Consider the following 68,321-nt stretch of genomic DNA (forward strand, 5'->3'; position numbering starts at 1 on the left):
AATAAAATTGTAGACCTGCACCAGGCTGGGAAGACTGAATCTGCAATAGGTAAGCAGCTTGGTGTGAAGAAATCAACTGTGGGAGCAATTATTAGAAAATGGAAGACATACAAGACCACTGATAATCTCCCTCGATCTGGGGCTCCATGAAAGATCTCACCCCGTGGGGTCAAAATGATCACAAGAACTGTGAGCAAAAATCCCAGAACCACACGGGGAGACCTAGTGAATGACCTGCAGAGAGCTGGGACCAAAGTAACAAAGGCTACCATCAGTAACACACTGCGCCGCCAGGGACTCAAATCCTGCAGTGCCAGACGTGTCCCCCTGCTTAAGCCAGTACATGTCCGGCCCGTCTGAAGTTTGCTAGAGAGCATTTGGATGATCATATGGTCAGATGAAACCAAAATAGAACTTTTTGGTAAAAACTCAACTTGTCGTGTTTGGAGGAGAAAGAATGCTGAGTTGCATCCAAAGAACACCATACCTACTGTGAAGCATGGGGGTGGAAACATCATGCTTTGGGGCTGTTTTTCTGCAAAGGGACCAGGACGACTGATCCGTGTAAATGAAAGAATGAATGGGGCCATGTATCGTGAGATTTTGAGTGAAAACCTCCTTCCATCAGCAAGGGCATTGAAGATGAAACGTGGCTGGGTCTTTCAGCATGACAATGATCCCAAACACACCGCCCGGGCAACGAAGGAGTAGCTTTGTAAGAAGCATTTCAAGGTCCTGGAGTGGCCTCGCCAGTCTCCAGATCTCAACCCCATCGAAAATCTTTGGAGTCCGTGTTGCCCAGCGACAGCCCCAAAACATTACTGCTCTAGAGGAGATCTGCACAGAGGAATGGGCCAAAATGAATGCAGATTTTATGACCTTTAAAGGAATAGGTTATCCAAAAAATGAAAATTTGCTGAAAACGTACTCATTCTCAGGCCATCCAAGATGTAGATGAGTTTGTTTCTTCATGAGAACATATTTGGAGAAATGTAGTATTGCATCACTTGCTCAGCAATGGATCCTCTGCAGTGAATTGGGTGCCGTCAGAATGAGAGTCCAAACAACTGATAAAAAAAAACATCACAATAATCCACAAGTAATCCACACCACTCCAGTCCATCATTTAACATCATGTGAAGTGAAAAGCGTGTTTGTCGATCCATCAAGACATTATTAACTTACAATCGTTAAATGTTTCCAGTTAAAATATGAGTCCATAGTCCATAATATCACTTCCTCCAGTGAAAAGGGTCCTCTTGTTTGAATCAGGTGAAAAATATGCATAGATCATGCATCATTTACAAGCAAAAACAGTTCTAAATAAATAAAATGGTAGATTGTGATGATAAATTTACTAAGTTTATTGATAAATTACTTAAAAAAAAAAAAAAAAAAACTGTGATCTAAGATAAACACTTTTTTCATATTCATTTTAATCAGAAGTCTTTGTGTTGATTAAAAAAAGCTTATGTATGTTATGTGTCTATACGTTAGAGCAGGGAATAACCTGTAATATTTAAAAGGCATTGCCTTTCACTAGAGGAAAATATAAGCGTTATTATATCAAGAAAAATTAGATAATTTGATAATAAAACACTAGGAAAATGTTGAAAATAAAGCTAAATACTTTGAAAACAACATTAACAAAAAAAAAAAATAATAATAATTAATTTACAGTGAAATGGAAAAAAAAGAAGCTTTTGAATTACTAGGTTAATGGCTGTGTGACTGTACACGTTGCATCATGGGTGTAATATGCAAAATGTCATAAAACGTTGGTGACGCATTTTGTCTGATAAAAATGAGGAAATTGCTGCAATGTTGGCACATAAATGTGGAATCATCCAAACTTTGACTGAATTGAACAGCTAGGCATGACTGATGTTTGAATACTTATTTCCTTCTTGGAAATTCATTTAGAAACAGAGGGTCGACAGGAGATGGTGAGACAAGAATGCAAACAGAAAGTATGAAAGTATGAGTTAAAAAGTAACTTCAAACAAGGCTTTACTAAAATAAGGAAATAATAAAATCATAAAAGTCCTAATAATAATGATGTGGGTGAAACAACAACAGTGATAAATGTTTAATGGCTCCACACAGGCCCACGCAGAATCTGTTTCTAGAGAATTCAACTTAAAGTTGATAGATATTCACAGATATTCACACAGTTCTACATATAATCAGGCTGTCACTCTTACACTTTAGCATATTTTTATTTTTTAAAAGAGTGCTTATTACAGAAACAATTTACTTAAAAAAAATGTACTTAAGTGCAAACTGAATGTAATATTTGCAGACACTTAATTGTATGTTATTTACAATAAAATGCAAGTGTTTAGTAGTTTAAGTTTATATTAAATGCAATTAGTTGAACTTAAAAGTGTTTTTTGATCTAAATAAGTAGTACTCAATTCTCTTTAAAAACAACTAAGTTATTATTTCATTAATATTATATTATCTGCATGTACAGTAAAAAAAACCCCAAAAACAAATAAAAAGGACTAATTTGACTAATTTATTGATGCTTTCGGCTAAAAAATAAAAGTGTAGTAATCTCAGCTTGGTGTAAAATATTTTATCATTTTTAAATAGAATCCATGTAGAATTTTCCAAAAATCAGTGCTGCACATAAACAGAAAAAAAGAAAAAAAAAAACCTCTGTTTAAGCAATGACTTGATGAAGAGTACAAAAGGTTACATAACTCAATGTTGCAGGGCTTAGAAAAGCATTTATGCTCTGAATAAACTTTTTCACCAAACACATCGAAAACTCGAGCCACCAGTAAAGAGTAGATGTTTTTGGCCACTCCCTGCCAGCAATGCCCAGCTAAGCTTGACACTGCAATTTATTCAAACCTAGAAATCTGGCCTTAATATTTTTGTAGTGGTTTGATTTGACTTATTGTAAATCCACTCCGGTGTGTGCATATCAGAAACGTAATTATAAGAATGACTTATTATTTGTTTATTGTAACTATTTCTTTATTGCATATCTTTGCAGCAACATGTAGTCCACAACAATTTTCCTTTCGAGGACAATAAAGTGTACCACTACTAATAATTGAACATCATAAGCTCCAGCTGAAAAGCACAACACAATAGCATCTGATCTCTTGTGTTTCCACAGCTGCCTTTCACTTTCCCCACAAAACACACCCTGCCTGCCTCTGATCACACTGTACACATGCCTTTGTCATGATTTCTCTTCAGACTCCATCAGGTATAGACTGGTGATTCATTAATTAATTATTAACTGAATGCAAACACACAACATCGCCAGAGCTGTGACTGCAAGAATAACAATTCCTTTATGACTTACAAATAAACTACTTAATAAGGGTTTTCAAGGAGAAATCTTAAATGGGTTTTAAGATCTTCCTTGTTCAGAACTGCTTCAAAATTAAAAATTAATTAATCCATAGAGAGCATAAAGATGCCATTTAGCACAACAGACTTTTTTTTTTTTTTTTTTTGTCTTTGTCATCAAAGTCAAAAGATACTTACAGACCCGAAATCAAGGTTTAAAGCCACAGTTTGTATGCTAATAGTCAACCCTGACTAGCAATAAAAAAGTCCTGTCCCAGCTTCCTTTTTCAAGAGAAATGTTCAAGAAAGAAAAGACCTATTAATGCCATTTCATGGCATTCTTAAAAATGGGAACAAGCACTTCAGTGTCTAATCTGGTTGACATTTAATCAGAGCTAGAAACACATAAAAGAGCTTGAAGTACAAACTTACAATGTCATAAAATATCAAATGCCAAATCAAAGAGCACTTCCGTGAACTAAATCTACCAATCTTCTCTTAGCTGTGATGGCGTTCACAAATTCATATTTTTATGTATCTAAATCTACTAGGCTATTAAACTGGATATATTCTCATACCATATATATCATTCCTCTGGTGATAGGCAAGGCGCTCCATAATATCTGGAGAAAGCTATTCCCATATTCACGCATAACCATCTGGAAGTACACTTGTGCATTGAGCCATCTTCAGAATAAATGTGACCCTGGACCACAAAACCAGTCTTAAGTCGCTGGGGTATATTTGTAGCAATAGCCGAAAATACATTGTATGGGTCAAAATGATCCATTTTTATTTTATGCCAAAAATCATTAGAATATTAAGTAAAGATCATGTTCCATGAAGATATTTAGTGAATTTCCTACCGTAAATATATCAAAACTTAATTTTTGATCAGTAATATGCATTGCAAAGAACTTCATTTCAAATAGTTGTATCTCAGCCAAATATTGTCCGATCCTAACAAACCATACATCAATGGAAAGCTTATTTATTCAGCTTTATTTCAGCTTATGAAAATATGACGTAGAAATCTCAATTTTGAAAAATTGACACTTATGACTGGTTTTGTGGTCCAGGGTCACAAATGAGCTGAAAATGGCATGCAACTGCTTATGTTATGAGACTGGGGACTGTCACTTGCAAAAAACTCTAACTGAAATTAAGCCTAAAACACCAACAACCTTTATTCCTTTTCTTTTCACACAAATAAATAATTACAAGGGCAGATTATCAAATAATAAAAACATATTTTCACTCAGTACTTTGTACAATGCTGTTATGACTGTAAAACACTTATCATAGTCCATGACTTGTATAAGCAAGCTAAAATGGCACGGTTACTTCAGGAAATATGTTTTATCTCACTTTGCTTTTGTACCATTTTGCACCATTCACTGCACATTTCATTTCCAAACTGGCGTGATATGTAAACCCATGTTGCCACATTCATGTTCATCTGTTTCAGAAGAAATTGAACACTGTTTTAGTGCCACGCACTGGACATTTCATGTTGAAAGTGCCATGAAACATGCAAGAAGCAACATTATATCATTTCGCAGAAACCACCAATGTTTTTCCAACAACTGGATCCACTGGACTTTTTTTTGTTTTTTTCCCCTCTGAATAAACAGCTATTTTTTATGGCTTTTATATTGTCAGAACAGTGTGATTATGGCATCTGCTAACAGTGGCTAAAGTCAACCTGCTATACCTTGACCTTTATCTTGAGGTCATATATATTATCATAGATGGCATCTACGATACAGGGATTGGCTAAAAGCCACTAAACACCAGTTTTTATCTCATAGTTTCTGTAAGCACCTTGCTCAAAGGGATTATGGTGGTAACCAATGGCTTTCTTTTTGTCACGCTTTACTTTAGTGACCAATTCTATCTTTTAACTATTAACTATGACTTTTACCTCAATAAACTCCTTATTTGCTGCTTATTAATAGTTAGTAAGGTAGTTGTTAAGTTTAGGTATGGGATCGGATTAAGGGTTTCGAAAATATCATGCAGAATAAGACATTAATATGTGCTTTATAAGCACTAATAAACAGTCAATATGTTAATAATAGGCATTATTGAACCGACTATTGAATATATAAAAGCAGCCAAACTTTAAAAAATGGCAAGGCACCAGGCATTGATGGGATCACTACAGCAGTAAAGGCAGGAGATGATATTTTACTTCATCGCCTGCACCTACTACTTAGGACCATGTAGCATATGGAGGAAGTACCAGCGGCATGGAAAAAGGCTCTAAAGCCCGATTCGGAAGGTAATTGTTTCTCATATGGACGTCTGTAAAAATAAATTTACATATCACCTCAGTGATAAAACTCATGGATTGGGATGGCTATTTATTCACAGTGGAGAAGCGAGTTCCTTGATCCTACTAACCCGGGAACCCAGCTGTAAATAAAATTAATTTTATTTACAAATTTATTCTTATTCTTATTATTGTGTAAAATGTATTCATATTATTCCAAGCATATTTTATAATGTATAATCCTATTTATTAATTGATTGTTTAAATCTCCTGTTTTAAAATAGGAAAATAGATGCGCTATAGTTGTATATAATTATAGCCAATATATATCTGTTTATAATACACATTTTAAAATTGTATTGCATACCTGCTGCTGCCATAATAAAGACCCATTTCGAATGTTTCATGCTTTTCTTCTCTTTCTGCTCCCAGTCGCTGTGGTGGAGCAGTTATGAAGTATTGTTCTTTTAAATACTTTCCAGCATTTCAGAAATAAATATGCATGCAAATTACACTGAACCTTAGTGTTCGGGAGTGCTCAAAAAGTGTTTAAACACTGAATTTTGAATTGATTTCTTCTCGTAAACTCAGCGATGTAGATTTGGACGGCAATTAAATTAACACACGACCTTGGTGTCTGTCAAAAAACAGTACGGCCAGGGATTTTTACGGGGGTGGTGAGAGAAAAACACTGACATCCTGGATTCGGACGGCATTAAAATCACCAGCTACCCCCTGTAAATGGTGAAAATCACTTACGTCCCCCTGAGAAACAATTACCGTCCGAATAAGGCGGTAGGTCGCAAGAAAGGCGACAGTCAGGACTGTAAGAATTATCGTGGTATCAGCCTGCTTTCCATCGTAGGCAAAATATTTATGAAGATCATTCAGTCAAGACCAGGGGTGTCAAACTGAATTCCTGGAGGGCCACAGCCCTGCAGAGTTTAGCTTCAACCGTAATTACACACACCTGATCCAGCTAATCAAGTCCTTCAGGCTCAGTTGAAAACTACATGATTTGTGTTTTGGAGCAGTGTTGGAACCCCTGGTCAAGACTATCTAGGTATCGCGAGCAGACGAGCAGAGAACTTAACTTAAGAACAAGCAGGATTTTCAAATGTGGATGAAACTTTGCATCATGTATGTGGCCGAAAAACAAGTTTTATGCAAATCCTAAATGGATGTAGCTTAGAAAGCACAAAAAAGCACTCCTTTTATAATCACTAAAAAAGCTGTCCCTCTCGTCTTAGTTTATCACTATCTCACAAAGTTTTGTTATAATGAGAGGATTCGCGAAGCTTGCAAAACTCAGCAATGGACAAAAACTGTGGTGTTTTGAGTGGTGAGTGAATTCTAACTTAAACGCCTCTGACTGGCAATTGCGTTCAAGAGATCAACTGATATGTCCGTGATTGGTCTTTGCTCAACACTGCAAAAACACGATATAAATAGAAACGTTTTGACGCTCTCCGCTCTCAAAATTCTCACATTTGGAAATTTACATTCAAATCGTTACAGCCGTGACCTCGATGACCCTGACTGAAGCACCTTCTTGATCATGGTGTGTCTTCTAGGAAATGTATACAAGCAATAGCGCTGTCCTGTAATTGTTCTGGTATAAATTGTTTGCACACTTAACATCAATAAAAAAAATTATAGTAAATGCACCTGTAAATTTGTGCAAACAATTTTAGTATTCATTAAGTGTGTTGTCACTGCATTTACACTGTGTACACAAAGCTTAACAAAGTACAAATGGTCAGTGAATAGCACACTAACATGCCCCAGACTTCCAACATTTCAAAAAGTCAAGGTTGTTTCATAACCAATTCATGACGGTCTCGTAAAATTTATTTCAACTCCCATCTTACCATATGTTCTCACCAATGACTTTATGCAGCCCATCACCATATTGATAACCTGATGGCCCTGAAAGGGCTGAACTCAAAGATAAGGATGCACCACAGATAAGCATATTTACTAATCCTATGAGATTGACTAGAGATAATCCATATCACGTCTGATCTGTAAATGTGATAAGATATCAAAATTATCAGATATAAATTATCTACAGTAATTCCTATAAACCCTGTGCATTATATTTGAGTGATAAGTCTGCAGACTAGGCAGCAATGGCTGCACGATTTTGGAATAAAGAGTGATTAGCTGTCAAGTTATTTTAGTTATGCTTTTCACAATCCGTGTTGATTCAAAGCAGCTTTTTCAGAAATTAATGCCTTAAAGTCCTCAGCCCAAAAGAACTTTGACAAGGAGAAACCTTGATAGGAGCCCACCCTCCTGTGGTGTTCACAAGCGCTATAATTGCTAAATATAATCTAGTTAGTCAATGATGTGTTAAATGAATAAAATAAGTTGATTTGAATTTTTTGTGCTCTCTGGTTGTATAAACTCTCAATGCAGAGGCATAGATAATTATGTAATAATTCTAAAGCAACTGGATTTCGAGATTTTGATGGGCAACAATAAATGTAAAGCTGTTAAACCAGTCCAGACTATAGGATTAAAAGTGGATCTGTAGATCTGTACTGGCCATTGATAAAAGAAAGTATGACGCATTTTAGGGTTATTGCCTTTATGACGCAAGTTAGAAATTCTTTTGCAAAAACGAGAGTCGATGATTATAGAGTGAAGAAAAATGGAATAGGAGTGTATTCATGGTCATATAAACAACCTGCGTTGTAAAAGAGTAAAGTGAGCTAGACAATGAGATCACTTCTGGGAATATCACTGTTTGCCAAAGAGGTATTCAGAGATTGCTGAAAGGATTTAATGCTTGTATTCTAAGAATCCTGACTGACCCGCGGGTCAAAGGTGGCTAACAAAGTCTGAGGCTCACCTATAAGAAGGCCTTCATTCTGCCTGGGTGTGATTTTTACGCTTGTCAGGACACGGACGGGTTGTAAGTATTATGTTTTCATTACTTTGTATCCGTTATCTGATAACTTAGGCCTGCTTAGAGCTATAATGACAAATCATTGTCACAATGTTTGTTGGAATTAAGACATGTTACAATCAACATGCAATAACATCACGACAGAGAATTCAATCAAAGCAGCTGATTAAGATTAATGACCCAGTCAGTACATTTGAATGCTTTTTGAAGATGATTTATTATTGTGTTTTTTTGGTCATCTTTTGTTGTTGTTGTTTTTTAAATTTTATGTTGATAGTGATCACCTATACACTGCAAGTGAAGGGGACTATATATTTATTAGGGCTGTCAGTCGATTCAAAATTTGAATCGAATTAATTACGTGATGTGGCTATTACTTAATCTAATTAATTGCAAACTAAATTTGGCTTTGAAAATACCCACAAAAGATCATTTAAAGCTATTATTGTGTTAAATTAGAAAAGTATCAAGTAGACATTGAATAGCAGGTTTAAAAAGAAATATTTTATTTGATTCAACATAAAATGTATTACACATAAAAGACGATTTGAGAAACATCTCAGTATTTATTGTTCAGTATATATATATATATATATATATATAAAAATAAAAATATATATTAGTGCTGTCAATCGATTAAAAAATTTAATCGCGTTAATCACAGTCATGGACTGTGATTAATCATGATTAATCACTAATTTAAAATACTAGGATTTACCTGTAAATGTGTTGAAATAAAGAAATGCATGACAAACTAGTTTAAGAAAACTTCAGCCAGATATGAGACATAATCCTTATTATTCTTGTATCATTATTCAGCCATGATCAGCCTTTAAACTGGCAATAAAACGTTTATCAAGCCACATCGCTTCAATCCCAGTATTACCCAACTATTATCAAAAGTATTTCTAAATAAATACAACAAAACATTTCTTTGCAACCTTACATGAAGTATTATGACAAAATGCATTATGAACATGAAAATTTTTTGGGGCCAAACAATGGGTTGTCATCACTAAATAACCATACTGTCCTTAAACTTTTATTTAATGCTAACACTGTAGAGTAAATCCTGTGATTTATTATGGTGTAAAATGGGACCCATTTTTAATACAGTAGCATCTTTGCATGTGCAGGTTGTTTTTATTGAGCATGTTACTTTTTGAACATATAAAATGGACTCATTCACATGACTGGACCATTTGGGCAAGAAAGAGGGTCTAAGGTTGATGTCAGTGCAAGATAACAGAGCTGGTGGAAAACGCTGAACTTCATTCTTTCTTTACTGTTGGAAAATTCAGTCCAATAACCATCACTGATGTGTTATCAACCTATTGTCACTATGGAAAATCAGTACATGGTCTAGGTTTTCCAAACTTTGAGGGTCACTGTTTATGGTCTCACATAACCGTTAAAGCTTAATTGGTGTCTGTCCCGTGACTATGTTATCAGGTTTTCATTGGAAGATTTCACTATAATAGATATTGTCTTATTTAAGCAGATATGACAGATATATATCAGATATATTAGATTAAAGGCAATCATGCCTTTGCATGCTATGATATGCAAATATGGTATGCTATTGTAATTTGATTAGACAACAGTGTTGATACCACAAGCAGTTCATATAGCAGAAGGTGATATCAACAAACACTTGCTTTTCTTTTGGCGCTGGTTGTGGTGATGAGTGATGCTATAAAGCACATTAGTCTGACCTCCATCCAGCAGAGTTGAGAGCCATTCAGAACTGAAGTGATAATGCCTTTGAAACGTCAATTAAATTTCTATATTTGAATTGAGCTTGGAAGCAAAATGCTGAATTGTAATTTAAATTTTTGGTAACACTTTAGAATAGGGAACATTTACTCACTATTAACTATAACATTTCCCTCAATAATTCCTAATTTGCTGCTTATTAATAGTTAGTAAGGTAGTTGTTAAGTTTAGGTATTGGGTAGGATTAGGGATGTAGAATAATTTAGGTTTAAAATACATACTCTTTCCTATTCTGCAAAAGTGTAACACGAATATCGATGATTCCTGCTCAGAGACGTATATAACTTTTTAGTCCAAATACAGCAACACAAGAAAGAAAGCTCTGCTTGTCAAATCATTTAGGATCATTAAGATAAAGTATTAATATTTTGCCAAAATATTCATAGTGCATATGTTATCCAGTCAAATAGCAGAACAAAAAAAATTGTTTTGCTTATCAGATCTCAGTTATCAAAGCATATATTTATTTGTTTTGTCTCAGTTGTAATATTGTCAATATGGGTCTATATCTAGTGTCCATTCTGATGAAAACAGCCTTATTTAGTTGTCATCTCATAATAATCTTGTACGTGTTTAGTGTGGTCACATGAGGCGGGGAACAATAAGGGTGAAATGCTTAAGGCAGAGAACCAGCACGGCAACACGTGGCCCACTTTATGATTGCTGATTTTCAAGGAAGGTTTAAGTTGCTGTTGTCTTTTGGTGCTTCTAGTTTTTTTTGTTTTGGAAAAAGTAGTGAGGGTCAGCTAAGACGTTCTTCAGAACGAATGTCTCTTGGTCAAAAAAATATGACATCTATCATAACTTGCAAACACTGGTAAATCGTTAAAATGAATGCAGCAATTTAGGTTACAATGGTTTCTGCACAAAAAAAAAACATATATAGAGCAAACTGAGAATCAGTTACCTATAGGCCTAGTGTCTGAATTATCATGTTAAATTAAGCTGGCAATGTTGTCCAATAGCATTACATCTTTATAGATTTGACAGATGAATATGTAGAAATCACTTTGTCTAGAGTGGGCCAACAAATAAGTGCCAGTGGCACATGACAAAACCAAGACAGCAGACGCTTGATTTAGCTGTATTTTTACAATGACTTACTATAAAACCACATTTAAGTGGCTTCTCGTGATGTTTGTTTGTTCATATATTCTCATAACAGCCTGCATACTTTGACCTATTTATGAATTTTATATTGCAGCGATCAAACAAAAGTTGTGATTTGTCATATTTTACTGTGGACATGTCATTACCCATTTGGTCAAACTCCGCTTGACTGCAACGCAAACAACATGGTAGTGTTCATAATAGACCAGGCAGAAAACTGTGATACTTATGTCTTTGACAAAACAGCTCAAAGAACAGTCAAATATGGACAAAAAGCTTTTTAAAGTTTGACTCATGATTGTGTGGTGATTACCTTATGAGAGCAAAATTCAGCAGATAACAAACAATTTAGGGCGACACTTTAGTTTAGAGGCCAATTCTCATTATTAACTAGTTGTTTATTTGCTATTAGTACTTATAAAGCACATATCAATGCCTTATTCTGCTTGACCATATTTTGGATCCCTTAATCTTACACCATCCCTAAACTTAAATGCTACCTTACAAAATATTACCGACTAAATAAGCAGAAAATTAGAAGTTTATTGAGGCAAAAGTCGTAGTTTATGGTTAGCTAATAGTGAGAATTTGTCCCCAAACTACAAATAAAAATATAAACATAAAATAAAATTATTTATAATGATTCTAATAATAAGAGATTCAATGATTGTAAATGTTAAAGTGCATTACTATGTTGATAGTGTCAAATATAGCTATTCTGTGGACAAAATTTTATTTTAGTACTGCCACTATTCTCACTTTTAGTACATATATTCTCAAGTAATGTTTAAAGGTAAGTTAACCTTTGACAACTGCGGAGTTTCCAAAGTAGCACATTTTATGTGAAGCAACAGCGCGACACCTGGAGAAAAACTGAAGAATAACACGGTGTGCATCATGTCATGACAGACTAAAGGAGACTTTACAATGTTTTATAATTGTAATTAATATTAAGACGTATTCCTCAGCTCAGTACTCAAAATATTTTAATGCGTTTTAACGTTTTGAAGTTTCATACAAATAATTTTTCTAACAGATAATCACATTATCTACTCATAAGGAAACACAAAGTTTGAAGAAGCTGGCAAAAAAGAAAAGCTGGCAATGGAAAGAAGAATTCACCATAAAAATTATAATAATTAGATTGAAAAAAAATAATTGCTCAACCAGACAAAATAAGGAGAAAAAACTCGCTACTCAATAAAATTAAGCCAGCTACAGTCAAATTATGGTCCCTCTGGTTTGTCTACTACCTGTACGAGAATAAAGAACAGTTAAAACAATATCAAGGAGCTTATTATATAGGCTACTGTATTCCTTTAGAACTCAGTGTTACCTTTGTGAAGAGCTTAAGGCCAAAGTAATTAGTTGCCATGTTCTTCAGTTTGGTTGCACCACCAACTTTGCATCGCACATATCCATATAGGTTTGCCCACTGCAGCACAACTCCCATGATCACAACCGCCTAAACACACACATATCAGGAAGGTTACAGCTCACAGCTCGGATGCTTTATGCATCAAAGTAAGGCATTTGAGAGAATTTAAAAACTCACCAACCACTTTATGTTGAAGGAGAAAAGTGAGCTAAATACAAAGAAAGCCCAAAACAATGGACACACAATTAGACCAATCCAGAAAATCCGTGAATCGGAGTTTGAGACCACGTTTTTACTGGTTCCCTGTAAAGAAATATACCAAATAGATAAGAAAAAGTTGAGTCATGACATTAAATTCTCTCATTATTCATTCTCCCTTACGTTGTTTAACACGTGTGTGATGTTAACACATAAGGAGAGATTTTGAAGAATCTCAGAACAGCTCTTTTACATATGAACACATTTGACAAGCTCAAAAAAGGACAAAATTACTCCATAATATTCATGATCAGCATATTCAAATATGCAGAAATGGATAAGATTTGAGTTGTGCAGCAGAGGACATTTTTATAATGCATAGTAAATATGCATTACAGCTTCTGTTTTTCTCACAAATCTATCATGTGACGTAAACTGTTTTTTTGGTTTGGTCCTTGACAGTCTTGAAGATCCTTCACAATTCTCCTTTAGTGTTCCACAGAACAAAGAAAGTCAATATGGGTCTGAAACAAGATGAGGGTTAGTAAACGATGTCAGAAATACACGTTTGTATGAACTATTCTTTTAATATGAACAGTGTGACTCAAAAGAGGAAATTGTACTCTTTAAAATAATTACACAACTGAATGTGTTAGGCATTCACTAACAGTGACAAAACATGATCATTAAACTTTGATCGAACTGCGATAAAAGTTAGCTATAGCTATATATTAAAGTTGTACATTACCTCAGTATTGTTAGTCACAATCATAAACTTGATTTTTATTATAGGGTTGCCTTCCGTATATGCAAATATTTCTTAACCCCTTAACTGTCACTCACAGTTTTGAGACATTAGAGACATTATAGTGCACTATCCAAACTTAAATTTTTATAATTCATGAATGAAAATATTTTGTAACATGATTTTAATGTACCATTTCCATGGTAATGCAATGTCTGATTTTAAAATGGGTTTCAAAGGATGAATTTTGAGATTTTAAGTTTTCTACTGATAAATAATTTCTTCTGATTTCTAATTCGTGATAGAGAAAAAGGCAACTAAGAAGACTTTCTGTGACAAAGGTCAGAATTCCTGTTATGATGTAGATTTTTTTCAGGTGCACTCTTGTCATAAATTAATCTATTACTTTTCCTACCTAATTTTTTAACAGAAAAAGTGGTAAAATACCTATTTAGGAGTCTTAGACCTTTCCAACGATATATAGTTTGTCATGATTAGATTAGGATTTAATTGTAAAATAGTGAAGTAAACGTAGGCGTCCCACAGAGGGGACGGTGACAGTTAAGACGTTAATGGCCTGCAGTATTGTAAAGTTGTGGGTGGCGAGACTCACTGATCTGGATTCAAACATCCAATGACTGTGACCGTCTTCATTAACCTGATTCCACCATCTCAAGCCCACCAACAGTCGTCCCGTCACATTCTTATACATGAAAAAACACAGAAACATTCAGAGAATTTACCTCTTAGAGAAGACCTGATTAATATGGATTATTGAAGTCAAAGAGAAACACTCTTTTTACTTATATAATCTGGTGTAAAAAGGATTTAAATGAGGAAACACATAGGATGAGACTTTATTTTTTTTTTCAGGTAAAAGGGCAGGTGAGGAAGAGTACTTGAAACACGCTTGTCACTGCCATGCCAACATGATAGAGCAAGTTTTGACTAAAGCTTACGAAGACGAACATTTTAAATTCGTAATAAGACCAGAATATGCATTAAGAAAGATTTCATGTCGACTCCATGCTCACCTTTACTGTCCAGAAGTCACATGACAGAAGTAAAACGATGGTGACCATGTTGGCAATAAAACTTCGGCTGAGAAACTCACAAAAGAGGTAGATCAGGATTGCACTTGTGCGGAAGAAGAGATGAAAGAAACAGGCCAGAGGATGTCTGAGAAGAACAAACTATTATGTATAGTAATCTTTATGACTGAAGAATGATTTTAAAAAGAAGAAGAAGAAAGGAGTAATGGTCAAACTTTATTTTAAGGTCCAATTCTCGCTATTAACAAAGCATTAACTATGACTTTTCCCTCAATAAACTCATAATTTGCTGCTTATTAATTTGCTGCTTAGTTGTTAAATTTAGGTATTGGGTAGGATTAGGGATGTAGAATATGGTCATGCAGAATAGGTGCTTTATAATTACTAATAAACAGTCAATGTTAGGCACGCTAATAAACAACTAGTTAATAGTAAGAATGGGTCCTTATACTAAAGTGTTACCGAAGAAACATAGTGCTCAAGATTGCTCAGTGTAATCTACAGTTATAGCAGTTATAAAATGTCACTTAATGTCTTAAGTCTGTGTTTTCCCAACTCTAAAAACTCACTTGATTTTTGATTTGTTCTCACTAAACGCATTTTCATCCTCGTGGAATAAAGGCACTTCACCAAGAGAATCCTTCAAAACAAATACTGCATCAGTTCAGGTTTTAACACTACGACATTCAAAGTGATTCTGAACTTTATGTGTACAATGCGACCGTTCATTTTTTAGTTATTATTCCTTCATCCGTAAGTCATGCAGACAGATGTACTTAAACACTCTACATATTGTCACCGAGAGCTCTTTCATAACAGGTTTCTTTAAAGGAAATATAAGTGACAACTCACCTGTCTGCTCATGTTGGTGCAGGTAGTCTTGTTTCCTGCTGACGTGTATGTAAACACATGTGTCCACTCTATGAGAATCAAACTTTAATAATATTTAATTTGAGCTGTTCTCCTTTAGGGGGCGCATGGTGGCTCAAATAATGGTTCCTAAATGGAATAGCATGCAAATCTCAGGACGTTATTACCTTTTTTAGATGCATTATGCTACAAATACAAGAAAATAATAATAAAAAAATGTTATACAAAGTTTTGTACATGAAAAAACAAAACAAACAAAAAAAAAATCCATATCCAGTATTCACATACAACTGTGTTTGGTCGATTATCCGACCAGCGGTGAGAAAACGAACAGGTCTAACATTAACGCCGTCTGTGTGCTGCTCAGCATCAGTCCTACTGAGATACAAATAAAAGTGACTAGCTCTTCTGAAACTACAGTAAAAGGGCAACAAAATGAAAAGAGTTTTGTTTTATCTTGATATAAGATGTTTTAAGTCAACATTCCCATTTTTAGTGCTGAGTAATTGCAAAAGCCAGGAGAGAGTTTTTTTATTTAATTTTTTACTTAGTACCAGAGTAACTTGGAAAACGATTTAATCATAATCTATGGATTTAATAGTATAGCCTACCTGAATGTGCTAATCCTAATCCTTCACGTTATTGTTTTTGTACTTTTGTATCATGGCACACCCCATTACCCGATGAATCTCTAAAAAAAACAAAAACAATCAGAAACTGTTTACCTGTAAAAAAAAGAAAATTAAAAAAAAAAGAATATTTTGTTCATTTTGGGTTTGCTGACATTGAATTGGATGTCATATCTTTGGAGGGTGAGGTTTTGGAGAGAGGGCATGTTGCTAAAGTGATGGGGTCTAATTCAGTGGCTAAGTTAGTAAAATGGTGGAAATCGCTTACAGCGCCTTTCGATAATATTATATATACTGAAGTAACAAGGTATTCTGCCAACATGGCACCTCTACATTTAAGAAGGGACATGAGAGAGAGACAGAGAGATGGAGGTAATGTAACAATGCACTTTCTCTCCTTATCCTATATCATTTTCGTGGAACCCGCCGCTAGACGTTCGCAACAGAGCATCAGAGTTTGCCTATTAAACATTTTACAGTAGTCTTAATGTGAGTCTTTATTGTCAATATAGTATATGTTTGACTGACAAAATAGTTCTTGTGAATTTGTCACTAAGTTAAAGCTTGAGCACTCATGTGACAGTCACACCGTTAGTGACTGACCAAAGGTCGCTCTGTCTTTCTTCCTACCCATTCCTTTCACCATGGCTCTTCGACACAACGTCTTGCTTTTTCTTTGCATTTTACCTTTTACTAATGCACTCTACAAGCAATGGATTCCAGATACCAATTTTGAAAACGCTACCAATTGGGATAAAGGCTCTGTACCCTGCGGTAACGACCAAGTGGTGTTTTTAGCTCAGAGGAAAGTATCAGTGTATGTAGAAACGGCTCACACTATCACTGGAATGAGCTTGCCGGTGGATGGAGAACTGATTCTGGCATCTGGCGCTGGGTTTACTGTAAGAGAGGGTGGAGATCCTGGTTGTGGATCTGGGGTCACGGCACACTTTAAAGACCCAGAATCTCGGAAATGGTTTGACCCATCGCTGTGGGTGGCTGCGACCACAATCGACGACTTACACAGAGGCACATATCAGTTTTCAGTTCACGAGGAGAGTGTCCCGTGCCAGTATGACGACGTGGTATTTCGAGAGGCCACCTCATTCCGTGTGGACGTTTCATCGGATCATGACGTGCCTGTGAAGAGTGTGTCTGTACTTGGGAAGAAGTTCACCAGCAGCTCTGAGTTTTCTCAGTACTTGTCATCCAATTCCGCCAAGCTGCAGTTCCATGGCTCCTCATCCCTTAAAGTTGGCGGTTCAAGCTGTGACGATATCACGGGGTGCATTTGTGACAACTCTGGAAATCGAGACAGGATCTGTTCAAATGTGAAATGCGATTCGTTGGAGTGCAAGAAAGCCTTGCACCCAGTGGGACACTGCTGCAACGTTTGTGGTGCCGTCGTGAACGTTCAGTTCTCTTCGAGCTTCAACTTTGAGTCGTATCGCCAGCGTCTGCAGCACCTCTTTCTCAGCCAGCATAAATATGAATCTGTACAGATGGCCATGTCGAAAGTATCAAAAGAGCAGAGGCTGCTGCGAGTGATTCCTTTCGGAGTCACTCAGGAGATTCAGGTGTTGCTTCTGGACCAGAAAACAGGTCAGGAAGCCGGGAAGCTGGCAGAAGCTGTCGCTCGAGACGTAGTGCAGGATGTGCACAACCACGGCTTGAACATCGGCATCACCAGCGCGGAGTTCCAGGCGTCATCCGGGGCAAGCAGCAGCGAAGTGGCTGGAAACAGTGCAGGGGTCGTGGTGGGTGCAGTGCTGGGCTCCCTGCTTGGAGTGGGTCTACTTGCAGGCGTTGTTATGCTCTACCGTCGCGGCATCGTTAAGATACCCAGAATGCCCAGCATCCCCTCACTCAGCAAGTGGAAGAACAGTAGTGAGATTGGGGAGCTTGGTGGCCCCTTGGACCACGGCTTTGACAACCCCATTTTTGACAAACCGACTATGATGCCTGAGGAACCAGGGCTGTACGGGACAGAGATGATAAACTCGATAACCCTAACTCAGTCAGGAGTGCATTTCGTAAATCCTGTTTATGATGAAACTGATTTCAATGCATGAGCGGTGTAGTATCAGCTGATCTGATGGGGGATGTGATGACAAAATCATGTGAATAAAACTTTAACAGCTTAACATAACAATCCTTGATGAATTAATCTCAAAATGACACAAATTGAAAAAAAAAAGTTGTTAGAGTGCTTGTGGTAAAATAAAATACACTACTGTATGTTGCTCACATGCTGAATTTCATACCACATAATCATATTTCTCTTAATAAAAAATTGCAAGCATGGTTATTTGAGATTTTTGGCTATATTATTGTTACATTACTATTTTAATTCAGGGTTAAATTCAGGGACACAAACATGCATTTGATTAATAAATAAATAATCCTACGTGCAATTGCCAGTCTTCCCCATGTGAAGTTTGTTGTCACAACATTTAGCTTTCAGATATCAAAGAAATCTCTCCACGGTGACAAACAAGTACAATAACAATGCCATGTTGTTAGATTGCAAGACTGACTCTGTTTATGAGTACTTAATAATTCACCTTTAAAAATAAAGATTCTTCAGTGGTACTTTGCAAGCTCAGCAATCAAGAACATAATTGGACTTCTCGAGTTGCTAAAAGTCTCTTTGGATTTTTAAAAAGATTCTTGATGTTACATTGCAGATTCTTTAGTTCTGCCTTATTTTTTTAAATTTTTCAAATGAGTGGTTTCCAGGTTTTGGGGGCTCACAGAACTGCATATTAGTATGTCTCTTTGATTGGACAGTTTATGAAGAGCTCTCCTAATGAGCTGATGATCTAAATCTGCTCTGTCAAATAAGGTATAAAAAAGCATAAAATAAAATGTGCAGTGTTGTGGGGAAATGGGCAGGACCATGATTGAAAATCTCTTTAAATCACCAGACTACCCTGTTTAGATTTTACTAAAAGTGTAGTTCCGAAAGGTGACGTCTATGTTACATATATGGCTCTAATACGGTCAGCAGAAATTCTGTATTCAGTATTGTGTAGATCTAGAGGTTGTCTAAACTCCTGTCCTGACATTGTACATGTTAGATGATGAAAACCCTTCCCTCGTGACCTTACTATCTGTGGTTCAGTGTAAGGTGGAACTGTCAACTTGAGAATGTGCATGTTGCTTTGTGTCTTCCGGACAGTTCTGTTGAATCATACAGGAGCTTTGTCCTCTGATTTCAGGCAGGATATTTAGCATCTTTACTTTACTTTAGTTTTAGTCATTTAGCAGACGCTTTTATCCAAAGCGACTTACAAATAAGAAAAAGTAACTAAAACTAAAAGTTAAAACTCTATAAATACTATATATACACACATTTAAGAAAATAAAGAAATTAAATAAAAATGATAAATGCATACAACATTTCAAAACTAAACATTTAAATGAAAATTTAAAATAAAGCTAAAAACAATTCAAAATATTAAAACAACAAAAGGTATGAGTATGATTCTAACATAACACTAAGCCAAACACCAAAAAAAATAACTACATACACTGTAAAAAGTGATAAGTTGACCCAAAAAAATTTGCATAATTTCCTAAGGGAACATCGTTGTTGGTTTCTACAGCCATCACATTTACAGCCTTTCCTTCTCTGAAGGCTTTGAGCAGCCCTGTAAGAGTCACACTTATAATAAAAGTTTGCCGACCCCTATTTATTGCAGTTTGCACAAAGAGAGGCAAGACAAAAGTATATGCAGCACTTTAATACTTACCAAAATGTATTGACCAGATCATTTTCCACATAAAATGTCAACACGGTAATCAAATGATCAGACAAACGAAACACATTTTGCAAAAATTTCAAGATTATGAATTTAATAGTTACTACCAACAAATAACATTATGAATAAAGTTGATGTACGCATTATAAAACATGGCTGTAAATGCTGTTTGTGTTCATAAATATTGAAGGAAGACATCATGTAAAAACTTTAAAACAGATAGGCTTTCAATAACCTGCTGCACTGCAGACCTGTGCATGAACCATACTGTTTACTGACAATATACATAAGTTCAACAAGAAACTACTGTTATGATAAACGAAATGACTCGGCGGTAATGAATGCTACACTCCGCAAGTTAAAGCTCCAGGATCAACAAAGGGTTCGCTGTGTACATCAACTCAACCATGCGTCATACAACTCATCCAATTACTTATGTTTCAAAAAAACGCGTTATGGCCAGATACATGTAAACATTATGTGTAACATAATGTGAGGGTGCTTTTATCCTACATACAGTCCCCACAACAGCAACACTGATGTCAGATTTTGTTAATCCATTTACTGTACATTTCACCATTTATAGCTCACAATAACAACTAACCAAATATGTGTATTAACAAGAATAGCAACGGTACAATTACCACCATGTGTAGCACGAAATGAGCTTTGTGTGTCAAAAAAGGAATTTGTCAACATTTGTCAACTTACATACACAAGTTATGTCTTAAATGACATTTTGTCTAGAAATGTGCAGGCACAGAAAGCACAGGCACTGAGATACATGCCCCACAGGGGCAGAAATATGAGATTAAGAGTGCGTGTAATGAGATTTGACCTCATTTTCACTCTCTGCATTTGCCACATGACACGTGATAACCATTCAACTTGAACTGAATTACCATTTTTATGCATATAGTGTTGTTTGTGTCAGTTAAAGAGGTAATGAAGCCAGCTGTTAGAGAGATCATATTTCAGCTATTTCAACATTGGTCCTCTATAAACCTCTCTATAAAAATTTTATGACAATACCACAGGTCTTCATACCACAGGTTGTTTTCATTTCATTGACTTCCCCAATTAAACACACCTGAACCAGCTAATCAAGGTCTCCAGGATCAGTAGAAACTTCCAGAGCTAAACTTTGCAGCTAAACTGGCCCTGCAGGAGCAGGACTGATTTAGACTTGTTTCTTTTGCATATCTGGTGCATTGGCCAAATGTTGATGAAGTGACTATCTTAAAGAAAAAGTGAAACAATGGTTCTGTAAACTCTTGCTTTTTTCAACATTCACTGAGGTAAAAACAGACATCCCTGTTGAAAAAAACATCATATGCTGGTTAGGTATGTTTTGAAGCATGGCAGCTGGTTTAAGCTGGTCTTGTGCTGGTCCTAAACTGGTCTTAAGCTGGTCTTAAGCAATTAGTTCCTGCAAAGGACCAGCTCATAACCAACTCAGGACTAGCTTAAATCAGCTCATGACCAACTAAGGACTAGTTTAAACCAGCTCAAACCAGTTGCCATACTTTAAAACATAACTACCCAGCATATGGTGTTTTTTGGGGCAAAACTTCAAAACTCAGTGTCTTCTATGCAGCCTGGGTCCTCAATGGTCTCCAATCGGCGCTGACAGGTGTCTATGATCTTCTTGCGGGGCCCCAAGGGGATGTGAATGCTCTTGAGGTCATCATCTGAGCACAGCAGCAGGGCATCCAGGTCAATCTTTTCTCTTTTGAAGATAGGAATGAACTCGTTCATGTTCTGCGTGGCTAGGAACACTTCCAGAGGGCTGGTGTCAGGCTCATCATCGTCATCCAGCCCCAACTCCACCTCGTCCCATGGCAGCTCCTGCATGTTCCTCTCTTGCAGGCTACGGGCGCTTCCGATGCTATCTTCGTCCAGGCTGGGCACGCGATGCATCCGGCTGTGAAGGCGCACGTTATCGACCCGTTCGCTGCCTGCTAGACTGCCTTCGTCTCTGCTCCCGATGCCAAAAAGTCCACCGCTCACATAGTTGCGGCGGAAAACCATGGTTCCCAGGCCGGGACGATTGAAGAGCGAGTCGTGGCCGGAGTCGGTGCTGATCTCCGAGTAGTCCACATCATGACCGTGCAAGTCGGGTTCGCTGATGGCACGTGAGACGGCATCCTCGTTGTCACTAGGGAACATGTCACGTATGTTACGACGAGACCGGTCCTTAGGGTTGACGTACGTTCCCTGCTTGAGAAACATGACGTCATTGCCTAGTTGTAGGCCAGATAAAGAGCGGACACTCTTCCTGCCATCTTCGTAAATCTTGAATGTCCCGTCACCTTGCTTTTTCTTCTCAAGCTTCTTCTGGATCTTAGTTTTGCCCCTGGCTGTGGCGTGGAGAGTAGCCTAGAGCGAAAAAATAGTACAAGTATAGATTTAGTGAATGTGGCTTCTAACTAGACAACAAGGGCCAGTTTTATTAACAGCTTGCGCCAGCACAAACTGTCTTTTGGCGTTAAAATAGTACTGTCAGGATTGACTAAAGACGCACAATGAAGAATTAGCTCTGAAAAGGCGTGGACCTTATAGAATATGTATTTGTAGGAGTTTCCCTTTCAGATGCAAAATTTATGGGGGGAGAGTATTCAAATGAATCACGCAACGAGATTTACTAACGTTTGCGCTTCTTTAGTTCTTTATTTGCGACTATGCTAATTTGTGCTGCGCTTGGTATATTGCGTTGGTCGATATGTAAATGAGATGTTGCATCTGTGTTCTTCAATTTGCGCGTTGTTAGTAAATCACCCGCAGAAATTTCCACACCCAACATCGCTGTTTTGGAATTGCACTCTTGCGCTAATTTGCCCTGTTAATTTGCCCCAAATATTTAATCAATCTGACCTGGGAGTATGGCACATTAGTGGCAGTGTTGAAGTGGTGTAGCTTGCGACTCAAGGTACTGCTGGCGTAGCTGGAGAAGCTCATGGCATCAGAGACCGATGCTTCCGTTGTCTCTCTCTGAAATCTACGCTCCATGCGCCGTCGGTGCTTCTGCTGCATTTTAATGCATTCCTTGATGCGGCGTTCAGCATCACGGAAAGCCCGGTCCTTCAGTTTGCTTACTAGCTTGGGGTTGAGGGCTGTCTGCTTGGCAGCGATGGAGTCCAGATAGCGCACGCAATCCATGTGGTTCTTGGTGGCAGCCATGTCCAGAGGCGTGTGGTAGTCGTTGTCCAGGCACCACACGTTGGCACCAAACGACACCAGGAAGGACAGGCAGTTGAGATGGCCATTGGAGGCAGCCAGGTGGAGTGGCGTGTTCCCCCATATGTCACACTTATCTGGGTTCCCCCTGAAAGTAGAGCCGTGATAGATCCATATCAGGTGTGGCATTTAATGGTGACCTCTGTAGCCTATATATACCATATAATTGGCACTTTTATGTGTAAAGTGGAACTGGATATGGCTTTTCTAAGCTGTCATTATCACTTGTTTCATATCCCAAGAATAGATGAGATCACACTGGCAATCCCATGATTTTTTGATTATGTTTTCAGCACTGGCCTGTCATCCGTGAAGGCCAGTTAATAATGCATAAGTCTATGAAACTAAAACAACCTGCTCTACACATGTGATATTGAAAACCATGAAATGTCATAAGAAGGACAAACAGGTGTGTTATATAATTCATATGATCTCTTATTTTTCTTACTTATATAAGTTTTCTTTTGTAAGCCAGTAATCCAGGTTTATCGCTCCTAAAGCCGATCCAAACCCCTGGATCGGTAATTTGATCGCTTACTTGAATAAGAGGGAGCTTGTTGGGTGTCTCCTTACTAGTAAGAATGATAGAGTTGCATAGGTGATGTCACACTAAATTCCTGTGTTCAGACTGTAACCACGGGCCTGATCAACAAAGAAACTATTATAAAACTATAAGAACTGTTCTAATCTATGACTGCTAGAAACTACATACAGTACATAGTGACTGTTCATAATATAAGCATTCTAGAAAATGCATTTTAAATACACAATCATTTAAATCTAGTTTGTTGAAGTGTTGTGTTGAGATAGTTACACACACATAGATACAACTGTATAAAAAGCTAATTTGCATCCAATTCTTTATTAGGTACGATCACATCTCCATTAGAGCTCATTGTTGATGCTAGTTTTAGAGTTTAACTGTTGATTTGCATTTTGAAAATATCATTTTAAAAAGTGTACAAGATAATATAGTAAAAATTAAAAAATGTGGTATGTTAATATATGACAACATATGTCATATTATATAATATATATGATTTGTGCTGCCCTAATTTGCATTTTACAGTTAAGCTGTATCTTTCTGTTTTCGGCATCTAGTGCTTGCCGAGCCTAATTAATATTTGATGGGTGACAGGTGAAGCCTTGCAGTGATGCATTATGGATGAGAAAAGCTGCAAGGTTTTCACAGTTAGCAAAGGGAGCTGTGTGCACTATTGGGTCAAGCCAGAATTTGGATTATGACCCGCTAACCTGCCTGACCTTGATTTTTGGCATGCCCACACTTCCATCAAATATATTAGCATACAAATGCCTTATAGATCCTTATCCAACACAATCTGTACTGCAGCTGGTCTAGTATTAGTGGGGTAAAAATGACAGTTCGTAACTCATGGTCTACATGAGTAATAAACAGTCATTTTTACCCCACTAATACTGTCAGATAATAAGACATATGACTGTCAGAACATTGTAAAATTAGTATAAGAGGAGTATAATATTGTATGTTATCTCCTAACATGACTTAACAAATGACTGCTATATGATGCCCACCACCCATAACTGTCTATTTTATTTCACCTTTGTTGCTATTTTTACCAAAATTTTACTGTCCCTATTTGTTAACTTCTAATAGTATGATTCATGACAGGTCAGAACCATGTACCATATTGCACTAATGACCTCTTGAAAACCTTTTCTGTCAGCGGTGGGCATTATCGTGGGAAATCATGCTTCAGGGATCAGTCAGTGCCATGCTGTGCATTGAATTAATCACTAGAGAAATGAAATGCCCAAATTAAGGGATTAATTACTGAATCCCTATGTGCACATGAGCATAAGTTGGCTCTAACCACAGAAATGCGATGCTTGCTTTGCTTTATGTGGAGGAGATCACACGATAGCCAGTGGCTTTCAATGGTTAAACAGTCCGATTATGCATTCAGGACTGCCGAACAGTGGGAGAACTTCTGACAATTAAGAGCTTTTATAAAGGGCCTCTAGGTCCGCAGAGGAAACCAGGTCAGCTCTGATGAAAGCTTTTGTGTGTTCGCTTTTATCTGTCTTCTGTCATCTGCATTAACAGAGCGGCCGTAGATCACATAATGTGGAATTGTTTATGCGTTGTTAGTGATAAAACAACTGAAATGACACTGCAAATCAATAAGGGCCACTAAGAAGAGGCAAGGGCAGTATATCCGTCTTAAGGTGCATTCAAGGTATACATTTTTAATCAGTCCATGCATTAACAGGGAACTGAACCTATGACCTTGGTGGTGGTGTTGCTAATGGCATGCTCTGGCAGTCCAAGCTACAGGAACACGGAAATGTGAAAGAAAAAAAATCAACATCTTAAAAAAGTATTTTTCAATGCGAATTTCACGCTGATAGTTTGATATGCCCCAAAATGCAAAAACTTGCAGTTGATTTTTCTACCTGATCTGACTCTCAAAAATGTCTTTTGTTGATGGTGTTGATTCATTATTTTTTGACCTAAAGCCAGTTAATTTCCTTGTTACCAGAAATACGTTTTTGGGTTACTTTAAACAGGTTTTTACAGTGAGAAAAAAACCTTGCCTTTTATGGTATTATGCTAATATGACATGGTCCTCAGCAAACTTGAGACATGTTACATAACACCACCATAAACATCAGGAGAAACGGTTTAAGGAAGTAGGCTGGAGAACTGAGAACAGTACGGTCCACACCCAGTTAATCTAATAAAATCATCAGCCCCGTGAAGGCACCAGCCGTCGTGACACCAGTATTGGGTTGTGATGATATACAGTAACGGTGACCGGTTCCTGCGCAAGCCATTTCATATGAGGCGTGCATGTAAACACACGGGTTACACTTCCGTTAAATCCACAAACTAAAGCAGTTAATTGATAAAATGTAGGGAATGAGGCGCAGTCTTACCCTCTCCCTACAATCAGCCGCAGCGCCTCCAGGTTGCCGTGGTAAGCGGCCCATAGGGTCGGTGTCATGCCATCTTCATCCGGAGCGTTCAGGTCCTTCCGTGTCGCTTCTTTCAACAAGTCAAGGTAGCCATCCCGAGCTGCCTTGTGGTATTTGTCATTCATGGTGATCTCGAACCTCAGCCTCCATCACTCTTTCACGGGCTCTGTGCATCAGGTCTGAACCCCTGACCGGCTGCAGCGCGCGTGAGGCACATGGAGTTTCCAAGGACACCTCAGAAGCGCTGCGGCTCGTGAGGGTGTGGCTTCAGCTCGGTTCTCACAAAACGCAATCTTTTTCCCATTTGGTATTCCAAATATTATATTGTTGGGTGAATGAAAGACATTCTTTAAAGGAGCCCTGCTTTCCCCTCCAAACTCATAAGCACACGAACATCATTAAGAAACGGTTGTTTATTGCTTAATAAACATTCTAATAAAGTGGCACCAAAACGCACCAGGACTCTGAAGCTACCTAAATAAATACAAATAAAACAAAACATATGATGAAGTTGTAAGATTTTAGTTAAACATATCTTCACCTTACCAGTTCGTTTACGACCAGTTTTAGTGGATACATGAAGTGATTTTCTCTCTCTCAAAATGTTTAGCCTGAAATTAGGTTTGCACATTTTTAATTGTGGCTTTGGTGGCCAATTATTTTCAGAGTTAGCCTACTGTATTTTCGTGATCTAACCCTTATGAAAATTAGCCATGGAAAAAACAAAAAACAAACAAAAAACATGGTTACTATAGTTAAACCATGATACCACAAATTAACCATGGTTTTGCAACACTAACTATAGTTTAACCATAGTATTATTTTCACATAATAGCTGTCACAGTACTTTTAAATGTGTCAAATCAATATCTCTGTGAATTACCAGTCATTATAACCTGGATTAATAGTTGCATAACTGTTATTTATGGGGGCTTTATGTTGATAGCATATATATCATGATGTCCCATCACTGTGGCATTATCACACACACTCCACTGATGTTTGAGGATTTATAATGCCTATAATTGCATGGTAGATGTCAAATTTTGTTCTAATTATTTGTGTATTGTGTGATATGTCTGACAGGTTACTGGTCACGGGTGTCAATCTTTGTGTCATCAACTGAATATATACCATGAGGTGGCACGATCCTGAGAAGGCCAGGAGTTCCAACTCGTGGTAAGTGAAGGACACTGACCATCATGAATATTAGCATGAACTGTGTTATACTGAATAGTGCTATTTTCTGCTAACTGAACAAATGTATATGACAAATAGTCTAGTATATAGCTTTTGCACTATGTTTTCTTTTGAAATTCTGTATTGTGGAACTGATGCAAGTTGCTTTTGTTAAAGGTGCATGTTAATATTTCTTGTATTAACATTAATAATCACCATTAATCCAATGCTTTCATAGGACACAAAAAGAAACAATGCACAGTTCCATTGTACTCAAACATTTACAATGAAATTGGGTGAGGCTGAATATCACAATGATTGCGAAAACCAATATAAGCTGAGTAAATAAAGGCTTAATATTTTGAAAACAGATATGATTGAAGTAAATAAAAGCTCAATATTTGTTGATGACTCATAGCTGAGGGTGTCTGATCAGTACTTCACATTTCCTTCGTCACCAAACAGAGTGTAGAGACTGTGCAGGTAGCCCTCTTGTTAAACTCTGTTATCACAATAGCTGAGAACTATTGGCTGGCTTTGGTCCAGTGCAAGCAAAGGTGAAATCTTTTTAGATTTCCAATATTGTCAAGTCAGATTTGAGGATGCAGGTCCCTTCAGATGTGGGACAGACGCAGGGCTCTACGTAAGCAGAAGAGAAGACAGGTGATTGGTTGGATACTTATGCGGGTTCAAGTATTTATACAGCTTGAGGAAACAAAGCTCCTTCAAATTATTTTGCGTGGCAACTTGTAGAAGCTCTTCGCATGCTTCATACTCTACAAATCCAGCAGACTCTTTTCAACTTAGACTCTTAGAGCTCCACTTACAAATTGACTTGTGTTTTCTTGTGAACAGCTCTTCTAACTCACGCAACATGATGACAAAGCAAGACCTGGAAGCCATCGAGAACCATATATCCACCATTCAAGTCAGTTCCCATGGAGAGACGGTCAATCCGGTCATTGCCCATGGTGGGATCAAAACAGTGGAGAAGGGCCGCAACTGGGGATGGCTTCTGTCTGGATTCATCTCCTTAAACATCCTGCTCCTGGGAATCGCCATAGTGAGTGGAACCGTCTTCAACAAGATCCAGATCACCTCGTCACATCTTCTGGTTTTCCTCATCTTGCTTGTCATTCTCACCACTGTATGGATGATTTACTACAAAATCCATACTTCGAGGGTGTACCGAGCAGTGCTCTACAAAGACAGTCATGCTGGACCAATTTGGCTGAGAGGTGAGTCTTCATTTGTATGATCAAATCAAGTTCTGAAAGTGAGTTGGTGCCAAATGGCTTTGAATTAAATGACACTAAATTAAAGATTTCAGAAAGAAAATTTGGGTTGTTCTCACTATCTTGTATATTCTATAGACGTCTAGTCTCAAGTGCTTATATTCTGCTTGTGTCTTCATCAGGTGGACTGGTTGTGTTTGGCATCTGCAGTGTAATCATGGACATTTTCAAGATTATTTATTACGTGGGTCGTATACACTGCGAGTCGCCAGTGAAAATAGCCTTCCCTGTTGTGCAAGCTCTGTTTGTCATTGTACAGGTAGGTGAAAACTATAAAGAATGGTTTTAGGTTATTTGTTCTTGTATTTCTAGATCATTTAAATATACTCTCTTCCATATTCCAGACATACGTCCTCTGGGTTCATGCAAAAGACTGTGTGCAGATACAGCAAATCGTCACACGGTGAGTTCTTGGTGGTCGATGATGTTATGCAGACTTTGGTTGTTATCTGGTTTTGCCAGTTTATTTCCTTGTCTTTTGCTATCTTGACCTCAGCGTGTAGTCAGGAAGAGAAATTAATGGGAAAATCTGACAAATGTAGGCAAATGATCACACCCTTTCAGAACCGTAAAGGAAATGAGCTGTTTGAAACCCCCTTGACTACCCCATTGACTGTAGAGCTGTATGACGTCTTGGTGTGAAGCAATGAGGATACATTTTTAAGTTAGCTCAAGGAAATGTTTGCCCGAAGGTTTGATAGGATAGCGGCATGTGCCTCTTGTGTTGAGTGTACACTTCTATGAAACAGAGCTGCTAGCATTACCATATAGTGATATTTACTCTCTCATTGCAGTTGTGGTCTGATGTTGACGTTGTCTACGAACCTCATGGTGTGGATGATGGCAGTGACAGAGGAGTCGCTCCATCAAACAATGGCTCCAACCAACCTTTCATACAACAGTTCCTCAAACGGCGGTCACAATATCAATGTCACATCACAAGGTGATTTAATCAGCAAATCATATTGCACACTTTTGAGACCTTTCAGTTGAAAAAAAAAAAACAGCATATGCTGGTTAGGTATGTTTTGAAGCATGGCAACTGGTTAAAAGCCGGTCCTAAGCAGCTAGTTCCTGCCCAGGACCAGCTCACAACCAGCTCATGACTAACTAAGCACCAGCTCAAACCAGCTGCAATGCTTCAAAACATACCTAACCAGCATAAGCTGTTTTTTTCAACAGGGTTGTGGACTTAGGTTAAATTACATTGACAAATATTGAACGTCCTGTATTGATTTGCTTAATTTGAAGATTAAGTTAAGCATTTCATTGACGTTCTGTGTTGTTGTCTTTCAGGCCGCGCTGCAGAGAGCGACTGCAAGTGTAGCCATAACATGTGCAATGATTTTGAGAAGGCCTACTACTATATGTACCCTTTCAACATCGAGTACAGCCTCTTCGCATCAGCCATGGCCTACGTCATGTGGAAAAACGTCGGGCGCCAGATGGATGAACACCATAGCCACAATCTGCGCTTTAGACTGTGGGACGTTCTGATTGGTCCAGTTGCTGGCCTGATCATTCTGGCGGCAGGCCTGGCTACGTTTGTGGTATACGAAGTGGACGTGACCAAAGAAGACCCAAAAAAGAAGAAGGAAGCTCTGATAGTACATTACATCATGAACATAGTCGCCATCCTTCTGATGTCCATCTCAACTCTGATCGGTTGTATAATCTTCCGGATGGATAAGAGGGAGCAGGTGTCTGGGAAGAACCCTACCAGGAGTCTGGATGTGGGACTGCTTTTGGGAGCGTCTATGGGCCAGTTCCTCATCTCTTACTTCACCATAGTAGCTGTTCTGGCATCAGGGGTCCAGGGGCACATAAATGGGCTCAACCTGACCAGTTCTATTCTGACTGTGATCCAGTTGTGCCTGCAAAACGCCTTCCTCATCAAGGGCCTCCATCGGGAGCCATTCAAAGAGACTGAGACATCCACCGTCTTCGCCAACGTCATGGCCGTACGAGAGAGAGACCCAGAAAGACGGAGCAGCTCCATCGTCCCAGCTCACACGCTACCCATCCCGATGACGTTGTTCCAGGGTCGACTCTCCTGGAAGAGGAGGATCCTTAAGGAGATCTGTGGCTTCCTGTTACTCTGCAATGTCATTGTAAGTACCTGACTCCATTTTCTTTATTGAGTAAGAGGCAGGGTTGCAAAGAGGTGGAACATTTCCTGCAAATTTCCAGAAACATTCCCGAATTTTTGGAAACGTCTGGAAAATTTGGGGGAAAAAAATTGAATTTTTGGAAACTTCTGGAAATTTTCTGCCACTTTGCAACCCTAGTTAGAGGGCATACACACAGGATACATTCTTATTGTTTTTTAATGGTTAACGGTTTCATTAACATACCCACGCATCGGATCACATTATTATTATTTATTACTCATTACATAACAAAATTAGAAAAAGCTGGAAGTCGTGCAACTTTATTTATAATCGCTCTACGATCGTTGTCTTATTTGCTAAAACTGTTGATAAGCCTGCCATTAAAAAGCTGCTCCAAATGAGATGCGATTTTTTCCTTCCTAAATGCATCCTATGCGTGCATGCCTCCTAGATTTCTGTGTCTTTAACACTTCATGGTCAGAAATCAGTTTTAAATCTAATTCTATACATTGCATTTCTGTTTTGCAGCTTTGGATTATGCCAGCCTTTGGAGCCCGGCCTCAGTTTGACAACACCGTCGGATCAGACATTTATGAATTTCAAACGTGGGCAGCGATTGTGAATATTGGAATGCCGTTTGGGATCTTCTACCGGATGCACTCAGTGGCTAGTCTGTTTGAGGTGTGCCTCGCCTCATAAATCAGCTGACCACTCAGGAACTGTACAAGCTTATGCACATAACTTTGTAAAATATATATATTTTTTATATTATATATTTGTTTAGTTGAAAGAGAAATTGTATTATTTTGTACTACATTTTTATTATATAATACAAGCATGTGTATATGTGAGTGTATGTGGAGATCTAGACCATGTTGAACTGCAATCCGTTTGAATATGTGAATGATATCACAATATCATCTGAAATATGACCTAAGTTACATGCATTCGACTGTTAGCAATGCAGTGAACTCCTCTGGAAGTATTACCAGAGAGCTGCCTTTTCATTGGCACCTGTGAATTCCCAATTTCTGTTTATTCTGGTCACTGTGTACCCAGATTAAAATGAGCAAACTGTACTCTGTTTTCTGTGCTTTTGTTCCTTATGGATAGTCTGAACAGGAAGCGTGACACAACGACAAGTGTGTTTTTGTACTCTATATCCTCTCAATATATTTGGACAATTTTTGCACAAATGCACAAACATTAAAATACATATACAAACGCAATGTCTTGACCTGTTTCACAAGCTCTCTTATAAATACTGCCACAAATGAAGAAAAACATTGTTTACAGTCATCGGCATTTTAAACAATATGCAGAAATTCAGTAACCATAAGCTAATCATTTCGCCGTTTTGACAACATTGGATAGTTTCATATTTTTCATATACGTAGACAGCTTTTCTACTTTAAACATCAAGCCGTATTTACAGTATCTCATTAGCAAAACTGATATGCAGACAAAAATAGAGATATTGGTTGGCTATACCATCAAACAACTGCAATATATAATACTTTGGAAACAACTTTTTTTTTTTTGTACATTTTCCCGATGTATATGAATACTGGTGAATTAATCTAAACCAGCTTTTGATTTTCTGTTCATTTTCCTTCCAGTTATTCTTGATACCTGACTATAGTGAAATTTGGGAGTATCCATGTAAACACATGTTCTTACTGATAACAAAAAAGAGGATTTTGCAAGATCGCCCTCTTGTGGTGATAATACAATCTAGAGGTCTTTTGTCAATTCTTCTAATCTAACAACTTCTTAGAAATTTTTCACAAGGTTTTCGATACTATAAATAGTATTCCTTCTTATAACAAGCACCTTGTTCCTATAAAAACCACAGTGAGAGAATTTCACATGTCTGGGCTGCCTAAGCTGCTGACCACAGTATGCTTTTACTATCAGAGTGCATGGTTTATATTTAGACACTTTATCATCTGTACACCAGCCAGAGCAAACAGACCACCGATAGGCCGACCGGCAGCTATGGGCACTTCTCGTGGAGTCTCACAGTCTATGAATGGGATAAAGCAAAATGACAAGGCAAGATGAAGTCTGAGGGTTCTCAGGGACCAACAGGTTACAGCTCATTCTTACATCCTCTGGATCTCAAAGAGACGCACGTCGGTGTCGTACCAGATGGGCGGATCCACATTACTACAGTGAAAAGACAGAACAATGTTAAACTCAGAAACATATTTTATTTACCTGGCGGAATTGAATTAAACTTGACAAAAACATATGCTGGACATATTTTACCCCAACATTAAAAGGAAAATACAGTGCCTCGCAAACCTGAATCATTAATAGGTGCATTGGATAAATGACAACTATAAATTTGAAAAAAATGCATAAATCCAACACACTACTTACTACAATACTTTATTTTATTATATGACAAAAAGTAGATCTCATTAATAATGACAAAGGCTCCACCTCCAATTAAGCAGCCAATAAATTCTATATCAAAAATACAGAATTTTAAATTTCATAATAATGCCAAGTTTGAGTAGTGTGCAGGATTTATGTATTTCCCCCCCAAAATCAAAAGAAAAAATAACTTTACACTTTTTAAATCATTTTATTTTTATAATTTTATTTATTTTTTATTTCTGCTTATTTTTAGAAGCATTATTTTTGTGTGAAAAATAGAATGAATGTCCTCTTTTTACAGTCCAATCAAATGCACATAATCTAGTGCTGCCAAACGATTAATCGCATCCAAAATAAACGTTTCTGTGTACATAATATATATGTGTGTGTACTACTGTATATACGTATTATATATATATAAAAGACACCCACACACAGTATATATTTAGAAAATGTTTGCATGTATATATTTATTGTCATATAATTTATATTATATAAATATATATTCGTCGGCGCCGATAGCCTTGTGGTTAGAGCCGACATATAGCGCAGTTGCCGAGTTCGATTCCTGTCTCGAGGTCCTTTGCTGATCTCACTCCCCTCTCTCTTCGCAATGCTTTCCTGTCATCTCTCTACTGTCCTGTCCATTAAAGGCATAAAAAGCACCCCCCAATTTTTTTTTTTAATATATAAACATATACTATCTTTCATCAATATATACATGCATGTGTGTGTATTTAAATATACACAGTACACACACATACATTATGTACATAAAAACTTTTATTTTGGATGCGATTAATCGCCATTAATCGTTGCCCAGAACTAACATAAATATACATTTTATTTTTAGACTAAATATAATAGCCTGTTTTACCCCCAACTTTTTTAAACAAATAAAATCAAATGAATGATCTGTTTAATATGTTGGATTTAAAAACATCTGTCATGTTTTCGGTTGAAATGATAATTGACGTAATTATGATTACATTCCCTCAAAACACCCGCTAAAAAAACCGAGCACAAATTGTAATGTCATACTAACCGCAGGTAAATGACTCCCCACATGTACGTGCGAAACCACATGGCGGTTCCTGCATTGGCCTGGTATTTCCTGATAAGAATGGGATGGGGCACAGGCAGCAGACCCACTAGAGTGCCGTGCTGAAGAAACTTCAGGATCTCTGATTCATCCGTTAGACCCCTAATTTGAAAACATGATGTAATATTTCACAGCAGCAAATCAAACTACATACAGCTATCAATGACAAACTCTTCTCTTACTTGTCAATGCAGATTTTTTCCACCTGTGGCACCAGAACTTGCAACAAGCGCATGATGGTCTGCAGTGGGAGTTTGCTCTTCCAGGACAGGACCTGCAATATGAGTGCAGACAACAGGTGAAGAGAGCTCTCGTGGGCTTTATTCATACTGGAAATGGTTAACTTAGGGTTGCTCTAAAAGTCGTAATGAAACTAAAGCACTGACAGACATTATTTTCCATATTGTGATGTGCATACGAGTTTAATGGATTATCTACAAATTTAAAAAGTCAGACAGGGTTCTATGAGTCGGTTGTTGATTGGATTTGGAGGTGTGAGTGTTGCTCTCAAAAACAGAGGCAGATGAATGTGAGCTTGCAGAAGAAGGGTTTATGAGGACTTAAGGATTAGAGAAGTCAGACATGTGACAGTTGTATGATATTTTGATCAAAATAAATAAATAAAATAAAATAAATAAAACATATGCATGAATCATTCACAAAATATCAATAATATCCATTTAGAAATTTTAAGTGAATTTTCTTTTCATGGTGACCTAGATTTTGCACTAAAAACAATAACAACAACATAAGAAAATACTCTTTTCTTACAGCCAAATGTAGCAGTTTTCTTAAATTATATTTATGGTTTGGTTCAAATTTCAAATTTTGATCTAACATTAAACAAATATATTTATTTTCCCAAAGACAAAAACATTCATATAAAATAAAAAGATTATTTATAATTAGTGCTGTCAAATGATTAATTGCGATTAATCACATCCAAAATAAAAGTTTTTGTTTGCATAATATAATTGTGTATAACAGTATATATTTTGAAAATATTTACATGTCTATATTCATATTCATATAATTTATATTATAAATAAATAAATATATTTAATATATAAACATAGCATATTTTTCTGAAATATATACATGCATGTGTGTGTGTATTTATATATACATAATAAATATACACAGTACACATACATATATTATGTAAACAAAAACTTTTATTTTGGATGCGATTAATCGTGATTAATCATTTGACAGCACTATTTATAATAAAGGCCATATGCATAATCAATATATTTTCTTTAGACATAAACCCAAATGTTACTTAATCCTGATCAATATAAATTTAATTTCACCTAAAAAGCCAAAAAAGCTAAAGCTCACCAAAATCTAAATTTGTTATAAAATGAAAGTAGAATGTTCACCTAATAAAAAATAAATAAAAATAAAAAAATATATTAGTTTTATATTTTTTACTTACTATATATAAAAACAAGTTCAAAAGACTTTAATGTTTATCGCCATCTATTCAAAATAATCATCAGATTTCATTTTTTTTCTTTTTCTCTTTATCAGAATGAAAAAAAACAAACAAATACTACTCAACACAAATGCAAAAATGTATACTATAATCTACTGAAAATCATTTTGATTCCTGGTTCAAGAAGTGTACACTTACATCATAAACTGTTAATAAAACAGGTTACATGCTCATTGCATGTTGTACTTGCCCAATCTAAGTTATTAACCTGTTACAAATGCAAATTTGATCAAGAACTTTAAGGGATTATAAATGTAGAATGTGAAACTTCAAATCCTGACCCGGGGGCCAGAGTAAAGTATGAATTCTTTAAAACATGGAATAAGATAAACTATATTACAGGACTCAGATGACCCAAAGAGGAAAATTTGGTCATTATTTACTCACCTTCATGTTGCTCCAAACCTGTAAACTGTCATTTTTTCCGTGGAAAACAAAGTGAGAAAATTTGACAAATCTTTATTTAGCCATGTCCTTTACTGTTCCATGGAACATAGAGAATCGGAATAACATGAGGGAGAGTAAATAATGACCATTTGCATTTATGGGTAAACAGTTTCTTGACACAGCGGTTAAAAATGACCCTTGTAGGACACTGATCAGAATGTGATGAGGAAGGTCTTCTTACCCAGTCTGGCTTAGGATTCCAGTGGCTGATGGCAGACGATGATGAGCTGGACAGACGTCTCCTTGCCATCTCTGCCTCAGTGTAGAAGACATCCTGGGAAGAAGCAACACTGTTACAACCTTCATTTGAAGAGCTAGTCGTGGATGCGATTGTGTGCCTGCTCCTCTAACCTCATTTTCTCTTCCTGAGATGGACTCTGTGTCGCTGGTTCCAGCCGCAGCGCTGTGTTCAGGGGTTTGTGGGGGTTCGGTCAGTGGCACAGCTACCATAGTACCGTCTTCTGAAACCTGGGACTTCTCCGTCAGTTTATCGATGCCTGAAGAGAGTTAGCCTGTCTATCAAAGCAACTCACACACAAAGTGCCACTGTCTCATAGATAGCAACTGGTCTTCACTAATACTAACATTTAGCATGCAGTACATGTAAACAAACCAATGAGCAAAGCTACCTGGCATGGCCACCAGACTGGTCTTCAGAGTGCCGGGCTCAGCAGGCACAGCCGGCCGTGAGCCCTCCATGGACACCGTCTCCTGCGAGCTGGTGCGAGAAATAGCGTCTGGAGATTTCCTCTTCCTCTGCAAGGCCTTCTGAATGGTGCTGGGGTCGGAGGGCAGGTTGGCCAGTTGATGGAAGACGTTGCGCTTCCGAATGATGGCGTACACCAAATTACAGTTACCTGAACAAAACATTATAAGAGTTGGGGTCAGGGGAAGAAATTAGCTCAGTTCGGTTCGGTTCAGTTCATCTTTATTCATTTCCCAAAGGCAATTTGGTTGCAGCATACAAGCATTTCACATAAAACAACAAAACACACAATACAAAAAGCACACTCAGTTTCCTTCCTAAAAACTTATCTTAAATTTTAAACTTTACAGCTAAGGGGATAAATGAATGTCTAAATCGATTTGTTTTACTAATAGGGGTCCTATACCGAATGCCAGAAGGGAGAAGGTGAAACTCATGATACATAGGGTGGGAATCATCTAATAAAATGCTCTGGGCTTTACCCAAAACCTGTCTATGATATAACTGGGCCATAGTCATCTGCTTCCTCCCCGTTATTTTACTTCCCTGGTTTACAAGACAATTCTTTTTTTTCACATTTACAGAATTAAACCAGTACAACAGTGAAAAAGATAACAGTGACTCAATATAGGATCTGTAGAACATGCACATCAATGAAATTAATGGAAATGACTATCACAGTGATCAAAAATGCCTGCCAAATTCGAGATACTGCAAAAACGTGTACTGCAAAATTAAACAAAATTTATTACGTCTGTCATGATTAAAGTTAAATGTGAAAATGAAGGTCATACAGTGCTGTTGCGTTACAGCATCCTGAGTTCGAATCCCGGCTCAAGGACCTTTCTTGATCCCACCCCTTTCCTCTCTTCCTGTAAACTCTAAACTATCCTTTCATCATAAAGTCAAAAAACGCCAAAAAAGAAATAAAAAAAATGAAATAAATTAAATGAAAATGAAATAAAAAGTGTAGATTGCAGAATTTCCTCATGTTGCATTTGATTTCTTTTGAAGTGTTGAGCATTATAACCAATCACACACATTTCTGTTGAGCTTATGAATGCAATGGCCAATCAGAGGCGTTTAGATTAGTCACCGCTGAAGATTGAGTCTGTTTCAAAGCTCACGTTTACAGCTTGAAATTATGAAATTATAAAATTGAAATTGAAAAATTGAAAAAATTGAAAAATTGAAAAAAATTGAAATTATATTGAAATTACTCTTGCAAAATTTCTCATTATAAACAATAAAGTACAGATACAATGTAATTAAGAGATTCGCGTAGACAGCTTCAGTGATTATAACTGGAGTTTTTGTGAAGGCCTTTTCACACTGAACGCAAAATTTTGGCGCGAATGAGAGTGCAGAACAGAGCTAGACTGAAGTCATGAACCACTATAGTGATAGGGAGTGTTTTTAATCACTTTCTGTATATAATTTATTCCCAGTTTGAATAAACATTTTTATATACTTTATAACTATTTATATACTTCATGCAGAATATTTACTTTATGTAAATGTCTTTGTTAATAAACATAAATGCCATATCAGAGCCTCTGTTCCACCATTGCAGTGTAAGAATGACAAAAATTTAATTGGCAACAGTCTATTCTGACTGTTTGAAAAAACGCCTCAGGTTACGTATGTAACCATAGTTCCTCGAGGGAACGAGACACTGAGTCCGAAAACGCTAGGGGAATGCCTCCAGCGTGAGCGGCTCTGAATATCGTGTGCAATCTATCCAATGGATGGGTGAGACGTCACGGACGGGGTGACCTAATGACCAGCCGGTATAAAAGTACGTGCGGTGAAACTGGCGTCAGCTTCTAGGAATGAAGCAAGCGCTGGCAGGGATGCCGGAAGTATGGCCTCGGGACCTCTCTTAGGGGAACCATAGCATACCAGCAGTTGGTCCGCCCTTCTCCACATGCCAGCTCTGTGGACGTATGCGTCCAGTGCTCGCACTGGACACATACAGTTTTGCTTTTGCTGGTCAGACTCCCGAAGGGGAGGAGGACAGAAGGCCTGCAGTACGATTGGCCGTGGTGCAGAGGAGGAGACCTTCGGGACATACCCTGTTCTAGGGTATAGAAAGGCTTTGGCCATGCCAGGCGCAAAGTCCAAGTGAGTAGGGGCCACTGAGAGGGCCTAAAGATCCCCAACTCTCTTGAGAGAAGAGAAGGAAAGTGACCTTCAGAGTGAGATGGCGATCGGAAATCTCCTCAATAGGCTCGAAGGGAGGCCTACAGAGAGCTTCGAGCACCACAGCCAGGTCCCAAGGAGGAATACGAGACCGTACTGGGGGCCTTAGCCTCAGCGCACCGCGGAGGAAACGTGTAACCAGGGGGTGTCTGCCCACCAAGACAGGCGTGGTAGGCCGATATCGCTGCCACATAAACCTTCAAGGTGGAGTGGGTTGATATAAGAGACGCACCAACACATGGTGATCTCTCAGGTCTGGGATAAAGTGTTTCCGAGCTCGAAACACGGCCAGCATCTCCAGACAATTGATATGCCAAGTGAGATGGCGACCACTCCACAGACCGTGGGCAGGGTGGTCACTCATGACCGCACCCCAACCGGTGAGGGACGCGTCTGTCACTAGCGTTACGCGGCGACAAGGAGCTCCCAGCAGGAGACGGCCGAACCAGCTGCTCTAGAGACCCCCGAAGGGGTGGCGAGCATCTCAGCTCTGCTACGTTTCCGGCCGGAAGAAACTGAGATGTGTACTCGCTGGAGATCACTGCGCCCTGGAACACTGCACGTGGCAGGGTTAGCAGCCTGATCTCCTGAGGGCACTGAGGAGGAATGGGCACCGTGCACTGCGGTGAACGCCGCTCTTCGCCAGAGGGGGCTACCCTCATAAGCCCTGGGCCATGGGCGTCAGGGCTTTTTAGCCAAGGACTTCTTAGCCTGAAGTACGACGGCGTCGCCGAACAGGCCAGAAGGCGCAAGCGGGGCGTCCAGGAGGAAGACCCTGTCCTTCTCTCTGATGTCAGACAGGGTCAACCACAGATGCCTCTCAGCTGCCACCAGCGCTGCCATAGACCGCCCAATAGCACGGGCGGTCTCCTTGGTGGCGCGAAGAGCCAAATCAGCCTGAGCTCTGTGATGTCATTGCCTCGCGCTCATCTAGCTCTTTAAGCTAGATCAGCCTGGTATGCCTGCAAAACCGACATGGTGTGCAGACATGCACCAGCCTGACCAGCCGCCATGTACACCTTGTCTACCAGCGTTGAGGTTGTATGCAATGGCTTGGAAGGCAAGGACAGAGCCTTTAGAGATGACGCAGCGTCTGGGGACAGATAGCTCGCGAGCGTGTTCCACCCGAGGCACCGCTCTATAACCGCAATCATTCAATCCCCCCACATTACCGTAGTAATCTGAAGAGGGGATGAAGATGCTGGCCGAAAAAGGTCTAGCCCACGATCTCGACACCTCGGTGTGGAGATCGGGGAAGAATGGCAGGCTCCGTGTTGGAGGTGATTGCTTCGTTTGCAGAAAGTGTTCATCCAGTCTGCTTGTCTGCGGCTCTGCTTGCTCCTCGGCCGGCCAGTCGATTTTTAACTTGGCCACAGCACGAGTCATCAACTCCAACAGCTCCTCATACTGGGACGACTGAGGGGGCGGAGCCTCGCCGAGTCCATTCCCCGGGAGAAGTAACCGCCGAGCTGGCTTCCGATCCTGGAGCACGGTCGCCGAATCTGATGGGTGGGGAAAGAGATAGGGACTCGCCCGTCTCCATTCCCTCCAACAGATCCACTTGCGAACCCCACGAGCGCCGACGCCGCTCCGCAGCTACAGAGTTTCCAGAAGAGGACCAGCAGTTCCTGGTGAAACTGGATCTACAGCTTGTACTACGCTGCTCGCACCCTTATAATGTCTCTTTGAGACGACAACACCAAATAAGACTTAAAACAGATTGAATAGACAATACACACACAGAGCGCTTGCTGAATGACAAAAAGCTGACGCCGGTTTCACCGCACGTGCTTTTATACCACCTGGTCATTACGTCACCCCGTCCGTGACATCTCACCCATCCATTGGATAGATTGCACACGATATTCAGAGCCGCTCACGCTGGAGGCATTCCCCTAGCGTTTTCGGACGCAGCTCGAGTTCCTGAAGAGGAACTGGTTACATTTAAGTATTTGGCATAAATTACAACACAGTCACTAAGGTAATTAGATAATAAGGTAATTACATTAATTGCCCTTACGAAGGCAATAAATGCCACTGGAGAACAACTCCATGGAAAAGTTTATTTCTGACCCTGTTTGGAGTCATCTTTATGTAACCTTTTAGGAGCCAGACCACAACATGTACATTAATAATTTGCAAAAGTACCACATGGACTTATATAAACAGATTTGGCAGAAAAGCAAGAGAATGTCTAAAAGGTCCTTCAAAATGAGAATTTATCTTGCAAAGATGAACAAGAGCGTCAATCTTACCATCGAACTGGTACTGAATGATGTTATTGAAGGCCTCCAGCAGGAAGAAGACCAGATGGTGGTTCTGAGGTGCAGAAAACAGGAACCAGTTGGTGGAGAACGCCTCCAAGAGATGAAGGAGCTTGTTGGCCGCAACCATGGAAAGACTCTTCAGGTAGGGAGACACTAAACATGGACAAGGTATTATGTGACAAAAGGACGCAAAGAACACAGCGCTTGACTGTCAGGCACCAAACTACACAGATGAAAGGTTTTTTTTGCAGTAAGCATTCATTCGACATTAATCTGACCATTCCATTTCAAATAAAGCCCTTTTTGATCTCAGGAAACCAACTGGACTTGTCCTCTTTGATGAAAATGACCTCACCCTAAATGGAATAATGGTCACCTCCAGTTTTGTTTTTTCTTTTTTTTCTGACGTAACAACAGATTACAATCTGAATCCAAGTAAAGCCCTGTGCAAACCCAGACACTCTTAATACTCACCATTCACCACAATAGTGAGCAGGCAGTCATAGAGAGGCTGTAAACGCTGATGGCCACTGGTTATTATCTTGTGGAAAACCTTCAAACATAACCGGTTTTTAGAAGTTTAAAACAACATATATGTTTCTATGGTTAAACCAGACACTTATGTGAATTGTAAAACTGAAGCAGACATGCGCCTCACCACGATGAGCAGGTCGGCGTGTGTGCCCGTGAACACAGGGATGTCCATAGGGACATGAAGCGAGTACGGCTTGTTCAGACGCACACCGAAGTTCCTCTCTCCGCTCAGAAGCAGCAGAATGAAGACGCCGATGTGCATGAGGCCGACCCGTGCTGAAGTTCAACAAACAAAACAACAACATCAAGAGCTCATTACAGAATCCATTTACATAGAGATCTTAAAAGGTACAGAAACAAAAACAGGCTGTTTCTAGGTTCAGTAAGACTGAAAAATATTCATAAAAACTAAATAATTAATTTTTGATGTAAGAAACCTTTATAGGTGGACTTGAAGGGGAATAAATAATAAAGTGTCCCCCTTAAAGGTATAGTTCACTCAAAAATGAAAGTTATGTCATCATTTACACCCCTCATGTTGTTCCAAACCCGTAAGACTTCAGTTAATCTTTGAAAAATAAATGAATAAGGGGTCAAGAACTGAGAAACCAAAATTCCCTTAACTGTGCAGTGCCAAGTTTTGAAAAAAACAAAAAAACAGTCTATGCATTGCCTTCCTTCTGATCCCAACGTTAGAAAAGAATGAATGAACTTTATTTTTAATGAAGATCCAGACATCTGCGTCCGTAAGAACTCGGTCTTTGTTAGCTTCATTTTACTGCAGATTCATTTACAAACGAGGCACAATTGGCGCAGGGTTTTCAGAAAGATTGAAACTAAAAGACAATGCTGTGCTGACTATATTGGATCCGTCAGTAATGTCGCAACAAGTGTGAGTAACTGTTTTCATTACTTGATCACTATTACCTTTTCTGTTAAACAGATCATTAGATACAAGAGTATTATGCATTTTTGACCTGAATCACAGCAGCGTCCATCAGTGAAGGATGTAGGCTGTCAAACATACACAACTATTAGCCAATCATAGCAGTGGGCGTTTACTTCCGAGTCTACAATCCGCCACACATATTTAAACAGATTGTTCTGATGAAGAGGGTCAAAAACAGGACAGAAAATAGCCTATTATTTCTAAATGATGTTGTTTTTTGATGTAAAAGTCTTGATAACATTATAAGTGGACCTCAGAGAAGAGTACAGTAAAATAAAAAAAACAGAGGCAGTTCATGACCCCTTTAATGAAACCTGAGAAATTTCTGTCCAGCGACTGAAAGTCCATTCTGCCAAAACTTTGACACTTTAAAAATGTTCATTAATATATTGTCAAGTCACGTCACCTTTATTTATATAGCGCTTTTAACAATACAGATTGTGTCAAAGCACTTTCCAATATCAAAATAGGAAAACAGTGAGTCAATAATGTAAAATGACAAGATTAAACACTCAATTTTCAGTTAAAGGCATTTCATTATTGAATTCAGAGATGTCATTGTCTAGCTCAGTTCAGTTTAAATAGTATCTGTGTAATTAAGTCGACGATATCGCTGGAAATGAAGCATCCCCAGCTAAGCAAGCCAGAGGCTAAAGCGGCAAGGAACCAAAACCAGCTTAAACCAGCAGCCATGCTTCAAAACATACCTAACCAGCATATTCTGTTTTTTTTTTTTTCAATAGGGTAGACCTTAAATGGATAGGCAAAAAGGATGAGGGAAGGATTGTTCTCTGAAGATGAATGGAAGTCTTATGTGTTTGGAAAGACATAGGATGAGTAAACGATGACCTAATTTTCATTTATGGGTGAAGTATGTCTTTAAAATCTTCCATTCGGCACACTTACATTGATCGGCTCGGGCATCGTTCAGGTAAAACAGGATAGGCACTAATATGTCCAACACATCGCTGCTCTTCAGCACAAAGAACAGGAATTTCTGCAACAGAAAAAACAGGAAATAAGTGTGAATTTTCACCGTCATTATTTGCAGATGACTGTATTTAAGCACCTAATCTCTTACTTTGTTGAAGTCACAGAGTTTCCAGAAGAGGACCAGCAGTTCCTGGTGAAACTGGATCTTTTTGGTTGAGTTGGGCAGGTATGTTTGAGTGAGTGGGTTGGTCAGCAGGCGTGCCAAACCTTTCAACACAAAGTCGTAATCCTGCAGACACAAGGAAAACAGCTCAAACATCAAGAGAACAATGCAGTTTCTTCGTATTTTCTTTATATACTCTAAGATGAAGGCTCTCCGTACCTCCTCCCTGTGAATTCTGGACAGGTAATTCACAAACAGGTTATTTGGACCAACAGACTACGAATAAAAAGAAAAAGAGAAGGTATAGCTCACACAATGACCTTTAGACTATTATTATTCATTCTGTCTATCCTGATCCTTTAACTTTTATTGACACTTGCTGTATGTGAGTGGATGTTGTGTACATTATGGGGCGTGATGTGCTTACATCCTGGTCTTCCATGCTGGAGGGGGAGGGTGGGCGGTACGGCTGTCCGCCCTCGTGCTCCAGAGTCACTATGAGGATCTGCACGGCCTGCTCCACCAGCTGCTCACGGTAGTCAGAGAAGAGCAGGTGGTTGTAGGGGATCCCGTAGCCCACCGGGTCATATGCGCACACCACGTTCAGCAGGGAGGTGAAGAGAGGCAGAGCGTGTCTGAAACAAACATGTTTGCAGAACAAAGATGTTTACAGCACTTTTATATTGCTGAAGACAATGTGAGTGGTGTTTACCGGTAGGGTTGGTGTGGTGTTGCTATGCAGTTACTAGGGAGTTTTGGATGGTTGCTAAGATGATGTTAGCTTGATGCTAGGGTGTTCACTGAAAATTGATTTTCTTACTCAGTGTTTTTATCTTATTATCCAGTACAAACATGTAAACATTCTTAAATCAACATACAATGAATTGAAAAGCAAAATGACAAAACATATCAAGTTCCATTTTCTGAAAATGTTATCAACATTAACATATTTACACAAAATATCTGCCAAGGGGGTAAGAAATCTTGTGACAGTCCTTATTTGTTCTTGTTTTAAGCAAAAACGTATTTTTTTAAATCATATGATATCTTGAAAGATTTATGCCAGCACACGCAAGTGTTGTGTTCCTACTTCCTACATGCATAAAAATTTGATAAACCTTTCAGCTATGACATACACTCATATACATGTTATTATTTGAATGTTAATTGAAAGGTGGTATACTGTGGAATAAAACATATTTAAAGGTAACGCTGCAAAAAAAATATTTTTTTTCCCCATTACAAATATCCTAACATTCTTCTCTAAATACATTTACTTGTGAAGCAAAATGGCTGAAGATATTAAGCCTTGTTTTCAAAATTAAGAAGGGTTTTTATTAAAATGAGAAAAAATATATGCCAATAAGGCAGGAAAAATGATCTTGTTTTCCCTTTGAATGAACATTATTTTTCTTCCACCACTGGCAGATATTTTTTTCTTGTTTCAAACAAAAACTAGCAAAATTTGTATAAATTCTTCAGAAAACAAGACTTAATATCTTAATATCTAAAGTCATTTTTCTTCTCAAGTAAATGTATCTTGATTTTAAACATGTTTAGATATTTGTACTAGAATACAAGTCAAATATGTTAAGTAACAAAATCATTTTTTTGCAGTGAAGGAAGAGATGCTTGCATTCTGAAAAATATATAAAAATTAACAAGAGATCTTAAAACAAGACAAAACACCTGCAAATGGGTGAAAAAAATATCCTTGTTTTCCCTTTGAATAAAGTTCATATCAACTGATGGATTTGTTTTTTTTTTAGCATAAACTTTTGATACATTTTTCAGAAAACAAGACCCGATATCTTACGTCATTTTCCTTTTAAGTAAACATATCCTGATTTAAGAATGCACTGAAAAAATACAAAGTAAGACTTTTTTTTTTCAGTTTTCTTTTTTAGCGTGGCTGTGGTGTTCTGAGTGGTTTTAGTGGATGTTGCTGGCTGTTTGCTAGACGGTTTCCTCCAGGCCCAAATCAAAAGCGCCCACACTGAAGTTTACAAACTAGCGTGTAATACTCAGGATTAGAGACTTAACTTAGCAAACAGCACTAGTAAGTCTCCGGGTGTTTAATTGGGGAGTGTTGTGTTTGTGCTCTCGTCTTTTGCGTGTCATACTGACCTGTTTTCAGTGGAACAGAAGAAGGTGACCCAGGGGTTGAGAATACTGTTATCAGATGTTGGCGGCAGATACATGGCCTCTGAGAAACAGGTGAGCAGTAACCTCAACAGCTCAGTCCTATAAACACACACACACACACACAGAGAGGAGTGAAACATGCACCACTGGACGGTGAACACATATAAACTACTCATTTGATCTCTAAATAACTGATCTCAATCTCGGGTTTGGGTGGAAAAACAGGTGCGGGCTTTTAAATGTCTTGTGTGGTTACTGATTAAAAGCTCACCATGGAAACTCAAGTAAACACACATGTGGCTGTGGGAACTGCTCTCACCTGTTGATATCGTGGATGTAGTTGAGAGGGGGCGACTGAGCGAAACCCACTCCAGCCTCCCAGATGTATTCACAGCTGTCCAGCGACTGCATGTCTTCAACCGAGTCCTGTACGTAAGACACATTATTTTTTATAATAAATAAAATGAATAAAAAGTAGATAGTATAGAAAAATAATAGAGAGTGCTAGTGGGACAAGTGTAGATGGAAGAGTGTGTTTTTAGCCATTTAGCCATCTCTTTATATATTTTATATTAGTGCTTGAGCCTTAAAAAGTGGATATTGATTGAATAATACATTTTTAAAAAGGTGCATTTAAAAAACATTGATAAAATGTATAGTTCCTTTTTAAAGCCCTGCCTTAGCAATACCATCAAGGTTTCACTCTATAAAAATGTAACTTGTACAGATGTTGGACTACAAAATCTAATGTTTCCTTCTGTTACTATCCATTTTGACGGACAGACAGAAGTGAACTCACAGGTCTTCCTTTCTTGTGGCTCTGAACAGTGAAGTCTGGACAGAAGAGCAAGTCAGCCACAGCCAATAAAAGAGACTCTGCCAGCGGACGGGCGCCTTCATCTTCTTCCTCCATATCATCCATCTATGCAGAGACAAGCGTAAAAAAAAATACTTACTGTTAATTTTTAAATGTAATTATTATGTTTTTTGTTTTTTTTTTACTTATAATGTATGTTTCATTTGGTTATAATGATTATTTGATGGTAATATTTAAAATCTGACAATGCAGAAAGGGTTGGAATCTATTGTTAGCAATTTAGATTTCTCTTAGAGCAAATAACCATCCACAACTAGGACATAACTTATGATAAAAATGAATAAATGTGCTTGTGTGAACATATCACCTTTGCTGAGGGAAATTCATTTGAGTGTGTTTCATAATCCTAAACTGCTATTTTTGAATGCACTTAAACACAACCTTGAAGTCACACTACTGAATATCAACCAGTTTTTGTGAACTCCAAACAAGAAGGTGAGTTGATAGCACTCAGTGGTTATTTTTTAGTGCGTCCTCCTCACCCCCGCTCTGCCAGCGCCAGGGATGGTGGACCAGAAGAAGCCTCTCCAGTCCTGGTCCTCAAAGATGTAGGGCAGGATTCGAGAGAGCATACGAGCGCAGTTCAGCACGATCTGCTTCTCCTTCTCTGTGGGGCAACCGGACTCGGCTCCCTGAACCAACTTCTCCACCGCCTGTGGAAATACACAGATACACTCATGACAAAACATACAGAAGACAGTATGAACATGAAACATGTCATGCCAAAACATGTAGTCTCACGGTCACCTGAAAAATGTTAAAATATCAGAACGTCGGGTTTTTGAGTTTTGAAGTTTATTTCCTTTACGAAGACTGAAGTAATCCAGAAAGTAGATCAGGAGGTGAAATTGCAAGTAAAAACATAAAACCAAGATACAAATGCTTGTAAAAATACATTCAAAACAATAATAATAGGATATACATATGCATACATATACTGTATACCCAAACATACACGTACACATTTAAATAGATACACATACATTCACATAAAATAAAAATAGAAATGTATTAGACGTGCGCAGAAGCGCAATTTAAAAAAACAAAAAGAGACCCTAAATGTACACCTTATATTTATTAAAATAAAGGTCCAATCATTAAAAAAACAATCATAATTAAATTTCTTATTGTTTAAAAGAAAACTTCAGAGTAAAATATAGGATGGCAGATATTATATTTGATTTCTAAAAAAATCTAAACTATGATGAATATGTAAAATTCATCATATTAACTATGAATATGATCCACTAATCAATGTTTGACAAACACAATGTGGCATAATGTGTTCACTAAAAATGCACTTTAAATGCATAAATTGGGGCTGGCGAGATTTTTTAAAATATTTTTAAAAGATGTCTCTTTTGCTTAATCATTGAGAAACATTATTACAATTTAAAGTAACAGTTTTTTATTAAATATATTTTATAATGTCATTTATTCATGTGACGCAAAGCTGAATTTTCAGCATCATTACTCCAGTCTTCAGGGTCACATGATCCTTCAGAAATCATTCTGATATGATGATTTGCCGCTAAAGAAACATTTCAGATTATTATCAGTGTTAAAAACAGTCATGCTGCTTAATATTTCAATAGAAAATGTAATACTTTTTAAAAGGATTCTTTGTTGGACAAAAACAAAGCATTTATTTTGAAACAGAAATCTTTTCAACTTTATAAAATCTTTAACGTCTCTATTGATTGCTTTAAAGTGTCCTTGCTGAATAAAAGTCTAAATTATTATTATTTTTTTTAATTAGTAACCCCAAATTTTTGAACGGCAGTGTATACTAAACCATATATCTATAAAACTATAAAAAATGTTTTGTACGAAAAGTGTGTTATTTTTCTTTAAAATAAATGACGTTCACTTTGATGTCCTTTTGTTATTGAAACATTCAGATAAGTGTCAAATACATTTGGGGCCATTATGAAACTAAACAGAGTACATGTGCATACACCTTAAATCATTTTTAAATATTGTTACACAATATAATCTCTTTACTTATGGTCTGATGTCGTGCTTTTATTCCTTCAGTACACAGTAAAGCAACACTTCTCTCTTTTGTGAGCTCCTCTGGCAGGTTGTGCACTTGAAGACTACGAAGATTTCTAATCATGTTTTCTTTCTGATGGGCAGCCTCAAACAGGAAGCCCAGGGATTGAGACAGGAAGGGGAAAGCGCCAGCTGTTTTCCTGTCCCACCAACAACTTTAAACTCACACAATCACTGCCTATTATTGATGAGGCACTTTCTCTAATGACTGAATCAATGTTAATGCTACACGTATGTAACAGGTGTCATATTTCAGCACAGAGAGCCATACTGAAGGCTACCTTGTAACACAGTGTTGCCAGATTGGAGGGGGATTCCTCCCGGACGGCTCGGATCTCGGCGGCGGGCAGCAGGGCAAACACATCCTGCACGGTGGTAGCAGTATCAGCCCAGAACTGATCCCAGAACGCGTCATCCGTGGCTTCCACGGGCTATAGGGGAGGGTGAGGAGGATACGCTTTTAATGCATATGTAAATCCTTTTAACACACACACACACACAGACACATGACTGAAGCAACAGCTGGGATGATCCAAACCCTGAATTCATAAATCGCATCAATATTTAATTAAGTTAAAAAATAACAATGCATGTTAACCCTGCAGAGAACAAGAAACAGTTGATCATTTCTTATTTCCAGTTAAAATCCTGTTTAAAAATGACAGTTTTGACATGTCAGGTGTGACATTGGTATTATCCTCTAAAAACTGTTTTAAACAAAATTTTACTGATTTTTATATAACTATTATACATGCAGTTTTGTGGGCTCAGACTAAATAGGATATTTTTAAATAATATATTCCATTTTATTTCTCAACTACCCCTATACACTTATTATTGAAATATTTTTGGATGACTTGTCAATTAAATAAATAAATAAAAAAAGACCACGTCAGGAGGGGTGGGATCTAACATACGTCATCATTTGATTTTATGATTTCTACATATACAAAAACTTAAAAAACAAACAAAAAAAACAAGCAAGCAAACAAGCCAACAAATAAAAAACCTCAAATAAATGGTGCAAAACAAGATATACAACTTTAGTTTTAATTTATTTAGAGAGGTTTATACTTAAAACACCTGAAAGAAAATAATACATAAAATACAGTTATATTAAAGATATGTCTTCGCATGCAGTTTAGCTCTGCGTAAAAAAAAAAAAAAAAAAAAGGTTTAGCGGATACTGCATTTTCACCTAGATTCAAAAATGATATAAATAAATAACATTGTAATAAATTAAAACGATAGCATTATAATTCTTTAAAAAAATGGAGAGGCAACATAACGCAGATATTTATTTCCATCTGCAGATAAACGCATGACACCTGTCTTATTATGGGCAAATACCAGCATCATTATTCTGATTTAAATACCAGTGATTAACGCAGCCATACGCAGTATATGAAGACTAGATTCTGCTTTTATTCCACTGATTTTGTGAGATGTGAGGTGTTGCAGAGGTCTGGTCCGAGGCGCAGTCTCCATCTGGAAACACACAGGCGCTCCTAATAACAGCCTCGAATAACACCGAAGACACAAACCTGTGTTTTTGTGGTCAGCTGTATCACCGCCTTCCTGAAATTCAGCTTCGAGTCCGTATTTCCCATTTTTCTGATATGATCGTTTATTGATGAGCCTCTGGTCTAATCCCTGTCACCTCCTCCTTTGCGTGTGTCATCTGCGGAGGCGGCGGAGCTGCGCTAAAGACACAAACTTCCGGGATGAGGATCTAACGGGCCCACTATGGTCAGGGCGGCCTCATGAATATTAATTAGACAGTGTGACGTCAGGCCAGTAGGCGTAACTGATTGGCTAAAGGGCTCTGAGCGACAGTAAGCGGCCCTCAGCTCAGTCAGCTGTGAAGCCTTGATAACACAGCAGGGCTCCTGAATATTACTTAGGTTTCGTAACTAGAGGTTACCAAGCAACGTCAGTCGGCTCAAATTAATATTCATAAGCCAGGCCTCTGCCAAACTTACCATAGTAGGATTCATAAATTCCAAACGCACTCGGCGGTTGCTAGGAAAACACTGTTTAGCTGAATCTTTTACTTTTCACAGGCATCGCAACCCATTCAAACTTAATTGAAGTAATAGCATTTGCTTTTTAATAAAATCGGAGTGACAAAAAGCATTGGACATGGAGCAAAAAAGGAAATTCGGATATGAAGCAGATTCTGGAAAAACCTCGCGACTCTCATGAAAACCAACGCATTTTTACACTTTAGTAATCAAATGTTTAGTCATTCAGCGTTAAAATGAAACATCAGCTGTCATAAATGCGTTTTACGTATGTCATACTGGGTCTTTATGCAAGTCAGAAAGGAAAACGGACTTATTTGTTTAATTTGACTAATTTTAATGACTAAATTCCATGTACATAAAAAGAAACCATACTTTTTAGCGTTTAAAAAATAAGTAATGAATTATGTCCAAATAAATAAACAAACAAATAAATAAATAAAAACCAGACTGTACAAGCATGCATTTCTTTTCATGTCTTTGTGTAATAGTAACCTATCTAGCTTCCCTTAACACATTGTTATGTTTCTGTATACTTGTTTTATCCATGTGCATATTTTTCAATAAATTAAAGAAGCAGCTAAATAAATAAATAACGGTTTAGCAGCAGCCCGTCGACGAACCAGATAAAAGTAAAATATATTTTCTTGATGAGCAGAAGCGCTGTGGGTATCGGACGTGACGTCCTCGCACGATCAGCCAATCCCGTGCCGCCCTCGTGTTTACAGTCTGATCTCCGCGCATGCGCTCTGGCATGTAAATAACAGCAACCGCGGTGTTTGTTTGGTGTCCCACAGGCTCATCAAATTAACGAATAACCGGTTTATATTTACAGAGAACGTTATTATATCTGCTACGTTCATAAAAGTAAGTCTGGAAGAGGAATACAGCGTTAAGTTACTAGAACGGAACGCTTGAATTTACAGCTAGTGAAGTGTCAGTTAGCACACCCGGCTATGATAGAGACTAGCCGGGGGAGTTAGAGTTTGACACGTTTATTACTGTAGAATCAACTAAATACGATTTTCACTTATTTTGATTTATAATTTTCTCATTAGCAATTCATAAACTCGCTTTCAGTTGGACAGGGATGAGAGTATTTAGTGTCTAAATGTGTTATGCTGTGTTCAGTGTAGCATGACACAGCAGGCTGTTGATCAGAGTAACACAGCTGATCCTGGAGCGAATGCTGCTCAATAAAACACTCAAACATTCAAGACCATTATCATCTGCTGTGGGATCCGCAGACATGCTTACAGAAAACAGGTGAGTCTACAGACTTCTGATGAATTCCTTCATTAAAATAAAACGACATGGTTTTATTAATCACAGAGGGGCAATTTTTGGTTTACAGACAGAATGGGCTAGCCCTTAAGAAAATTAACTATGGTTTTATTATAGTAAAACTGTAGAAACTATTGTTTTTTGGCGTATTGACTACCATTTGTATAACCACAGTTTTACTACAAATACCATGGTTAAACTATGGTTAGTGTTTCTACCATGTTTTTTGGGGGTGGGGGGTATTTGTAGTCAAACCATTGTTAATTTTTGTAAGGGCTAGACTGTAGCATTGTAGCAACAAATATAATACCGTATACATAATACCATGTGAAATATACAAACATGATACAACACAATGATTAAGGTATTAATGTGTGTCATCAGTGTTTAGATGCTGCTTTAGTATTATGTTGATAAACTTTAACCTGTAATGACGCTGTAAAGGAAACGTCAGCGCGCTGAGGGTGATGACGAAGTTGCTCAGATGCCTCAGGCCAAACGACTGAGTTCAGCCCTCCAGAGCTCTGAGACGGGTAGAGAATCATGGGAGTCTGAGGTAGGAAATGCATCACTACCCTTCTTGTCATTTAACTGCACCCAACTGAATGTTTTGTCTTATTGCTGTCTTTGGAAGTATTTAGCCAGTCATGATGAGGTAGTCGTAAAAATGGGACAAAGTCTTTAAAAGCTGTTTCTGGCTTTGTGTAGCACCTGCATCTCTGCACATTCTTTGAAAACAGGGTTTCTGAGTTGATGAAAAGTTAATTATTAATTAATTCAAGTTTCACATGCATTTGGAAACTCATTGTGCGCTAGGTTCATTTTTTCCCCCCACATTCAAATCATTTTGCGTCATATACACTCGCGATTCTGACCTTTTTTTCTCAGAATTATGAGATATAAACTCACAATTGCGAGAAATAAAGTCAGAATTATGAGATATAAAGTCGCAATTCTGACCTTTTTCTTGCGATTGCGAGAGATAAATTCGCAATTGCGTGTTATAAAGTCCAGTTCTGAGGAGAAAAAAAGACTTATGTTCTCAGAATTGCAAGTTTATATCTCGCAAATCTGACTTTATAACTCGCAATTGTGAGTTAATATCACACAATTTGGAGAAAAAAAAGTCAGAATTGTGGGATAAAAAGTCGCAATTACCTTTTTTGTTTTTTATATTCAGTGGCGAAAACGGGCTTCCATGTTATTCAGAGTTTCACCAGTACTGCACCAAAATAATACGCAAGGATTTGAAATAATAAAAGCTTGAGGGTTGCAACATTGAAGACATAAATATTAGTATTATAACTTATAAATATAGTATTATAACGTAAAATAAATGTATCATTATAATTTTCAAATCCTTTTTCATTTTACTGTACAATTGGAATTTAAAACAAAGAACCGCAAACTTTTGAAAGTGTCAATAAATTATTAAATATTAGCTTCTCTCAGGGGTACTTCAAGTAAATATTTTACTAAGGGTTTGGCTGACAGAAAATTTTCAGAAAGATCCTAATGTTAGAAACAAACTAAGTTTATTTTTAACAAGATCACTGAACATTTCAGTCTGATCTAAATAGTTTGTTACACATTTCTTCACAGGTGTTTTATGAGTCCCCGCTCACTGATAATCTGATCATTGAAGTTTGTGTTGCTAACCCAATCTTACGGTTCTCTGCAGTCTTCCAGTAGCGAGAGCAGTTGGATCAGCAGTCCGGATCACGCCGCAGGGAGCAGCAGCAGTAGCCATTACGGAGTGGACGTTATCGGGCCCCACGGCGGCCCCGGCCCCTGCAGTCCCCACAGTGCCTCTAAGCAGTCGGACCCCTTGGACCTGCTGTCCTACCAGCACATCAACCGTGTCCTGAGGGAAGCCCATTTCCACAGCTTACAGAGCCGAGCTCAGTCCAAGCACAGGTGACTTTCAGGGACCCCGTAGCGTCCCCTAGAAGACAGGGTAAAACTTCTTCATCTCCATCCTCATTCAAACCTGCTCCTACTTTCTAGATATCTCTGCTAGAGTTAATGTTATGTTGGTATTTTATTGGATGGAAAACATGCCCTGGTACTGTAAGCTCTTTTGACTAACTAGAGCACAAAAGTGTTCATTGTAAGCAATAACGGCTTGACTATGATGCAAACTTTTGTGACTTTCACACTGTGTACTTTTTTCTTCTGAAAACAGCTGTATTGAGAATTAAGATGCAGTTTAGTGGGGATTTATGTTGATCAGATATTGATGTGGACCATATAGCAATTCAGCTGAGCACATTTAGATGGGAGGCATAAACATGCCAAAATATTCCAATGCACCTCTGATTAGTGAACTCCATTGCAGTGCTGTAACTAATGCATAAGGAAGCCAGTCGATTTAATATCAAAGACTGCGCTGATGGGTAGATCTGGGGAATTTCTTTATAATCTTGAAACAGTGGCTCAGAGGTTCTGCCGGATCTCTTGCCTCCCAACCATCACTGAAGCTGGTTGCTCATCCAGGCATCAGGCCTTCGAGACCCTGCGGAGGTTTTCTTGTGTGCTGTTCGAATACTGCATTTTAAAGATTGTTGTTTATTTTACTATACCTTTTTGTATTGAAAGATGTACATTGCATTTTACATTCAGATCATCTACATTTCTAAATAAAGATGGATGTTCTTAAGCAAACTTGTGTGATTTTTGTGTGTGTAAAATCCTGTGAAATTCTGTGGTTCTATGGCCGTGTTTTCAAAAGAAAAAAGTCTTTAATTACCAAATTCTCAATTAAATGCTACACTACCAGTACTCATGAACTGAGATATACCATTTAGAGAAGTCACTGTCTCATTCTTCAGGAACGAGTCCTAAAACCTAAAAAGTTTAGTTAGCGTTTTTGCACTTACAGTTTCATCATCCTGAAGTCAATTGTTTTTTTGAATGGGTTTCTGCTTTAATGCCTGAAATAAGGTCTGTGGTTAACACAAGTTCAGGATATTTTCAAGTGGTATTCTACAATATAAAATACATCAGGATTAGCCTTGTGATATTTTTTTTTCTTGTCCTGAAAAGGACAGTTGTTAGTTCATTTTAGCTCAAACCTTACAGCGTGCATAGATTAACTTTAGCTTTTTAAAGTTCCAGCATCTGAACCCATAGTGAATCTGTACAAGCAAATAAAATAGAATTAATGCATCTATATAACAAACCTTATTATTTTGAACATAGAAATGATCAGGTCATATATACAAGATGTCGAATTGGTCATTTAACACTCATTCATTCATATTCATTGAAAGGGGAAGAGAAGCCAGTTTGTATATCTATATATGATATTCAAATCATAATGCTTTTGGAGATGTATTGTATTGTCAGATTTCAAAAGTTTAGATTATCTTTAACAAAATGTTTAAGAAACATAAACCAGAGCTTATTTTCGGGCATTTAATCCAAAAGGCAATGGAAATATCCTATTGGCTTCTTGTCGAGGTAAACCCACATGATGCTAACTTCTGGATTAGCCTACAAAATGTGTTATCACTGGAGTGCTCTATTTCGCTCAACTAGCTTAAGCATTGAGAATTACTTAACTGAGTCTCCTATACTCATCTTAAATATTGCTTATTATACTACAATCCCGGAATATATGGTTTTATAATCTCTGTCTTATAGTTTTGCATTGTACTGTCATTTCTGATTTGATTGCCACTTGCAATGCTTCATGGAATTTTCTTATGAAAAAAAACAAAAAAAAACTCAAGTACAGAGTCTATTTTTTTTTTTTTATGTATGAAATCATTGGAAAAGTAGGCAGTCACTGTTGCGCCCTGTTATGCATGGCTGCTCTGCTACATTCTCCTACTATATATTCCTGCATTAGCACATGCATGTAATAAATGGCAGAGGCAAGGGGAAAAAAAAATCGTCCTTTTTCTGGATATGTCGTGAATTACAACTCAGTGCCAGACCAGGCATTAATGAGAGATGACCTGTGCTTCAAGGAGTTGTGGGAAAAGGTCACTTTAATTAGAGCACTACGTGTCCTTGTCTTGTCACATTGCGCTGCATAACAGATTACATATATTAATTTGCCTCTGGTAAGCACGGCTCCCCGTCTCTGCGTCCTCATTAGAGCTCCTGCAGAAAGCACAGGCCTTCCTTCACTGCACGAGCATGATAGATGTCTCCAAAATGACCCTGGATCAGTTTATCAGTCCTCTGTAGAATAAGAAACAGCCTTGATTTAGAATATATTCTCCTGTACTTGATATTCAATACTGACTAGACTTCTGCCAAAAACTGAAGTATTGTTGCCTGTAAAAAAACGTACAGCCTCAAAGCCAGAGTTCAGCTCCAGTAGGTTGTTGCTGCAGTGTTCTAAACATTTATGTTATATGTTTGCTATTTATTTTGAAGGGTGTTTTATGTCGATGCTTAATAGCCCGTCTCAAAATCTCTAGCAGTGATTCGAGTCTAGGGGATGTTTTAAAGAATTTAGAAGAGATGCAGTTGTGAACAAACCAAATGAATCTTTCTCATAATGTCATTTCAAGTCATAGAGTTTACAGAGCTTCTGTATCACCCAGATAAACTATGATTAAACCCACACTGTAAAAAAAATGTGATTTTGTAATTGTGATTGCGATTTTAATGGTAAAAGAATTGGTTCCTTTACAGTGAATAATAGATCTAACCTTATATTTAACATAATTTTATAGTAAAATACAGTATTTTTTTGAAGTTTTGAGAAGTGAAAAAGAAGTCAAGATATAAATTTACAATGAAAAAACGAAAGTAAAATTGACATTCCCTGAATTCCCTGCTAACTGATTTAGACAACCCATAAAGGTCCATATAAAAAGCTGAATATAGATTTCAATGGACCATATTCACTCAGAAGATTATAGTTCTGAAATGTGAAATTTGTGATATTGAGTCTTATATAATAGACACACGACTGCAGTGATATACAGTAGGTTAATGAATTCATTGCCTCGTACTCCACTATAATTTATAATTGAACATAATTAATTATAATTTAACATAGCCATAGTTCACCAAAAAAATGAAAATTCTGTCATTAATTACTCACCCTCAAGTTGTTCCAAACCTATAAGACCTTCGTTCATCTTCTGAACACAAATGAGATATTTTTGGTGAAATCCAAGAGCTTTCTGACCCTCCATAGACAGCAACACAACTGAAACGTTCCCAGATCCTGAAGGTGGAAAAACAGTCCATGTGACATCAGTGGATCAACCATAATTTTACGAAGCTACGAGAATACTTTGTGTGTGCAAAGAAAACAAAAATCACGACTTTATTCAACAATTTCTTCTCTTTGTTCAATTCTACTTTAGCTAAAACTTAAATGGTATTGAATCAAGTGTTTTATCACAATTACTGCCATGCCCTTCTAAAAGCATCACAATACATTCCAGCAGATGGCAGCAGAATACTTCAAATTCATTGTGCAAGTGAAATTCTGTCATTTCAAGTCAAAAACTGTTTTAAAAACAGCTGCTTTATTTGTAATATTAAACAAAACACTAAAAAGCATATATGATGAACACATTAACTACAAGTACTAATACCACAAGTTGACTCTCGCATGTGTCATGGTAAAGTGTGTAGCGCAGCGAGGAAGGAGAGAGTTAAATCAGCTGTCCTTGTTCTGGTGTCTGGTGCACATACGTTGTTTTATTTTTACCATCCACCATTAAAATCTGGGTTACACTCAAGGCCTTTTGGTCCTTGTCCCGCTCCTGAAGTGAGAGACTGCAGCCAGAATATACGACTATAGCAGTTTATAAGGCCTGCGTGCATATTCAAATCAATATGTGATTCTATCTGTGATTTACTTTCTTAATAAACATTTCTGCTCTTACATACATCAGTGCATGCTATTTCAAAAACCACACCTCTGAAACAACTTTCAGTTTTTGCTGATATCACAAATCCCTGATACTTTTCCAGTCCTCCCATTCAGTCACGCCATATATAGACATTTCATAGAATGCATTCTCCATACACAGAGCACATTTAAAAGTTTAGCTCTAGTAAAAGACCCTTACTTCTCAATTCACGGTATACAGGCCAGTATGTGAAACCGGATTCTCACAGCTCTGAAAGGACGCTGAGTGAGTCCCAGACTGACTGTCCGCACAGCTTTGGCACTTTTCTTCACTCCGTGCCAGAGCGGGCTATTTAGGTAGCTGTTGGATGGCTCGGGCCTGGTGTGAAGCTGGCACAAGAGCTGCTGGTCTTCATTCATGAGCCAACACTAACATCTGCTCCATCAGTGGAAAAAAGCTCTCCACGGCCTCCTCCATCCCCAACACTCCAGCTAATGACTGGCCACTCCTGTCATTAAAGCCTTATTACCTTCGTAGGACTCCATACAGAGAAGAGAGGAATACCCTGGGAAACCGCAGGGGAGAGAGGTGCAAATGCAGTCTACTGTTAGATGGACACATTAATGGCTGGATGTTCTACCTGGGATAACTATATTCCCATATCTATGAACACTTCTGGGAACTGTTTAGGGCTTCTCATAGAAATCATATGCATACCTTGCATCAGCTAGATGGAGGTTATATTAACCCTCCACAGGATAGCGTTGAAACACATTAGACATACAAATCATTTGAAATTAAGCATTTTTTAAAATTTTAACCAAAAAAACGTGATAATGTGATGTATTTAGAATATAAAAATCAAGCATTTTATTGTGATAGCTAATCAGAGAGTTCTCTTAACCAGTTATTAACATGCAAAGCTAGTTGTTAGCTTGCTAAACGAAGAAAGCAGCTGAAAACACAAAGAAAGGGAAACATTTCATTTAATCATTTTGGATTTCTACAGTACCATATAGTATTGTACTATAACAAAGTTTTTTTGGCGTATTGTATAACCACAATTTTACTACAATTACCATGGTTAAACTATAGTTAATGATTCAAAACCATGGTTAATTTGTGTTTACCATGGTTTAACCATATAGTAACCATGCTTTTTGGTTTTATTTGTAGTAAAACCATGGTTAATTTTTGTATAGTATAAGACTTTTGTTCATCTTTGAAACACAAATGATGATATTTTTCAATGATGGACACACATCGAGTACATCAAATATGATAAACACGCACAAAGTTTAAATGTCAAATGCATGATGTGTAAAAACCAATGTGGTTTCTAGCTGTGTTTACCATATTTGATGCACTCCACATACTGTATGTGCATTGATCATAAAAAGTCAAGTGATAAAAGTCAATATGTAGCTTTCTTATTTTTTAACACTATAAAATGTAAAGTTGACTGTAATTTTAAGACTCTGAAAGACTCTTTCTAGTATTCTCCTCATCTCATCTCGTCTTTTATAACCCTCTCCAAAAACAACCCTTAAACCCCCCTGTTGTTGAAAGACGGGGTCATCCGCCCATCTCCAGCATGAAGTCTCACGGATGGTGAACACTTTGGGGAGACAGAAAGAAGAGCGGGTACTGAACAAGGCCAAACACAGCTGTTAGACTGCCTCAATGTCTCCTCTGTAGTTACGTTAGATAAAGAAAATGCTGGATTCAGTCTTAATAGACTTTCTCTGTATAGCTGCCACACTGTGCCTGTCTCAGGGTCTGTGTTTAATATATGTCCTATTCAATTTCACACAATGTGTTGCATTGACAACGTGCCTTCTATTTAATCAGATAACTGCTACACATGAAACCCTGGTCCAGCAAACCTGCCTAAAAGAAAGAGTTCAACATTTTGTGAATGTGCTTGTCCTGACGACTCATCTGACTTTCTTTCTTCCGTTGAACACTGTAGGAGATGTTTTGAAGAATTTTAAAGTTTGAACCAATGGATTCCGCCATCACTGACTTACCTTATATTTGAATAAATGAAAATGTGGATCAAATCAGTGAATAATAACTTTAATTTCAGCCTGGTCTTCACACAAAGCTATTGCGTGGCTTTAGAAGACTTTGAATGTAGCACTTTTATGGTGTTTCTTTTTGGTGCTCTACAAAAGGAAGTCCTACAGGTTTGGGACAACATGAGGGTGAGTAAATGACAGACATTTCAGTTTTGCATAAACTATTTCTTTAGGAGTGCCATCATGTTGAGAAACCTAAATTAGTTTCATGTTACACTCTTAAAAATAAAGGTGCTTCACGATGCCACAGAAGAACCTTTTTGTCTAAATGGTTCCATAAAGAACCTTTAACATCTGAAGAACCTTTCTGTTTCACAAAAGGTTCTTTGTGGCGAATAAGGTTCTTCAGATTATAAAAACGTAAGCAAGAGATGGTTCTTTAAAGAACCTTTGACTGAATGGTTCTTTGTGGAACCAAAATGGTTCTTCTATGGTATCGCTTGAAGCGAGAGTAGTGGTAGTGGAAGAACAAAAGCAATGGCAGCCTGTTTTCCTGGCTGGGTTTTGAGTGACGGGCTTGCTGAAGTGATTTGTGTGCTGTATTTCTCTAGAAACACATGGTTGTTTTTACATGTCTGTTGTTGTCTGTTTTGGCTGACTTACAGGGTTGTGAGTGGTGGTGGGTCAGCTTTTTTCTTTTGTTACTGTTTTAGATAGATAGGTGTAAGCACTTAAACAATGTGGTATAAACAATGTAAAACAATGTGTAAAGACATCCAAACTTTCGCTTACACCATGTGTTCACGATCCATCTTGTTTATAAGGTCTGCTAGCATGTAATTTTAGCAAGTTAGCATAACATTAAGAAAAGTCCATAAAAATAGGGCCCTACTTAATTAATAAGGAGGAATTTTCCATACAGCACTAATCCTAGTTTTACCTGTATTTTGAATCATGAAAAATACTATAGTAATTTATAGTAAATACTATAGTGTTTTTGAACTATACTATAGTATAGTGTATTATACTGTATATCCCTGCTAAAAAACAAAACAAAACAATAGAAGCCCAATAGAAACCATCACAGAAATTCCAATGGTTTTCATTAAAATACCATTATAAACCATTAGCTTTTTCTAGTAAAACCATTACAAAATTACTTTTTGTAGTGTGTTTTGGGCATTTTTTGAATAGGATTAAACATCCCCACCAATAGAATCCATCACATACCAGTAGACATCATTATAGTTTCCATTAAAACCAATACAATTCCCGTTAAATCCATTAAAACCATTACATTTTCTATTGTGTTTTGGGCAGGGTTCTATTGGTTTTTTCAGCAGGGATATTATAGTATTTACAACACTTTGTTAATGAGTGCTGCATCATACTGTAGTATTAACTATAGTGCACTGATAAACTGTAATAAATACTGCAGTATACTTTAGTTTTTACTACAGTAAACTGTAGTGTATTGTAGTATAATATACCCTATAGAAAACTTATTGTACTAGTATTGGGTAAAGTAATGTGTTTATATTACTATAGTTGTTATATTACCACAGCAGCTATAGAATTACCACAACAAATTAATTCAAGTACTTTACTATAGTATGGTTCAAAAACACTATAGTATTTACTATAGTATTTTTTTTCATGTGGGATGCATTGCATTGTGTTGTGTTTTGTATTAGGGTTGAAGGAAATGTCTGTAAACTTAAGTGCCGGTCACACTACAAATTTTCGTTCCTTTGATTTCCATTCATATGCAGGAGAATGCGGGAGACCGAAATGCAGGCTCACGTGAATTTCGCTATGTTCCAAAGTTCAAGTTTGGTGAACTCTGACCTGTGAATTCATATCATATGACCAATAGATACTTTTTTTTTTTTTTTTACATTTTAAATGTGTTATATGTGACCCTGGAGCACAAAACCAGTCTTAAGTCGCTGGGGTATATTTGTAGCAATAGTACATTGTACCAAAAATACATTGTATGGGTCAAAATGATCTATTTTTCTTTTATGCCAAAAATCTTTAGGATATTAAGTAAAGATCATGTTCCATGAAGATATTTTGTAAATTTCCTATCGTAAATATATTATAACTTAATTTTTGATTGGTAATATGCATTGCTAAGGACTTCATTTGGACAACTTTAAAGGTAATTTTCTCAATATTTTGAGTTTTTTGCACCCTCAGATTCCAGATTTTCAAATAGTTGTATCTCAACCAAATATTGTCCGATCCTAACAAACCATACATCAATGAAAAGCTTACTTATTCAGCTTTCAGTTGATGTATAAATATCAATTTCGACCCTTATGACTGATTTTGTGGTCCAGGGTCACATATGTTGAATTGCATATTTTTTTTATACAAAAGACACCATAGAATGTGATATCTTATTATGACTGTTGCAATGTCCATAAAAATTCTAGTGTGACTGTGGCTTTAATGGACAAAGTCCTGGCAGAAAATTGCAATCACATTTCTGTTTTTCTATTGAATTTTTTTTCTGATAGTGCACTCTGCAGTCACATGTGTGGTATACAGTAGGTTAATGAATTCATTGCCTTGTACTCCACTATAATTTAACGTTAATTTGGATCTACAAATCCATTTGATTAGACAATCCTTTTAATACAAGCCTGAATTAAAACACAGAATCAAGAAATATAAAAAAGAAAGCAAGTGGAGCAATCTTCTCACCATTAACAAGCATTAACTACAACTTTTGCCTCAATAAACTCCTAATTTGCTGTTCATTAATAGCTAGTAAGGCAATTGTTAAGTTTAGGTATTGGGTAGGATTAGGGATGTACTATATGGTCATGCAGAATATGTGCTTTAATAAACAGCCAGTATGTTAATAATAGGCATGCTAATAAGCTAGTTAATAGTGAGAACTGGTCCCTATACTAAAGTGTTACTTAACTAGTTTCTAGCTGCTTCTTGTTCTTTTTGGAATTGGAGAGAAAAGTCAGAGAATTTAGTATTTAGTTTTTACATTCTCAATTAGTGAGTGTGATGCTCCTGACCAAAATCGACTTTGAGTTGCCTAGTAAGACGTCGCCTGAGTACGTTTAAAGCGGACCAGATTTTGTCATTAGTCATTTTTCATTTGCTTTGGATGAAAGCATCTGCTCAGTGAATACATTTAAATGTAACATCTAGTAAACCATCCATGTTCCATACACTGATCTGAAGAACCTATAAATGTAACAGCAAGAACATTTCCATCTCTAAAGAACCATTGAGCAACTCAAGATCTCTATATACATCCAAAAGAGTTTCTTGACGAGACAGTTGTTTGCTGAACTTAAGGTGCTATTCAAGAGCCTTTACTTTTAAGAGCATTTTATTGGTTTCACACAGATCTGTAAAGACCCACATAAACCGTCTCATGTTCAGATGCAGGGCAGATCTGGCGTGTCCCATCTGTGTAGTAACCATGTGCTCATTCCTGTGCTGCACACTGGCGGCAGACAAGGTGCAATTTGTTCCATTTGGACTATAACTGTCAGGAAGAGATATACCCCCACTTAAATAGCAGCCCATAATCTCCTCCACTCCCCATATTATCCTAATTGAACCCATGGGCTGCCAACCCCATCAATAGCTGAGCTCATCTCCAAATTAATAAAACATAGGCCCCCAAAGCATGGCCACATTACAGCTGAAGGCACATGGATACAGGGGCAGAGAATGGGCATTAATCAGAACACAAAATCTGGGACCATGCAGCAAAACATTATTTTGCCGTGCAACATATTTACTTTCTTCCAAAAAAGCAGGTTTTGTAGATGTTTATTAGCAATATTGGGGTCGTGCATTACAAGTAACATGAGTTATGTAATCAGATTACTTTTTTTCAAGTAACTAGTAAAGTAATACATTGCTTTTAAATGTACAACATATGAGTTATGTTTTCAAATAAGTTACTTTGTTTTCCCATTTATTCACTGACAGCTCTCCTGTCCCTGTGTTCAGAGAAATTGAGAGTGAGGTGCAAAGACAGAGGCATTTCCTTCAGCCTGAGGCTTATTAATTTCACTTTTGGTGTGAAAGGGCCTTTTACCATTGCCAAAAATATAACCTTTGGGATTTTTGTTATTAAAAATAAATAAGCAACCCAGCCCAGGTGACAAAAAGTAATGCAAAAGTAACATAACCCATTGATTTCCATAAAAAGTAACTTAAGTAATGCAATTCTTTACCTTTTTATGGAGTAACGCAATATTGCAATGCATTGTTACAATGCATGTCCTGAAGAAGGCTTTGTGCCGAAACGTGTAGATCTACTTTTAACTATTTGTAATGATTTAAGCCCAGCACATTAAAGGCTTTTTATCTTACCACGTGAGTGCCTTGGAAGTATTTCGTCTACATAAATTGATCTTTACCTCCACCATACCCAATGAGCACCAGTGGCTTTATAAAGACACCCGTGTAGCACTCTCTGCTTCTGTTTCCTGAATTGCAATGCATTACTTTTAAAAGTAACTTTCCTCAACACTGTCTATTTGAGACGTTTATGTGATGCTTAGCATGATGAAATCTTCAAATTTGCTATCATTTCAGACTAGAATAGTCCGGAAAAGGAAGAATCATTTGCCAACAACACATCAAAACCCAACAGCATTGACATGTATTGTTCTTTTAAAAAGATTGCTAATAACGCAGCATGTTAGACACGTGTATCATTGCACTCCCTGTCTTTACTGGCACGGTGAGGGTACCATCATAAAAGTGTGCCTGTAATGAAAGCAACTTTAAATGGAAGCAAATGCAGGCAGTGTGAAGCCTTTATTAAATACATTTATCATGTAGTGGCAACAGTCACTGCAGTCAGTATTTTAATAAGTGGCCTGTACTCCAGTGTTTTGCTTCAGTGAGAGACCCGTACTCATGCCGAGAACAAAACAGATCAGCGCTCACAACACATTACAAACACAGCATCTCTTTGTTATTTTTCTCTACGCTACACAGCACTGCTTTCTTTCCTGGCAGCAAATATAAAACAAAAAAAAAATTCCAGGGAGCTTGGTGTTTCATAGCAGGTTTTGTACCCTTGATTTTTCTTGTCTAAAACAGACAAGGCTGCTTGTAGAGAAACCAAAGGCAGTGGGCCATTGAGTACTTCTCAAATGCTCTCGCTACAGCTTCCTGTTTTCAGAATGACACGAACACCATAAAGGAAGCCAGCAGCATGTAATGAGAGGAATGCTGTTCAAGATGCTGTTACGGTAAATCCTCGAGGCTAGAATTTCAAAACTCTTCTACTTCCCAACATACAACCCGAGGTGAAATGAATCTCCAAGTCGACTGCTGCCAAATCGATCACTTGGTCAAAATCAGCGATGGGATGAAGAACGCTGCCCAGCTAGGAGCTTGTCTAGATTCTGATTTATATACAGGGAATAATCAAATCATCCTGAAAATAACAGAACAAGTGTCACAAAGAACTATGCGAATGTTGTGTGTATCGCAATGAATGACAACCCTGCACTGATCTCATTATAGAGATGACCTACATAAAGTCAAGGCCCAATTCAACTGAATTACTGCAAGAAATGATAAGCTGAGGTCTGAAATAGCAGCAGCTCGGGATGTGAAACCCCTTCGGCTGTTCGTGACAGTGTTGTAGTACTTGAGACCGGACTTGGTTTTCAGTCTCGAGTCAAAGTCCGTATTTTAATGTACTCAGGAACATTTGGACTTAGTCTTGAGTACTACAGTAGATACATTTTTGTGACACTGATGCGAAACCAGGACTTAAAGGAAAGCACATTCAGACTCGAAATAGGTTTTGGACTCGAAATAGACTCATGCCTCAGTCCACCCAGATAGCATACATACACATACATCTAGGGTTGCCAGTTGTTCCATACAATATAGAATCGTCCCGTATTTAAGGTATCAAAGAAGCGTTTCGTATAGAGGCGTTTTATATGCAAATGACGTCACCATCAGTCTGCCCACTGAGTGGCAAAAAGACTGATGGCAGCATTGGTTTTCAGCGTGAGTATTGTGACAGAACACACAAAACACATCTAAAACGAGAAACGGCTTTGCGATTGACTGTACAAATAGGTTTGAAAACTAATCTGAGGTATATTTTTACAGGCTGCCGAAAGCTAGAGAAAATGCAATTCAAACAAACAAATGGACTCCAGGCAGCGAAACTCGTGAAATTTGTGATTATTATTATTTGTTGTAATATGTTGAATTTTGCGGTAAAGTCATACCCTATATATTGTATTGTTATTTATTGTATTGATAACTCATCAATTAAATTTAATAGACAAAAACTATAAAAGTTTTTGGGCTGGACGATATGACGATATATAAAACATTGATATAAGTGATCACCCGGATTTAGCGAATGCACAAAATGCATTCACAGGCAAATTTGCTTTATGTATTTCCCCGGCATCAGCAAATCAGGCAAATATAAATGTCAGGAAACACAATACCTGGCTGCATATCAATATCCATGGACCACTGGATCTTTAGTAAGTTTACTGTATAAGGAGTTTGTTTTACTCGCATTTTCGCAGCTTCCCTATTAAATCCATTCACGCTGCAGCTCTTCTGCCACTCCGTCTGGCTGAGGGGGTGTGTTCTGGCGGGAAAGTGACGTCAATGCATTCACTCTATAAAAACCATACAGAACACAGTTTGTCCTGTATACACAGGCATGCGCCATTTGACCACCTAGACCAGAATAACAAACTCATTGAGAATGAATCATTCCTTTTGGGCAAATCATTGTTTGATTTGTGAACATAGCTGATCGAGGATGGCTTTAAGACCAAACAGAATCCTCTGATGGCTCCCACTTCACAGCGAGTGGGATTCCCTTTCACCACCAGTGTTTAATATCGGCAAATTAGTTTCGGCAAATTAGTTTGGTCAAATGTAAACAATGTGATGATTCTTCATAAGTCCAGCCATGTAAGAAAACATGTAATCTGTCTGAGGGAAGATGTGATAAAAAAGGGAAGTCGTTAAGATAATGTTGTTAAATAGACAAAAAAAAAAAAAAAAGACATTTTAAGGACAGGACAGGACAGGAGGCCAAGTATGGTGACCCATAATCAGAATTTGTGACACTGAAATGACATACACTATGTGGTACAGTACAAATATTTTGAGTGTCCCTTAAACAACCACAATTGTCCCTTATTTTCAGTTTCTGAAGTTGGCAACCCTACATACATTGAGGAGATGTCTATTTGATGTGTGTCACTGACTCAAAGGCATTTATCAGATCTTTGTACACAGCAGATACACAGCGCTCTTTAAAAGACCCCTGCTAAAAAAAAAAAACAATAGAAGCCCAATAGAAACCATCACAGAAATTCTAATGGTTTCCATTAAAATACCATTATAAACCATTTGCTTTTTCTAGTAAAACCATTACAAAATTCCTTTTTGTAGTGTGTTTTGAGCATTTTTTGAATAGGATTAAACATCCCACCAATAGAATCCATCACATACCAGTAGACACCATTATAGTTTCCATTAAAACCAATACAATTCCCATTATATCCATTAAAACCATTACATTTTCTATTGTGTTTTGGGCAGGGTTCTATTGTTTTTTCAGCAGGGACAATGTGGAGATGTGCGAATGCTATCTGGGCATTCTCTTCTGGTCTTGAATAATGCAACACTGGATCTTATCATGATGTTTCTTTTTGATAATTTCATCAGTGACACGATGATACAATGCCTTATTTGTTCAGAAATAGACTTGAAATATACACTATTCGCGTTCGTAAATGCAAGCACTTCTAGCTACTCAAACTTCATTTTCGTGCATTGCAGCACATACTTAAATTAAGTATATTTTGCATTTTCAGTGTCGTACAAGAGACACTAGCGGGTATAATCATAAATCAAGCTGGGATGCGTTGTTCAAAAGCATCATAAGCCAAAGTAGGTCATAGAAACCACTATGTTCTATGTACAGTACGTGTGCTTGGGATGCTTTTGGCAATCTATAATCTATAATATCTAGAGAGAGCTGTCCATTAGCATTAATGTGGCTAACTGAGCCATGCTATACCTTTGTTTTAAAAAAGTTCCT

At 37.7% G+C, this 68,321-nt stretch overlaps 6 protein-coding genes across 7 annotated transcripts; 3 read left to right on the forward strand and 3 right to left on the reverse strand.

Annotated features, from left to right (window-relative positions):
- Positions 1-12,356: 12,356 nt before the first annotated feature.
- zgc:112148 (uncharacterized protein LOC550424 homolog) lies at positions 12,357-15,752 on the reverse strand. Its single transcript, XM_058769662.1, has 7 exons — positions 15,613-15,752; positions 15,330-15,400; positions 14,743-14,887; positions 14,322-14,411; positions 12,943-13,068; positions 12,724-12,852; positions 12,357-12,640 (listed from the first exon to the last, which is right to left on the reverse strand). The coding sequence occupies exons 1-7, from the start codon at positions 15,622-15,624 to the stop codon at positions 12,614-12,616; spliced, it is 600 nt and encodes a 199-aa protein (XP_058625645.1). The 5' UTR covers positions 15,625-15,752; the 3' UTR covers positions 12,357-12,613.
- Positions 15,753-16,716: 964 nt separating this feature from the next.
- On the forward strand, positions 16,717-18,561 carry amn (amnion associated transmembrane protein). The gene has a single exon (XM_058769659.1). The coding sequence runs from the start codon at positions 16,904-16,906 to the stop codon at positions 18,329-18,331; it is 1,428 nt and encodes a 475-aa protein (XP_058625642.1). The 5' UTR covers positions 16,717-16,903; the 3' UTR covers positions 18,332-18,561.
- Positions 18,562-20,033: 1,472 nt separating this feature from the next.
- Positions 20,034-26,478, reverse strand: ush1ga (Usher syndrome 1Ga (autosomal recessive)). The gene is made up of 3 exons (XM_058769660.1): positions 26,180-26,478; positions 22,898-23,348; positions 20,034-22,402 (listed from the first exon to the last, which is right to left on the reverse strand). The coding sequence occupies exons 1-3, from the start codon at positions 26,341-26,343 to the stop codon at positions 21,596-21,598; spliced, it is 1,422 nt and encodes a 473-aa protein (XP_058625643.1). The 5' UTR covers positions 26,344-26,478; the 3' UTR covers positions 20,034-21,595.
- Positions 26,194-31,780, forward strand: otop2 (otopetrin 2). Its single transcript, XM_058769658.1, has 8 exons — positions 26,194-26,304; positions 27,305-27,397; positions 28,253-28,635; positions 28,815-28,951; positions 29,037-29,095; positions 29,487-29,635; positions 29,989-30,803; positions 31,332-31,780. The coding sequence occupies exons 2-8, from the start codon at positions 27,354-27,356 to the stop codon at positions 31,500-31,502; spliced, it is 1,758 nt and encodes a 585-aa protein (XP_058625641.1). The 5' UTR covers positions 26,194-26,304; positions 27,305-27,353; the 3' UTR covers positions 31,503-31,780.
- Positions 31,781-31,960: 180 nt separating this feature from the next.
- On the reverse strand, positions 31,961-50,788 carry hid1a (HID1 domain containing a). The gene is made up of 19 exons (XM_058769656.1): positions 50,611-50,788; positions 49,348-49,497; positions 47,494-47,664; positions 46,934-47,056; positions 46,454-46,560; positions 46,117-46,233; positions 44,417-44,624; positions 44,209-44,265; positions 43,975-44,115; positions 43,800-43,890; positions 42,069-42,220; positions 41,885-41,963; positions 41,399-41,563; positions 36,865-37,092; positions 36,587-36,732; positions 36,417-36,509; positions 34,473-34,564; positions 34,234-34,392; positions 31,961-32,972 (listed from the first exon to the last, which is right to left on the reverse strand). The coding sequence occupies exons 1-19, from the start codon at positions 50,674-50,676 to the stop codon at positions 32,909-32,911; spliced, it is 2,409 nt and encodes an 802-aa protein (XP_058625639.1). The 5' UTR covers positions 50,677-50,788; the 3' UTR covers positions 31,961-32,908.
- A 1,020-nt stretch (positions 50,789-51,808) lies between these two features.
- Positions 51,809-56,750, forward strand: LOC131534281 (protein FAM104A). 2 transcript variants are annotated; one of them, XM_058767079.1, is made up of 4 exons: positions 51,809-51,957; positions 52,222-52,356; positions 52,819-52,930; positions 54,056-56,749. In XM_058767079.1, the coding sequence occupies exons 2-4, from the start codon at positions 52,277-52,279 to the stop codon at positions 54,293-54,295; spliced, it is 432 nt and encodes a 143-aa protein (XP_058623062.1). In that variant the 5' UTR covers positions 51,809-51,957; positions 52,222-52,276; the 3' UTR covers positions 54,296-56,749. The 2 variants fall into 2 exon arrangements, with proteins under 2 accessions (XP_058623062.1, XP_058623072.1); XM_058767089.1 differs by having other exon boundaries at positions 51,816-51,957; positions 52,227-52,356; positions 54,056-56,750.
- Positions 56,751-68,321: the final 11,571 nt, after the last annotated feature.

The sequence above is a fragment of the Onychostoma macrolepis genome, chromosome 03 (genome assembly GCF_012432095.1).
Source record: "Onychostoma macrolepis isolate SWU-2019 chromosome 03, ASM1243209v1, whole genome shotgun sequence".
NCBI lineage: Eukaryota > Metazoa > Chordata > Actinopteri > Cypriniformes > Cyprinidae > Onychostoma > Onychostoma macrolepis.

Excerpts from the sequence above, each read along its gene's own strand:
- otop2 (XM_058769658.1), top strand. The coding sequence starts at position 27,354 with ATGAGGTGGCACGATCCTGAGAAGGCCAGGAGTTCCAACTCGTG. Across the intron at positions 28,952-29,036 it reads CTCTGTTTGTCATTGTACAG|ACATACGTCCTCTGGGTTCA; the intron begins GTAGGTGAAAAC and ends TCCATATTCCAG. Across the intron at positions 29,096-29,486 it reads ATACAGCAAATCGTCACACG|TTGTGGTCTGATGTTGACGT; the intron begins GTGAGTTCTTGG and ends CTCTCATTGCAG.
- ush1ga (XM_058769660.1), bottom strand. The coding sequence starts at position 26,343 with ATGAATGACAAATACCACAAGGCAGCTCGGGATGGCTACCTTGACTTG. Across the intron at positions 23,349-26,179 it reads CGGCTGATTGTAGGGAGAGG|GGGGAACCCAGATAAGTGTG; the intron begins GTAAGACTGCGC and ends CTCTACTTTCAG. Across the intron at positions 22,403-22,897 it reads CTAATGTGCCATACTCCCAG|GCTACTCTCCACGCCACAGC; the intron begins GTCAGATTGATT and ends TTTTCGCTCTAG.
- hid1a (XM_058769656.1), bottom strand. The coding sequence starts at position 50,676 with ATGGGAAATACGGACTCGAAGCTGAATTTCAGGAAGGCGGTGATACAG. Across the intron at positions 46,234-46,453 it reads TACATCCACGATATCAACAG|GACTGAGCTGTTGAGGTTAC; the intron begins GTGAGAGCAGTT and ends GTGTGTTTATAG. Across the intron at positions 41,564-41,884 it reads GCTCACTATTGTGGTGAATG|TGTCTCCCTACCTGAAGAGT; the intron begins GTGAGTATTAAG and ends GTCCATGTTTAG.
- LOC131534281 (XM_058767079.1), top strand. The coding sequence starts at position 52,277 with ATGCTGCTCAATAAAACACTCAAACATTCAAGACCATTATCATCTGCT. Across the intron at positions 52,357-52,818 it reads GACATGCTTACAGAAAACAG|GAAACGTCAGCGCGCTGAGG; the intron begins GTGAGTCTACAG and ends GACGCTGTAAAG. Across the intron at positions 52,931-54,055 it reads GAGAATCATGGGAGTCTGAG|TCTTCCAGTAGCGAGAGCAG; the intron begins GTAGGAAATGCA and ends GGTTCTCTGCAG.
- amn (XM_058769659.1), top strand. The coding sequence starts at position 16,904 with ATGGCTCTTCGACACAACGTCTTGCTTTTTCTTTGCATTTTACCTTTT.
- zgc:112148 (XM_058769662.1), bottom strand. Across the intron at positions 14,888-15,329 it reads GAGAACAAATCAAAAATCAA|ACATCCTCTGGCCTGTTTCT; the intron begins GTGAGTTTTTAG and ends TGTTCTTCTCAG. Across the intron at positions 12,641-12,723 it reads GCCTTAAGCTCTTCACAAAG|GTAGTAGACAAACCAGAGGG; the intron begins GTAACACTGAGT and ends ATTCTCGTACAG.